This window comes from Giraffa tippelskirchi, chromosome 7, assembly GCF_054371585.1.
Source record: "Giraffa tippelskirchi isolate mGirTip1 chromosome 7, T2T-mGirTip1v1.2.pri, whole genome shotgun sequence".
Lineage (NCBI taxonomy): Eukaryota > Metazoa > Chordata > Mammalia > Artiodactyla > Giraffidae > Giraffa > Giraffa tippelskirchi.
The window spans coordinates 104,933,507-105,005,595 of record NC_137281.1 but is presented as its reverse complement, the minus strand read 5'-3'; the positions used below and the strand labels follow the sequence as shown (position 1 = coordinate 105,005,595).

Sequence of the window (72,089 nt, the reverse complement as noted above, 5' to 3'; positions counted from 1 at the left end):
TCGTCCCCAGAGGATGAATTTACATGATAATAAGTTATCTTCATATTTACCACAGCATGTAGCATTATACATTGTGTATTAATAGTAGATGCTGAATTGTTGAAGAGTTGAATTAAATTTGCTAGTAAAAGGTTGATACTTTTTTTTTTTTGACCACACCTTGCAAGTGGGATTTTAGTTCCCTGACCAGGGATTGAGCCTGGGCCCTTGGCAGTTAGAGTTTGGAGTCCTAACGATGGACCACCAGGTAAGTCCAAGCTCAATAATGTCGATGGCAAAACACAATGGATTCTACAGGAGAGGTTTAAACTACCATTAAAACAGAGTATATGGTCTTAGGTTGAATTACTGAGTTTGGGCTGAATGAGACCTGTTAAAGGACCTGTTGAAGATTTTATTTAACTCATTAATGAAACCAGTAAGATTTTTCTACCAGTTCAAAGGATAATTGAAAGCATCACAATAGGTGAATCAAGGATTTTTATAATGAATTTATAAATAAATGTAAAACTGGATTTTTTTTTTTTTTTAACAGAAGGGAAGTCAGTTATCCACCAGACGAATGTGCGTGTCTATGGATAAATGTGTGTGGACAATGTGCATGTCTGTATCACTTATGTATAACTTGGAAAGTTGTAAAATAGCTCTTAACACAAAAGCTTGGGGTTCCTTACCTGAAAAGTGTGTAGGCAACGATTTAAGTTCCATGAAAAACAGCTAGTAATCTTTTGGTCCATTTTGAAGTCTCACAGTAGTTCTCCATAGACTTAATGTTTTTACCTAAAATTGATAAAACTTTTTGAGTGAATGCTGTGTCAGGCACTGTTCTTAATGCTTTACTTAAATTAACTCCTTTAATAAAACAACTCTGTGAGGCATAATCCCCATTTACAGATGAGGCAAGTGATGCACAAAGAAGAGCTTGTCCAAGAAAGCACAGTGAGATTCAAACCACCAGTAGGATGTCTTGAGAACTCTTGCGCTTACTGTTAAATTCTAAATGTCCAACAATTAGAGAAGACTTTGGTAAATATTGGTAGTCTACAAAATAGCCCAGAGAAAATTTTCAATAAAAAGTGGGAAATTGTATATATGGTACAAATTCACTATGTTAAAAAAAAAATGCATAGAAAAAAACATGCTAGTATGTTATCAGTGATTGCCTTTGGGTCATAGGGGTGATTTGCTCTGAAGCATCAGATTAAGATTTGTTTTAGAGGTGGGGTATCCAGTGGTGCATTTTCCAGTGTCCCAGGTAACAACTTTGCTAATTAGGCTTCTGCTCCTCCCCACACATCTGATTCTATCTTTAGATTGCTCTGAGAGCAAGTTCTTTTTATTTACTTCCATTGATTTCCACCCATTGACATTGATTCTGTGTGGTCCTATATAAAACAAGTCTAATCTTTCTTGAAGAAAACTGGTTAATTATTTAGGCATGAGGATTCTCATCTGAAACCTTATTTCAGGTGAAACCATTCCTGGTTATTTGAACTGTTCTTGTAGGGTCTGATTTAAGGGCCGCGTTTGGTGTTCTCTGGTTTCCACTCCAGCTAGATCCTAACAGTGCCCAGTGTAGTATGTTTCATAGGGCAGGCATGCAGAAAAAAATACAATGAATGAATGAGCAGATTTGATAATGACTAATTTGGTTGGCCATCATTACTTTTTCACTTTTTATGGACCCTTTTTACCGTTTCAGAAAGACCAGAGACCCTGGCCTTCAACAGCTATCTACATGGCTAATGCCCCTGATAATTTTAAATCAGCTTGCTCTGCATAACCTCTGTCTGAGACATAGTTCTTGTTGAAAACTATCTTTAAAAATTGGTACCTTAGAGAATTGGGCTTTTGGGTAGGCAGAACAAAGCTGTTCTAGTGGAATGACTAAAGGTAAAACAAGGTGTTTGAATTTTCTCTATATCCACAAAAATTGAAAAAGGGAAAAAAGAGAAGGCTGAGCTACTAGATATTTCTCAAGGGCTAATCTAGAAAATTAAAGGCTCCATTTGTTGATATCACTGAGTATATACATGTGTAGCAATCAAAGGGGCCAAAGGTTAGATTATTGCCTTTGCTTGCTCCAGGTGTCCTCTGTCTGTAAAAGCTTTAAAAGAATTGAGATTGGAATTGACAAATTTATCTGGATGGGCTAATTGTATAATGTCTCAATTTAAAGTCATTTGGTTAGTGAGAAAATAATTCAAAGAAAGCAGGGCTGGGTTTGTTTTTACTGAAAATTGTTTTAAATTCAGACTACTATGTTCATCAGTGGTGACCACTCCCTTGAGCTAATTCTAGACTTGACCTTCTGAGTTCTATAAACAAATGCTGGATTCCCCAACAGAAGAATTGAAAGCCTTTAGACCCACAATGCCCCACCCCCTCCTTCTGTTCTCCCAACCCCTCACATTGTTCCTATTGGTCTCCTTATCCCCTAAACATCTTATCTGCTTGCGAAGAAATCCCTAACCTACCTGAATTGTTTCAGAACCACTGATCGTGGGGCAAAGACTAAAATATCTGTGGTTCTGAGAGTGGCTGCTGGGGTCCTCAACTGGACCCCATTCTAAGAGTTCAAAGGATACATTTCAGGAAGCTGTCCTCCTGGCCAAAATGGCCAACATTCCCTTTACCTTGAAATGTCTGCTGTTGGTCACTTTCCTGGACTTGTTTTGTCAGCAGATCAGTAGGAGATCATCAGATAAAGAGAACCAGTCATGGCTTTCTTGGCAGAAGAGAAGCAATTTTTGGCTAAGCCATTTTGTGATCTAAGCCTGGCCACAATGCTTGTCCTTGAACAGATCTTAGTAATAATGATCTTAGAACAAAAGGACAAACTTCCAGGCAAGAGAAATAACGGTAACAAAGATAACAAGTCGGTTGTAAAGACTCCCAGTTCTATTTCAATGGTAAAGACAAAAGCACTGTCTGGAGCTACTTTGCAGAATTTAAATCCCCCCCTTGGGTGCCAGCTACCAGATTCAGCTGGAATCTAAGGGATGCTGCTGCTGACCTTTTCTGGGTGACTCCTGACCAGTACTTTGATGTCCTTGGTCAACTCGGTTGCTCAGCAGACTGCCATTCAGCTGTTTCATTGTAATGTTATTGTTGTCATTTAGTCTCTCAGTCATGTGTGACTCTTGCAACCCCATAGACTGTAGCCCTCAAGGTTTTTCTGTCCATGGGACTTTCCCAGGCAAGAATACTGGAGTGCGTTGTCATTTCCATCTCCGGGGGATCTTCCCGACCCAGGGATTAAACACAGGTCTTCTGCACTGACAGGTGATTTTTTTTTTTTTTTTTTTTTAACCACTGAGCCACCAATGAAGTCTGTGTTACTGTAAAATCTTTACTAATTCTATTAGGGGAACCACTGACTGAAACCACCCGCCCTGACCTCTTGTATGTGTAAGCTGACAACAGTGTTGCAGGGAAAAGCCAATTCTGACTCTCATGTTGGAACTGTTTCTTTGACTTTCTTTCCATTGCTTTTTAAAATTATAATCATAACATACTGGCCTGCCTCAGAGAATCATGCCCCTCTGCCTGACTGTTAAACTAAAGTGCCTTTGTTCAGAACCCTATCCACCTGTAGATGGCAGGAAGGAAGAAATTAACACATCCTCTGCCTGAGGCTTGCCATTCTAGGAAATATTTGCAAGATTAATGACTTTTTCCCTTTGTTCCCTCACCTCCCTTCATCTTGATCTATAAAAGAACCTGGCATCCAAGACCCCAATAAGATGCTTATTTTGAGACATTCGTCTGCCATCTTCTCAGTCAGGCAAGCTCAGGAACAACAGGAGTCCTGGTAAGGAACGTGGAACTAATAAGCTACTATAAACTGGAAGTATTGGGGAAAGGGCAAAAGGAGAGAAGAAACACCAGTCCATATATTTTACCAACCTCCCAGAATCCTTTTCACTGGCATCCTTGGCTGAGCAATGTGTGTGCCAGCGGGAAGGACCCTGAGTCAGAATGATTGGCTAGAGACAACCCAGAAACTAACCCCATTACTGTAAAACCCGAGGTTGCCAGCCACATGACACTGCAGTCCTGGGTTCTCCCTTCTCCTCTCCACCCACACATATGTGTCTCCTTGGACAATTCATTTCTGAGTGTTAGAAAAGACCCCACTCTCTCGGGTCCTCCTTCCTGCAACAATTTAGATAACCTTAGAACTTAACAGTGTTAACAAAAGGAAAGGGAGGAATGAATTTCTGTCAACAGGGACTCTGACTAGAGTTGCTGAGGTCCCAGTGAAAGGGGGGAGCTGAAGAAGTACCTGGAGAGATGGGGAGAGAGATTACTGTTAAGAGAAACATCAGTCTTTTTTTCTGCTTATATATAACAGTGATTCTGGGGCTAGTACTTCCCTGGTGGCTCAGATGGTAAAGCATCTGCCTATAATGCGGGAGACCTAGGTTCAATCCCTGGGTTGGGAAGATCTCCTGGAGAAGGAAATGGCAACTTACTCCAGTATTCTTGCCTGGAAAATACCGTGGACAGTGGAACCTGGTAGGCTACAGTCCACGGGGTTGCAAAGAGTTGGACGGACATGACTGAGCGACTTCACTTTCACTTTTCTGAGGCCAGTAATGCAGGATCTCATTGGCCTCTTCAAACACATTTTAAGACAGGTACATATTCAGGAGCTACTGTGTAACTTCTTACTGTGTATAACCCAGGTTTCAGAATAGGATCACTGTAGGTATGTTTATGGTTTTAGATGTTGCAGCAATGAAGAAAAAACAGCCTTGCTTAATAAAGTTGTAAAGAGTGTTAAGTACCAGTAGCCTCATGCACATTATACAACCCAATAATAATTATGCTGATCGTGTAAACAGCTTCCCTGTGTAGACTAGCTGAGCCTCCACTGCCAAACATCAAGAATTAACAGCAGGAGCTAGAAAAATCAATAAGCCTTTACCCAGGGAACCAAAGATATGTAGGTTACTAAAACTGTTAACAGTTGCCCATAAAGAGTAATATCTCATTATGTTAATGCTGAAGGAGGTTTTATTTTATTTCCTAAATAATAAAAAGATTACATAATAAAGGACTAGTCGACAAAGTGATAAATATTCATGGTAGCAATGGCAAATCAATAAAAGCATCAAATAAGAAAAAATGGAACCTGTTTCTTGGCAATCCAGTTGCGTTTCATAGACTGAGTCTGGTTTATCTTGTGGTCTCTTTTCACATACTCACAAATCCCCTTTTAAGATGACAGTGGTGCATCTGTTTGTCCTTTGATGCTAATTGACTCCTACTGCCAGTTACTCAGATTAAGTGGGGATGGCTAACACAGATGATAACATTCAGTCCATCATGAAAAGAAAGGGTTTGTGGAAACGTATTCATATTTGGAACTTTTTGGGTAAGTAATCTTAAATACAATTTCCTTCAAAGTTTTCTCCGTGATCAGGAGTCTTCATTATCTGATTCCTGAGTAGCCTAGCTTCCTTATTACCAAGGGAGCACCTCATGGAGATGACTGCTCCTCATTTGGAGCCTTCATTATAGGTTTTCTAAATAACCTTATCTCTTGTTAATGACTTTAATTTGTTCCTGAAAACACTGCCACTAGGTTAAAAGCTGTTAAATGAAAATTTTTTTTTCATTAGTTTTATTAGAAAAAAAATATGGTGTGTTCCACTGCCACACAAGATACTCAAGTAATTTTCACAAATACAGAATTTACCAAAATACAAAATATACCAGTTAAGTAGTGGGGAAATAAAAAAGCTTATAAAAGTAATAATAATTGGAAAGTATTCTGATACCAACCAGTATACTAAAATTTAATTCTGGTATTAACTAAGATTGAAGGCAGAAGGAGAAGGGGACGACAGAGGATGAGATGGTTGGATGGCATCACCGGCTCGATGGACATGAGTTTGAGCAAGCTCCAGGAGCTGGTGACGGACAGGGAAGCCTGGCATGCTGCAGTCCATGGGGCTGCAAAGTGTCAAACACGACTAAGCGACTGAACTGAACTAAACTAACCAATTAGAGTTAGCACACACCTCACAAGTTAAAGGTCATGGGTCCACAGCCAGACTGCCCCCACTTCCTATGCTAGCCACACTGGGCGAGTCCCCAGGCTACCTGCAGGATATTTACTTCCTGCCTTTTCTAGTGCAATGCTTTGTGGGAAAATGAGACAAAAGTCTGTCAAACTTCTTGATAGAAATTGGAGCTTAAGTGCATAGCCTCGCACAGGGTACTAGATTCTGAGACCTAATTGTGCCATGTGGATGCCCGAGTCAAGAGAAGTATCCTTGTGTCTGCCTGGAACTACTATGTCATACAATTCCTCCACTGTTGGGCAAGACAGAAGCTAAGCCCTCCCAGGAAGTGAGGGAGAGAGAGGCAGAGATGGAGAGAAGTGGAGACGGGGGAGTTGGGAGGTACAATTTGCGAGGCTCATTTCTTGAGAGCCTGTAAAGTGGGATAGATCAGCATCTAACACAGCTGTGGCAACCTCCATGCAAGTGCATGCCTCAAAATCTCTCCTTGCAAGTTCAACTTCTCTTTCTTTGATTTTATATTTATGTGGAAAATAGCTGGTTTACAGTGTTGCCTAATCACCCAAAATAACCCTTACTGTCTGAGTGAAAATTCCCACTTTTATATTTTTATATTTTATTTTATTTTTGACTGTGCTAGGTCTCTGTTGCTGCATGGACTTTTCTCTAGTTGCATTGAGCACAGGCTACTCTCTAGTTGTGGTGCACTGGCTTCTCATTGTGGTGGCTTCCCTCGTTGCGGAGAATAGGATTTAGAAAGCTTGAACTTCAGTAATTGCAGCTTGTGGGCTCAGTAGTTGCTGCACCTGTGCTCTAGAGCACAGGCTCAGTAATTGTGGCACATGGGCTTAGTTGCTCTGCAGCACGTGGAATCTTCCAGACCAGGGGTCAAATCGGAGTTTCCTGCATTGTCAGGTAGATTCTTTACCACTGAGCCATGAGGGAAGCCCTCTATTCTTACATTTAAACACACTTATTGGTTAGTTATTTTCATAATAAAATGTCAGTGAAATGTGGGTCCTTCTAGAGGACAGCAACCTCATCTATAAAATAAGCATAATAACCAGATTTACCTTATGGAAGTGTTGCAAGTATCCAATGAGTTAATGTGTAAAAGTGCACAGATTGTTGACTGTGGATGGTTTTGGGTGGTACCGGGCCTTAAAGTCTGGATACTTGATGCAAGGCTTACTCTAGGCATCTGAGGACCCTCGAGGAGATGACTGGATGCACTAGGAGCACACATCTCACTTTCTTTGGTCCATTGAATAGTCACCAAGAGTTGAAATGGCCGTGGCTCCAAGGGTCTCAAAACTGTATTGGCTACTTGAGCTCTGCTGTTCCAGAGGGTAGAATATCAAAGTACTATGGAATGAGTGCCTTGTGTATCCAAACAGGTCACACTTTCTCTGGAGATCAGTACCCTGTTTTTATTGTTCTATGTGTGTTTGAGAAGAATGTGTATTTTGCTGCTGTTGCATAGCATGTTCTATGTATATCTGTTAGGTTCCTTTGGTCTGCAATATGGTTCAAGTCCAATGTTTCCTTATTGATTTTCTGTCAGGATTATCTATCTATCCATTATTGAAAGAAAGGTATTGAAGTCCCCTACTATTATTATGTTGTTGTCTACTTCTCCTTTCAGATCTGTTAGTATTGGCTTAATATATTTAGATGCTTCAATGTTAGGTGAGAATATATTTAACATTATTATATCTTTTAATGAATTGACTCCTTTATCATTATATAATGACTTGTTGGGACATTCCTGGCAGTACAGTGGTAAAGATGTTGTGTTCCCAGTACAGGGGGCATGGGTTGGGTCCCTGGTGCATGCTGTGTGGAACAGCCTAAAATATAAAAAAAAATTAAAAATTATATAATGACCATTGTACTTCTTTCTCTTTTAAATTAAAAGTTAATTAATACATAAGGTCAGAGGGTCTGAAGCCACAGACAAGGAAATGTCTTACGTTACTATGGGGTAGGGAACTTCTTTAGTGAAAATATCTGTTACTACTGATGCTCAGAACTGGATGCCAAAAATTCCACTGCTGCTACCCTTAAGGAACCCAGTGATGGTGGGGTGGAGGATAGAGGTGAGGATGTGTGTTAGAGTTAGAAAATCCTGGCTTCAAGTCTATAGCTCTATAGTGAATCCAGTGAAGACAAGATACGCTCATTCATTCATTCATTTCACAAATATATATGAACTGTCTCATTAGTGCCAACAACTATGCTAAGTACCAGGGATAAAGTGATGGCAAAAAAAAAAAAAAAGAATGTTCACAGTTCTTGCTGTCATGACGCTTAGAGTCTACTGGATAAGACAGAGCTAGTAAGCCTATGTGGAGAACGAGAGAGGCAGAGTTCTGCTGAGGAGTGTAGTGTTGAGAAGGGCGCAGAGGAGGAGGCTGTGTGTCCTGTCTTCTGTCTGCAGTAATGTTCCTCCAGGACCTTTAGCTTCAGACTTGTAAGATTCCCTCTCCACTAAACCATTGATGTCTCTGTTGCTGCCTTTGGGCTCCTTCTTTCGTCTTGTGCGTGGGCAACTACAAGGCTTGTGGGCCTGTGGGTTGCAGCCCAACACTCCTGCTCTATTAGGTGTCTGGAGAGGGAGCTGTCCTTACCATTGGGGATTTTCCTTGCAAATGTAATATTTCTTACAAAAGGTAAACTCCTACTTGGTTTTCAAAGAGTCTGCTGTCTCTTATAAATAACCAGGGTGGCAAATTCTGTTCCCCATTGAAGGCAGGAGGAGAAGGGAATGACAGAGGATGAGATAGTTGGATGGCATCACCGACTCGATGGACATGTGTTTGAGCAAGCTCCGGATGGACAGGGAAGCCTGGTGTGCTGTAGTCCATGGGGTCACAAAGAGTTAGACACAACTGAGTGACTGAACTGAACTGAGCTGAGAGTAGCTTAGGTGTAGCCAGTACTCTTTTGCCTTGAGAATCCCATGGACGGAGGAGCCTGGTGGGCTTCAGTCCATGGGGTCGCTGAGTCGGATTCGACTCAGCGACTTCACTTTCACTTTTCACTTTCGTGCTTTGGAGAAAGAAATGGCAACCCACTCCAGTGTTCTTGCCTGGAGAATCCCAGGGACGGGGGAGCCTGGTGGGCTACCGTGTATGGGGTCGCACAGAGTTGGACACGACTGAAGCGACTTAGCAGCAGCAGCAGCAAGTTTAAAGAAACTGTTGTTAAAGAGCATACACAGACTATTACAAAGCAGTTTCTCTTTTCAACTAAATTTAGAAGATTTAGTCAACAGATGGATGCTTGGTGTTTTGTATGTTGGCTTTTCATGTTAACTTCACTCGCTTTAAGTCTTAAAATCTGCATTCCAGATTCTTGAAAAGAAGGAATGCTATTCCATTGTTCTTTTGTTTTTTTCCAAGCAGAAATCTCAACTGGCTCAGTTCTCTCTCACCACCTTGTAGACTGACCTTTCTGACAAGGATACCTTCCTGTTGAAGAGACAGCATGCTTCCTGTTCCTGCTGTGTGTATGTGTGTGTATGATCATTGAACGGTTGTTAAGTATTCTAAAATAATGCATTTTAAACCAAAGCAGCGCTTAGCCCTAATATGCCCCAGGATAGTCTCATGAACAGCTATATAGGCTTAGGAAGCTAGATGGCAGAGTAATCACACAGTTAAAGGCTTTATGTGGGATTGGAGAGAAGATAAACCCTGTCTTCATTTAAAAAAAAATGAAATTCCTGTCTACCTGTCTGAAAGATAGAAGAGAGGCAGTTGAATGGGATGTTTAGGAGGTTTAGGAGGAACAATTTTTTCCAGGTTACTGAGATATAATTGACATATAACATTGTGTATTTTTAAAGTTTGCAGTGTGTTGTTACAATATATTTACATATTGCAAAATGATTACCACTCACCATAACATTAACTAACACCTCCATCACAGAAACACCCTATCAGATAATTACCCCCTTGTTTGGTGGTAAAAGCGTTTAAGATTAGTCTCTTAGCAACATTCAGTGTATGATACAGAATTATTAGCTATAGTCACTATGCTGTACATTAGATTCCTAGAACTGTTAATATTATAACAGAGTTTGTACCCTCTGGCCATGATCTCCCCATTTCTCCCACCTCCACTCCCTGGTAACCACCAGTCTACTTTGTTTTCAAGAGGAACAATTTTTTTTCTTTTATTGAAGTAGAGTTGCTGTACAATATTATATGTTACAAGTGTACATGTAGTGATTCACTTTTTGAAGATTATACTTCATTTATAGTTATTATAAAGTGTTGGTTATATTCCTTGTGTTGTACAATATATCCTTGTAGCTTATTTTATACCTAATAGTTTGTACTTCTTAATACCCTACCCCTATTTTGCCTCTGCCCCACTCTTTCCCCACTGACAACCCCTAGTTTGTCAGGTGAACGTGGTAACCACTACACTACAGAAACCTGCCTTAACCCCTAGTTTGTAAGAGGAACAATTTTCAAGGTTAAAAAAAATCAGGAAAATTGTCCCCTATGACAGGAATTTGATTATCATAACCAACTTCATGCAAAAGGGTTCTTTAACCCTTTTGTGGAGTTATCAGTGGGGTAGGGGGTATATTAGAAGTATGGAGTTGGCATGAGCCTGGATGAAGAGCGTCTTCCAAGCCCTTTTAATGATTACCCTATTATTTAGGCTTCTTCTCCTTATGGTCTCACCTGTAAAGTGTACATCAACTCCTTTAAATTATGATTAAATAGGTTTAGTTGCTCAATCATGTCCGACTCTTTGCCACCCCATGGAATGTAGCCTGCCAGGTTCCTCTGTCCATGGAATTCTCCAGGCAAGAATACTGGAGTGGGTAGCCATTCCTTCTTCAGGGATCTTCCTGACCCAGATTAAACCTGGGTCTCCTACACTGCAGGCAGATTCCTTACCACCAGGGGAAGCCCTTAAATTATGATGTTAAGTAACAAATGCAAATGACCTAAATACTTAAGACAACTGATTAAAGGTTATGCAACCAAGGAAGAATATAATAGGTTAACAGGTGCCTGGAACTGTGGAGTCACTAAGCTTCCAATCCTCAGGTCTATGACCTCAGCCCAGTTATAGAGTTTCATTGTCTCATTTTTCTTATCAGTAAAAATGGAGCTTACAATGGTACCCACATCACAGAGGTAAAAACATCTTAGAATCAGACAAGATAGGAAAGTTGCCCAAGCCCAATCCATCCACAGAGTTGGAGACTATAGGACTTAAGGCTCAGAGGCACGTTTTGCATCCCCCTGCTGAGGTGGGCAGAGGGTGACCAGGAAGGAGCAGCCAGTTCCAGTGGCCTCAGACCCAATGACTGATGAGCCTGCTGTAAGAGCCTTGAAAGCAGACATCTTCATCTTTGTATCCCAGGTGCTAGTGTGTGTCATTGCAGGTGCATAATAAGTGTGTGTTGACCTGTATGTATGAATGCCCCAGAAAGAGATATTCTTTCTATTTTAATGACTGTGTTGAGATGGGATAAAATGTACTAATGTGAGAGAATCTGTGGACTTTCCATCCTGCACCCTGGAGTCCATCAAGAGGATTCTGCAAGGGTCAACTTGGGCTCTTTATCTCCCTATGGGGAGATGTGTATGTGTGTGTTTGTGTGTGTGCATTGGTTATAAACTAGGCATTTGTATTCATATGCTTGGATTGCCATAACAGAATACTTCAAACCGGTTAGCTTCAATAAGAAAAATTTGCTTTTTAACAGTTCTGGAGGCTGGAATCCCTAGAGCAAGGAGCCAGCAGGGTTGGTTTCTGGTGAGGTTTCCCCTCCTGGCTTGCAGACAGTGCCTCCTCATTTTGTCCTCACGTGTTGTTTCCTCTGCATTGCCTGCACTCCTGGTGTTCTCTTCTTGTTGGATTGGAGCCCCACCCTTATTAACTCTTTTAATCTTAAATACCTCCTTCAATGTCCTATCTCCAAATACAGTCCCATTGGGGGCCAGAACTTCAATCTAGGAATTTTGTGCAGGCGGCATACAATTTAGTCCACAACAACCCTCTTCAACACTCTTTGAGGAATTGGAGGAAATATCTTTAAAATTATTCTTACTACTAAACACTGTACTTATTTGATCATGGCACAGTTCCAGGGCTGGTCCAAGTGAATCCACAATTTTACTAGAGTCACAAAGTAACTTAACTAGCAGAGCCGCCTGAAATCATACCAGCAAACCTGGTGGAGGTGATTCTGGAACACAAATTCTCTTTATTTTGTTTGAAATTCAAAGCTAGTTGATCACTTCTGGGGTCTCATTCCACACTGGTCTTTTTGATTCCTTTCTTCCCAATAAAGGGAGACCCAGGTTCAGGCCCTGGGTTGGGAAGATCACCTGGAGAAGGGAATGGCTGCTAAGTCACTTCAGTCGTGTCCGACTCTGTGCGACCTCATAGATGGCAGCTCACCAGGCTCCACCGTCCCTGGGATTCTCCAGGCAAGTACACTGGAGTGGGTTGCCATTTCCTTCTCCAATACATGAAAGTGAAAAGTGAAAGTGAAGTCACTCAGTCATGTCCGACTCTTAGTGACCCCATGGACTGCAGCCTACCAGGCTCCTCTGTCCATGGGATTTGCCAGGCAAGAGTACTGGAGTGGTCCTCTCCGATATTCTTGCTTGGAGAATCCCACGGACAGAGGAGCCTGGAGGGCTACAGTCCATGGGGTTGCAAAGATTCGGACATGACTGAGCAGCTAACACTTTCATTTTTCCCAATAAAACCCAGAAAACATGGCTTAGCACTGTGTGCACTTGTAGATTGTTCAGCAGTGTGTGGAGCTGTGTTCACATATTCAGCCTCAGTCTCTACTTAGAGCAGAAAGAACTTTTCAGAAATCAGCAAGTAAGTGGGGAGAGATTTCCCTAGGTGACCCTTGAAATCACCCTTGGTCTCTTTTTAATACTGACTTTGAAAATACCCCTTATTTGTCTCATTGGTCAGGGCCAGGAAGAGAGGCAAAGGGATGTGTCTCCACTCTAGAAGGCACCCCTAGTTTGTGAGGGCTGATAGAAATCCTCTTCCAGGTCTCGGACACAGATTACATGATGGGACTTCTCTCTCCTGGTTACTCCTCCTTGATGTTTATAGCCAGCTCTCTTTTTCAACAACTTTACTAACTTTACCTCAATATTTTTCTGGTTTAAAGATTGAGCCTCCCAGGTGTTTATTTTGTACTTTCCAGCCAGTTGACCTTACCTTACTTAGAATCTAATGATTTTTATCTAATTACCTTTTTTTTTTTTTTAGCTGTAGAATCCTCTTGCCACCTTTTCAGAACACGTCGACATATTTTGTGTTATTTCCATTTCTGATAATTTTACTGATAAATCTGTGTGGGAACTGAATCTTCTTTACTAATAAGAACAGCTCTAGAAGGTATAAAGGGAGCCCTGAGGAAAACGAGACTCACTTTTGGACCCTAAATTTAGCCAACATTCCTCTTTGTAGTGTTATTCATTGGTATTTATTTACATTGTTTTAAAATTCAGCATCTTCATTACTGGGCCTGGGTGAAAGTCTGATAAAATATTGATAACAATCCACAGTGTCAGCAAATAAAGCCTGCTTGGGTTAAATAACAGCACACAAAGAAAGATAATGAACAGCAGAAGGAAGAAGGGGACCACTTCCCCATGAGTGGCAGAGACAGAGCTGCGGGCATTCAGTGAGGGAGACAGTGTTGTAGGCTGGCTCAGTGGCACTCTGCAGAGGAGGGAAGCCCTGCTGGGGCCTTTTGGGATCTGTAGGAAGGAATGAAGTGGTGGGGTGGGGGTGGTGGGGAGAAAGGGCTGCGGAGGGAAGAAGCTAGGGTAGCTTGGAAGAGGAACTGAAACCCTGTGAACAGTAATTCTATTTTAACAGTGCATTCCTGGAGGCCATATCTGTGCCTGGCACACCTGTAAACATACTGTATGTTGTCTTTTTTTTTTTTTTTTAATATATATGTATATAAAATTTTATTTATTTATTTTGGCTGGGCTGGGTCTTTGTTGCTCTGTGGGCTTTTCTTTAGTTGCGGTGAGGGGAGGCTACTTTTCTTTGTGGTGTGTGGGCTTCTCAGTGCAGTGGCTTCTTTTGTCTTAGAGCTCCGGCTCTAAGCATGTGGGCTCAGTAGCTGCAGCTCCCAGGCTCTAGAGCACAGGCTCACTAGTTGTGGTGCAGGGGCTTAGCTGCTGTACGGCACGTGGGATCTTCCTGAATCCGAGCTTGGACCCACCTCTCCTGCTTTGGCAGGTGGATTCTTTACCACTGAGCCACCAGGGAAGCCCCTATATACTGTCTTACTTTGTGCTGACCTGTGACCTTGGCAGACAGTTAACACGAACTTCCTGAGAAATGAGTCTGAGGGTGGTAGCTCAGAGGGTAAAGCATCTGCCTACAATGCAGGAGACCTAGGTTTGATCCCTGGGTCAGGAAGATCCCCTGGTGAAAGGAATGGCAACCCATTCCAGTATTCTTGCCTGGAGAATCCCATGGATGGAGGAGCCTGGTAGGCTACAGTCCATGGGGTCGCAAAGAGTTGGACACGACTGAGCGACTTCCCTTTCCCTTTCCTTTTTTCCTGAGAAATGAAGCATGGAGAGGTTCTGAAGTCCGTGTTCTGAACCAGCAACACTCCCTCCATGGAAAAAGGGGTGCAGGCCAGGTTGGCGGGAGATGAAGCATCCTGGATTTAGAACACTGGGGAATTTGGTGTCTTAGGAAAGTGAGAAGATGTTGTTAAGAATTTCAGTATCCCTGGTCCACAGTAGTTCCGGACTGCGCTGGCCAGACAATTCAGAGCCGATTTTTAGGGCGGCAGCACAGTGGAGAACGAATTCTCACTCAGCAGGCAGCTATTCTCGGGAAAATGAAAACAGAACGACTCCACAGTGGTTTCCTCAAAACACTGCTGAAGCGTTTTCTGGGGGGAACTATCTCCCAGGTGAAAGGAGGCAGAGAGGGAGTAAAAGGAAGCTCTGAGAGCAGCCGGAGGGAAGGCAGAAATAATACCACCAGCCACAGGCGACGAAGGGAGGTGGGCCGGCGTGCTGAAAGCACAGGGATATTGTTATGGTTCTAATCAAAGAGACAGCAAATGTCGGAGAGAAGCATTTCCTGCTAATAAAAGGTCTGCTTTGACTGAGGAATTGACAGTGGCTGAGAGACAGGGTTCTTTGGGGGATGTGGCAGCTGAAAGGAATTCCCCTTTTCTCTTTGTGTCGCACTTTACAGTTTGCCAAGCGCTTTTTCTCTCTGTAATCTGTTTGACATCAGTGCTGTGAAGCATGGCATTGTCAACACTGTGTGACAAACAAGGAAGAAAGTTGCAAAAGATAAAGGTCTTATCTGAGTTCCTGTGGCTGCTTAGATGGAGCTGAGAGCATAACTTGGATTGGCCCTGTTAGCCTTCAGCACCCTCTTCTGTCAGGAGAACGAGCAGGGTCATCACAGAGTAAAGGAAACTTTGGGAAAGAAGCTACCGAGCCACCTTGGAAAAGTTGAGAGTCCTGGGGATTCTATTCGTGTCTAATGACTTTGGAAAATTTCTTTGAAATCCTTCCAGTTAAGACTGAATATACAGGAACATCTTATTAATTTATATTCAGGTGACCAGAAAAAGCAACCTTCAATACAAAGAATTTGAATTATCTGATATCCTTGTTCTAGCAGAAGAGTAAAGCATTCATTCTGGATCTTTTTTTTTTTAAAGGCTGATTATTTGCCTTTGCTCTCTTTCTCCAAGGAAAGGCTTTTCTGTTTTCGTTCTCTCCTTCATAATGACACTTTGCATTTGCTTTAAAGACACTGGGTTTCTACTGGCAGTACTCCCTCTAATAGCAGAGCCACCTCACTTAGCTTAGGGATCTGGTTTCACCACTGAGTTTCCTGTAGATTATGATACTTATTTTGGCTTTTCCCATACCAACATGGTGAGATTTGTGTTCTCCAGTTTCATTTTCTGATGCTCTTCATACACATAGGTAACTCCATTTCCAGTCCATCTCATTCTGTCCATAGTCTTGGTGTTTCTCCCTTATTCTTCTATCAAACCACTGCTATCTGGAATTTTATTATCTTTCCACATGGTCAGCTATCGATTGTTGTGTAACAAATTGCCCTAGATTTGGTAGCTTAAAGCAACAAACATTTCTAGGGTCACAGTTTCTGTGGGTCAAGATCCAGACACTGGCTCCTGATCTCTTGTGAGGTTGCAGTTAACTGGTCGGCCAGGGCTGCAAACATGTGAAGAGCTAGAGGGTCCATTTTCAAGATGTCTCATGGGGGTTGTTGGCAGCAGCTACAGCTCCTTGTCACGTGAACATTTTTGTAGGGCTTCCTCAATAGTACAGGATCTAGGACAAAGAAGGAGGGCGTGAGAGCACCCCAGATGGAAACTCCAGTCTTTATATAACCTACTATTGGAAGAGACATCCTATCACTTCTGCTTTAATCTGTTCAATAGATGTGATCCAATAAGTCCAGTCCATACTCTATCAGAGAGAAATTAAACTCAACCTCCATTACAGTCCTTAATATATTGAGAGAGTTGTTTTTTGTGGGGGTGCGGTGGGGGTAGGGAGGGGTGCACCACCTTAGTTGCCCCATCAGGGATGGAACCCAGGCCCTGGCAGTGAAAGTGCCAAGTCCTAACCACTGGACAGCCAGGGAATTCCCAATCATAGTTGTTTTAAATTCCCATTTGATCGTTTCAACATCTTTGCCATATCTGAGTTTGGTTCCGATGCTTGCTTTCTCTCTTCAAACTGTTTTTTTTGCATTTTAGTATGTCTTGTAATTTTTTTGTTCAAAGTGGGATGTGATGTATTGGTTAAAAGGAACTCCAGGAAATAGTCCTTCAGGGATGTGGTGCTAAGTTTTTTTTGTGGGGGCAGAGGAAGTGTTCTACAGTCCCATGATTAAGTATCAGTCTAGTAGTGAGCCTGTGCCCCAGGACTGTGAACTTCACAAGTGTCCCCACCATCTTAGGTGGGACAGGATGGCTAGAGGGACTAGAGTTGGGCATTTACCTTCTGCTGGGTTAGTTGCTGCTGCTGCTGCTAAGTCACTTCAGTCATGTCCGACTCTGTGCGACCCCATAGACGGCACCCCACCAGGCTCCTCCGTCCCTGGGATTCTCCAGGCAAGAACACTGGAGTGGGTTGCCATTTCCTTCTCCAATGCAGGAAAGTGAAAAGTGAAAGTGCAGTCGCTCAGTCGTGTCCGACTCTTCGAGACCCCATGGACTGCAGCCTACCAGGCTCCTCCGTCCATGGGATTTTCCAGGCAAGAGTACTGGAGTGGACTGCCATTGCCTTCTCCGATTTCTGCTCTAGTAAGTTGTAATTCTCCATATCCCCCTGTCTGTCTCTCCAGTTTAGTGGTGTTACCTTGTAACCTCAATTCTGCCAGATCTAAGTTGAGCTGCTGATTTTTCAGTTTGTTCATCTTTTTACTTGTTAGGATAGAGGGAAGTCTTTTTTTTTTTAATTATTGAGGTATAATTGATTTACAGTGCTGTCTTAACTTCTGCTATACAGCAGAGTGATTCAGTCATACACATATATATTCTTTTTCACATAATTTCCAAACTCCCATTCCATCCTCCCCACTCCCTGCCCGCAACCACAGGCTGTTTGCTGTGTCTATCATATGGGACTTGTCTTTCTCTTTCTGACTTACTTCACTTAGTTTGACACTCTCTAGGTCCATCCCTGTTGCTGCAAATGGTATTACTTCAAGAGGGAGGACTTTTAATCTCCATACATGTTAACTGCAAGCTAGGTTTTTTCTTTAAACTTTTTTTTAATTTATTTTTTCATTGGAGTATAATTGCTCCACGATGCTATGCCAGTCTCCACTGTATAACAATGTGAATCAGCTGTAAGTACACACATATCCTGTGCCTCCTGAGCCTCCCCTGTAAGCCAGAGGTTTTGTAACATCATTATTGTGATTATCATGTGACTGTGTTTTCTGGCCTATTTTCTACTCAGTGTTACTGAGAAATTACTACATGCCAGGCACTGTTTCAAGTACTCTACTTGTATTATCAGCAACTCTGTGTGAGTAGTACTGAACTTAGTTTGGGCTCTATAAAAACAGTCTGCAAAAGCAATTTGTGTGCATGAGGTTTATTAAGAGAATGTTCTTAAGGAAAACTGGTAAGGGAGAGAGGGAAGCAGAGTAAGAAAAGAGAAGGCGTTACACAAGGATAGGATTTCAGGTGAAGTATGGTCCCAGCGTGATATCTGGGGGCTCTGGAGTGTAAATGGTACCTTGCCTCATTGCTAGGAAGGGAGGAGGGCTTTTGAACCCTCGCCCCAGCTAGTCATTAGTTACAAGCCATGATGAGGGCCCCCTTCTCTTTCCACTTTACAGAGAAACTTTAGGCACAGAGAAGTTGAATAATTTACTCAAGTTCACACGGCCAAAAACTGGTGGGATTGTATTTGGACCCTAGGCATTCTGGCTCTGTGGATATATTTTATACTGCATTTAAAAAATTTATCTATTTTTAGAAGTCTGCCTCCGTTGGCCAGCAAGCTACTTGAGGGGGAGGAATCGGGAGGAGTGTGTGGCCCCATGCCTGGCCCGCCGTGCTTCACCGGCTTCTAAGTGATGGAGAACTCGCCTAGGTAGTGGCCAATTATCTCAGGCTTGATTTCTACCAGGTTGAAGGTCTTGCGGTTGTAGACGCCTATCATGCTGTCCAGCATTTGTGGCAGGAAGATCAGTTCACGCAGGTGTGTCGTCACCACCTCGGGCTTCTCCACGGTCAGCACATCCTTCTTGGCCTTGCGCAGCGGCTTCAGCAGCCAGTCTCGCTTCCGCCGCCACCGCCGCCACCGCCGCCGCTCGCCTTACAGCTGCATCAGCTGCTCGTAGGACATGTCCAGCTCATAGGACACGGTCGAGATCCACGCCACGGTAGGTGAACTTGCGGATGGTCCGCTTCTAATTCTGTTCCCCTTCCGCCATCTTGTCGGCTCCTTGGAAGGGATCTGTGCTGCATTTTAAAAAGGCATACTCAGGCACTTGTCTCATTTGACCTTCCAAAAGCTCTGTGAGGTAGCTGGGGCATCGATCATTATTATAAAATTTCAAATGAGAAAATTGAAAGTTAGAGCTAGGTTTTTAAAATACTCTAGGTCTTGGTCTTGTTCTGTCTCCGGGTAATGTCTTGCTCTCTTAAATTAACCAGCGTTTGTTGCACAGACTGTATGATTACAATAGTAATCACCTGATTTAGGAGCACATCACTTAGTGGATACAGAGTATCTATATTCTGCGCTGTTTGCTGTTCCTATTATTGAAATGGAAAACTTCGTCTCTGCAAACAAGGAGGGGTCCTAGCTTCTACTTAGATGTTATTTTAAATCACAGGCTGACTAGCTCTCAAATGAATGGATTTACTGCTTTGTAATTGCAAGGTAATAACAAGAACAGCATCCCATTGCTGAATTCCTGATTGCAGAAGAGTTGAAAATTGTGTAAAAAGAACTTATTCATGGAAACAACTCAGGATGTTATTGGGGAGAATCATATAATTATTTATTATCTTCACTGAAGAAAAGGAATTATAAAGTAACAAAGAGGTTGTAAATTTCAGCAGAAAATGAGGAAGGAGAAATTTGGGGAAAAGCTATTCCATCTAGGGAGTAATAACTTGAAATGGAGCTTCTAAAATCAGCGTTTAGGCATTAGCCTTCCCCCAATCTCAGGAATATAAGAATGCAAACAGGACCAAGTTTGCACTGATACACTGAAATAGCACAAAGGACAAATGTGTGGTCTACATTTGCTGCTTGTGTTTCTTATTCCTCAATTCCTTGTGAATCCTCCAAAGTCTGATTTCTACCCTGTTATTTGCAGTTGCTCCCAGATTCATTCTCTACTCTTTCCCTGCTCTGTTTGTATCAAGCCCACCTTTCTGTGGTACGTGTATCTCGGTCTCTGTTTCGGCATGCTGGATTTTTAGTTATGGCATGCAAACTCTTTTTTTTTAATTTATTTTTTTGATTGAATAATAATTACTTTACAGAATTTTGTTGTTTTCTGTCAAACATCAATATGAATCAGCCATGGCCCATGCAGGAGACTAAGGTGGTTTCTCAGGCAGCAGTTCAGTCTCTGTCATTTCTAGCTCAGTAGACCGCACCCTTTTCTTGTAGCCCAAGCTCATGGTAGTCCTGATTCTGGTTTCTGGCATCATCATCTCCTTCTTTTGTTCTGTCAGGCCCAGGGGTGGCAAAAACTTCCTGGTATTGCTAGTCTCTGGATTGCCTTATTGTCCCTTTAGCTTCTCAGCTCTTCCATCACTTGGGTAACTAATTACTTTTATTGAGTTTCCTTTACTTGAATTGCCTCTCCTCAGTTTTTAATTATTTGTGCCACTTACAGCTCTGTTCTTGACCTCTACAGTTTTCTTTCTACACTGCTTTAACTCAGTGAACTTACCATTACCTCTGCTTCACTGGTATTTGCCTCTAGTACCATTTTTCTACCTGCCTAGAGGATGTCCCCACCTGGCAATGCTGCAGAACCTTTGAGATCCAGATGCCCTCAAGTTATTTAGAAGACAGAGGTGATGGTGGGAGGGCTCTTGACTCAGAGATATTCGGAGATTGAGCAATAGTGGTAGGGAATAGCAATAAGTATAAAGAATATTGTGGGTAAGTGACATGAAATTTAGATGATTTTTCTGCTTTCCACCTGCATGGCTCTAGTCCAGAACCTCAAGGTGCATTGCTTACAGGGTTCCAGGCAGGTAACATGATTGAGTGAAGTGGGCTGGGTGAAAGAAAAATGGTCTCTTGATTTATATCCTTTTGACACAGAAACACTTTGTGTGCATATTATAACACTGTGGGAATGCTCTTCCCTTCCATAAAGAAAATGTTCTCTTCCATTTTTCAGGAAAAATTCAGCCCTCTTTTGTTTTTCCACCTTGGTAGAGACTTACAGGTTTCCTCTGCTATTCAAAAGTAGAGCATTCCTATGAAATCTTCTCTAAGCTGAAAGATATAAGGCAAAGAAACGATTACCTTAAGACACATCTTGCTAATGGAGGCACAAGATAAATTGAGAGAAGACACAGATGCTCACAGACACAGCTCAACGCTACAGCGGCCTGATGCTGAGATGCTGCGTGTTGTTCCCAGGGAGGGAGCTTAGTGGGGCCACGTTGGCTTCTCAGGGTGTAAGCTGATTCTCTAAGTGTTTAAGGGCTCACTGCAAAATGAATGTGGAACACTATTTTTGATTTTCATCTTTCTTGGTAAAAGCAAAAATCCTTCTCTGATTTCTTTTGGTTGGTGAAAACAGGTACTAGTGTACGTCTTTTATAAAAGTAAAGTGATGAAAAGTGAACTTTCGAAAAGCAAGGGATACCTGTGAATCCAGAAAAGTACTTTTCTACTATAAGTAAACACCCGTTTACCTTGAACTTACACAGTGCTCTTTGTCAGTTATATCTCTTTTCTTAAGTTTAATTTTTGTGTGTGTGTTATATGTCATAACATATATTTCATTAAAACTGGAAGAAAAAATATTGCAAATTTAAAAAGAAAGAAAGAGAGATTTCCTGCCAGCAGGCCCCCAGCGGTAGATGCCTTGCCTCAGGTGGCTCTGTACAACAGAGTGGTTGAGTCTCGGCAACTGTGGCTGTGTCGTGACAGAACACACTGTATAGCTTCTTCCCTAAGTTTCCAGCCATGAATAATGCCAACAAAGCCCCCGTCAGGGCCTCAAGTGAAAGCAGCGCCACTGCCACTAACACTGGGGCCTCCCTTTCCCCAGGCGGGGCTGTGGCCTGGAGCGAGGCTGGGCCGGAGCCCCTAGTGGATACCATGTCATGGGCTGAGGCCAGGAACCTCAACGGAGGGCTGCGGAAGTCGGCATCGCCTGCGGTCCCCACCAGCAGTTCTTGTGAGTTCTCACCAGGTGATTTGGTTTGGACCAAGATGGAGGGTTACCCTTGGTGGCCTTGCCTGGTTTATAGCCACCCTTTTGATGGAACATTCATTTGTGAGAAAGGAAAGTCTGCCCGAGTTCATGTACCGTTTTATGATGATAGCCCAGCAAGGGGCTGGGTTAGCAGAAGGCTATTAAAGCCATATACAGGTTCACATTCAAAGGAAGCCCAGAAAGGAGGTCATTTTTACAGTGCAAAGCCTAAAATACTCAGCAAGGCAACATGCAGATGAAGCCTTAAATAAAGACAAGATTAAGAGGCTTGAGTTGGCAGTATGTGATGAGCCCTCCGAGCCAGGGGAGGAAGAAGAGACGGAGGCTGGTGCCACTTGGGCATCAGGTAAGAGTGAAGAGGAAAATGACATTGAGAGTGAAGAAGAAGTGAGGCGAAAGGTGCAAGGATCCAGGCAAAGCAGCCGCCAAAAAAAAAAAAAAAAAAGGTCATATCAGACTCTGAGAGTGACATTGGTGGCTCTGATGTGGAATTTAAGCCAGACACTAAGGAGGAAGGAAGCAGTGATGAAATAAGGAGTAGCATGGGGGACAGTGACAGTGAAGGCCTGGACAGCCCTGTCAAAGTTGCTCCAAAGTGGAAGAGAGTGGTAACTGGAAAAGGTTCCCTCAAGAGGAAGAGTTCAAGGAAGGAAATGCCCTCAGCCACCAAGCGAGCAACTGACATTTCTTCAGAAACCAAGAATACTTTGAGTGCTTTTCTCTGCCCCTCAAAATTCTGAATCCGAAGCCCACATTAGTGGAGGATGTTTTGACAGTAATCGCCCCACTGTCTGGTATCATGAAACTTCAGAGGGGCTTCAGGAGGAAAAGAGAGGTGCACAGGAGGCGGCCCATCACCCTGATTTTGATGCATCCACACTCTATGTGCCCAAAGATTTCCTTAATTTCTGTACTCCTGGGATGAGGAAGTGGTTACAAATTAAGTCTCAGAACTTTGATCTGGTCATATTTTATAAAGTGAGAAAGTTTTATGAGCTGTACCACAGGGATGCTCTTATTGGAGTCAGTGAACTAGGGCTGGTATTCCTGAAAGGCAACTGGGCCCATTCTGGTCTCTCTGAAATTGCGTTAGGCCAATACTCAGATTCCCTGGTCCAGAAAGGCTATAAAGTAGCACAAGTAGAACAGACTGAGACCCCAGAAATGATGGGGGCACGATGCTGAAAAATGGCACACATATCTTAGTATGACAGAGTCGTTTGGAGGGAGATCTGTAAGGTCATAACACAGACCTGCAGTGTGTTGGAATGTGACCCCTCAGAGAACTGCAGTAAATATCTTCTTAGCCTCAAAGAGAAAAGAGGAGTCTTCTGGCCACATTCGTGTGTATGGAGTAGGGTTTGCTGATATCTCACTAGGGAGGTTCTTCATAGGTCAGTTTTCAGATGGTCGCCATCGTTCCAGGTTTAGGACTTTAGTGACACATTATCCTGCAGTACAAGTCTTATTTGAAAGGGGAAATCTCTCAACGGAAACTAAGATGATTCTCAAGAGTTTATTATCTTCTTCTCTTCAGGAAGGTCTGATACCAGGCTCCCAGTTTTGGGATGCAGCCAAAACTTTGAGAACTCTCCTTCAAGAAGGATATTTTACAGACAAGTTAAATGAGGATGGTGGGGTGATGCTACCCCAGGTGCTCAAAGGTGTGACCTCGGAGTCAGATTCTGTTGGATTGACACCAGAAGAGAGAGTGAATTGGCCCTCTCTGCTCTTGGTGGTTGCGTCTTCTACCTCAAAAAATGCCTGATTGACCAGGAGCTTTTATCAGTGGCTAATTTTGAAGAGTTTGTTCCCTTGGATTCTGACATGGTCTGTGCTACAAGACCTGATGCTGTCGTTGCTAAAGCCAATCAACGAATGGTGCTAGATGCTGTGACATTGAACAACTTTGAGATTGTTCTGAATGGAACAAATGGTTCTATTAAAGGGACCCTGTTAGAGAAGATTGATACTTGCCGTATTCCCTTTGGTAGGTGGCTCCTAAAGCAGTGGCTTTGTGCCCTACTCTGTAACCCTCATGCTACCAGTGATTGTCTGGATGCCATAAAAGACCTAATGGTTGTGCCTGACAAATTCTCTGAGGTTGTAGACCTTCTTAAGAAGCTTCCAGATCTCGAGAGACTACTGAGTAAAATTCATAATGTTGGGTCTCCCCTCAAGAGCCAGAACCACCCAGAGAGCCGGGCTATAATGTATGAGGAAACCACATATAGCAAAAAAAAAAAAGATTATTGATTTTCTTTTGGCTCTGGAAGGATTCAAAGTAATATGTAAAATTATAGGGATTATGGAAGAAGTCATTGATGACTTTAAGTCTAAAATCCTTAAGCAGGTCCTTAGTCTGCAGACAAAAAATCCTGAAGACCACTTTCCTGATTTGACTTCAGAACTGAACTGATGGGATACAGCCTTTGACCATGAAAAGGCTTGAAAGACTGTACTGATTACTCCCAAAGCAGGATTTGACTCTGATTATGATCAAGCTCTTGCTGAAATAAGAGAAAACGAACAGAGCCTCCTGGAATACTTGGAGAAACAGCACAGTTGAATTGGCTGTAGGACCATAGTTTACTGGGGAATCGGTAGGAATTGGTAGGAATCGTTACCTGTTGGAAATTCCAGAGAATTTCACCACCCATAATTTGCCAGAAGAATATGAGTTGAAATCCACCCCAAAGGGCTGTAAACAATACTGGACCAAAACAATTGAGAAGTTGGTTAATCTGATAAATGCTGGAGAACAGAGAGACGCATCATTAAAAGACTGCATGGGGTGACTGTTCTATACCTTTGATAAAAGTTATAAGGACTGGCAGGCTGCTGTGGAGTGCATTGCAGTGTTGGATGTCTTATCGTGCCTGGCTGACTACAGTCGAGGGGGTGATGGTCCTATGTATCATCCAGTAATTCTGTTGCCAGAAGAAGCTACTCCTCCCTTTATAGACCTTAAAGTATCATGCCATCCCTGCATTACGAAGACTTTTTTTGGTGATGACTTTGTTCCTAAGGACATTCTAATAGGCTTTGAGGAAGAGGAGGAGGAAAATGGCAAAGCTTATTGTGTGCTTGTTACTGGGCCAAATATGGGAGGCAAGTCTACACTCATGAGACAGGCTGGCCTATTAGCTGTAATGGCCCAGATGTGCTGTTATGTACCATCTGAAGTGTGTAGGCTCACACCAGTTGATAGAATGTTTACTAGATTTGGTGCCTCAGACAGAATAATGTCAGGTGAAAGTACATTTTTTGTTGAATTGAGTGAAACTGCCAGTATGCTTACATATGCAACAGCACATTCTCTGGTGCTTGTGGATGAATTAGGAAGAGGTACTGCAGCATTTGAAAGGACAGCAATAGCAAATGCAGTTGTTAAAGAACTTGCTGAGAATATAAAGTGTCGTACATTGTTTTCTACCCATTACCATTCACTAGTTGAAGATTGTTCTCAAAATGTTGCAGTGCACCTAGGATACATGAAAATGAATGTGAAGATCCCAGCTTGAGACTATTACCTTCCTCTATAAATTCATTAAAGAAGCCGCTCCTAAAAGCTATGGCTTTAATGCAGCTAGGCTTGCTAATCTTCCAGGAGGTTATTCAAAAGGGACATAGAAAAGCAAGAGAATTTGAGAAGATGACTCGGTCACTGCAATTATTTCGGGAGGTTTGTCTGGCTAGTGAAAGGTTGACTGTAGATGCTGAAGCTGTCCATAAGTTGCTGACTTTGACTGAGGAATTATAGACTACTTTGGAAGCTTTGAGTTCACTTTTGACAAAGGTGGTATATTCAGAAAACATAATGATCTAATAAACTTTATTTTTTAAAAATGAAAAAAAAAAAAGAAAGAAAATACCCCTCAGGCTGATTGACACCTCCAGGCTGAAAACTCACTCTAGACCTCAGTGTTAGGCGTGGGAGAGAAGGTGGTGGGGTCTGAGGAAATTTGGACAAGGCATGCCCTGTCTAAAGGGGCTGCGGTTAGGTCCAGCTGAGCGTTGCTCTATAGGAAATGGGCCGAGTGTTGCTAGATCTTCCAATTTTTAAAGAAAAGCTAGAAATTGTATTTCTTTGTGATATCTCCTGATTTGAAAACATTTGCTGTTTTTGATTTGAAAACATATATACCCAAATATTCTATGGGCCAAACAAAACCTATGTACATTCTGAGTTTCCTGTGGGTTTGGTTTGTGACGTCTGGTTTAGTCCCAGTCTGCATGCTAAGTCTCACCTACTTCTTTAAACCGGTGCCTTTGCTAAAGACATGTGCTGTGGTGTTACCACAACTCTTCATATACTTTGTTAACTCTGCTGGATGTTTTTCGTTTCTTCCACCAGATCTGCTCCTCACACCTCTCCCTCATTTTTTAAAATACTTTTTATTTATTTATTTAATTTTTGGCTGCACTGGGTCTTCGTGGCTGTGTGTGGGCTTTCTTTAGTTGCAGCGAGCGGGGGCTACACTCTAGTTGCAGTGGCTTCTCTCGTTGCGAAGCATGAGTTCGAGAGTACACGGGTTTCAGTAGTTGCGGCTTGTGGACTCTAGAGCACAGGCTCACAAGTTAGAGTGCATAGGCTTAGTTGTCCTGAGGTATGTGGAATATTCCTGGACCAGGGGTCGAACCTGTGTCCGCTCCATTGGCAGGCGGATTCTTATCCACTGCACCACCAAAGAAGTCCCACACACCTCTCCTTCCTTTTCCCTGTCCTGGGAAGCTAACTTGTGTGTGTGTCTTGCATCCATAGCCTTTCTACTTGGTTTCCTGCTGCTTTTGGCCAATAAGAGGCATGGGGAGGGGGAGAGGGGAGAAAGGGAGGAGATCAAGGTCTCAAAGTAGATTATATGCATGGCTGGGTAGTGAAGGTCATCCTCTTGGACTATGAGTTTGGCTATAACTGAGGAAATTATGAGTTGAGTAATATTTCAACCTGCTACCCAGAAAAGCTAGATCTGTACCCCAGTAGCCATGGTCCTTGACAAGTCTTAACAGAGTTGCAACTTCTGTCAGAGGTCTTTTTTTAAAATATTTATTTTTATTTATTTATTTGGCTGCACCAAGTCTTAGTTGTGACATGTGTATCTCAATCTTTGTTTTGGTATGCTGGATTTTTAGTTATGGCATGCAAACTTTTTTTTTTAATTTATTTTTTAATTGAAGGATAATTGCTTTACAGAATTTTGTTGTTTTCTGTCAAATATCAACATGAATCAGCCATAGGTATACATATGTCCCCTCCCTCTTGAGCCACCCTCCCTTCTCCCTCCCCATCCCACCCTTCTAGGTTGATACAGAGCCCTTGTTTGAGTTCTCTGAGATGTACAGCAAATTCCCATTGGCTATCTATTTTACATATGGTAGTATAAGTTTCCATGTTACTCCCTATATACATTTCACCCTCTCCTCTCCTCTCCCCATGTCCATAAGTCTGTTCTCTATGTCTTTCTCTCCATTGCTGCCTTGCTAATAAATTCATCAGTACCATCTTTCTAGATTCCATATATATGTGTTAGTATATGATATTTATCTTTCTCTTTCTGACTTACTTCATTCTGTATAATAGGCTCTAGGTTCATCCACCTCATTAGAACTGACTCAGATGTGTTCCTTTTTATGGCTGATGAACTATGGATAGAGGTTTGTGACATTGTACAGGAGATAGGGATCAAGACCATCCCCAAGAAAAAGAAATGCAAAAAAGCGAAATGGCTGTCTGAGGAGGTCTTACAAATAGCTGTGAAAAGAAGTGAAAAGCAAAGGAGAAAAGGAAAGATATACCCATTTGAATGCAGAGTTCCAAAGAATAGCAAGGAGAGATAAGAAAGCTTTCCTCAGTGATCAGTGCAAAGAAATAGAGGAAAACAATAGAATGGGAAAGACTAGAAATCTCTTCAAGAAAATTAGAGATAGCAAGGGAACATTTCTTTTTTTTTTTTATTTTAATAAATTCATTTATTTTAGTTGGGAGCTAATTACTTTATAATATTGTAGTGGTTTTTGCCATACATTGACATGAATCAGCCATGGGTTTACATGTGTTCCCCATCCTGAACCCCCCTCCCAGCTCCCTCCCCATCCCATCCCTCTGGGTCATCCCATTGCCCCAGCCCTGAGCATTTGTCTCATGCAGCGAACCTGGAATGGTGTTCTGTTTCACATATGATAATATACATGTTTCAATGGTATTCTCCCAGAACGTCCCACCCTCACCTTATCCCTCAGAGTCCATAAGACTGTTCTATGCATCTGTGTCTCTTATTCTGTCTCACATATAGGGTTATCATTACCATCTTTCAAATTCCATATATATGCATTAGTATACTGTATTGGTGTTTTTCTTTCTGGCTTACTTCACTCTGTATAATGGGCTCCAGTTTCATCCATCTCAATAGAACTGATTCAAATGTATTCTTTTTAATGGCTGAGTAATATTCCATTGTGTATATGTACCAGAGCTTCCTTATCCATTCATCTGTTGATGGACATCTAGGTTGCTTCCATGTCCTGGCTATTATAAACAGTGCTGCGATGAACATTGGGGTACACGTGTCTTTCAATTCTGGATTCCTCGGTGTGTATGCCCAGCAGTGGGATTGCTGGGTCGTATGGCAGTTCTATTCCCAGTTTTTTAAGGAATCTCCACACTGTTCTCCATAGTTGCTGTACTAGTTTGGCAAGGGAACATTTCAAAGGTGGGGTTGATAAAGGACAGAAATTGTATGAACTTAACAGAAGCAGAAGATATTAAGAAGAGGTGGCAGGAAGACACAAAAGAACTATACAAAAAAAGATCTTCACGACCCAGATAATCATGATGGTGTGATCACTCACCTGGAGCCAGACATCCTGGAATGTGAAGTCAAGTGGGCCTTAGGAAGCATCACTATGAACAAAGCTAGTGGAGGTGATGGAATTCCAGATGAGCTATTTCAAATCCTAAAAGATGATGCTGTGAAAGTGCTGCACTCAATATGCCAGCAAATCTGGAAAACTCAGCAGTGGCCACAGGACTGGAAAAGGTCAGTTTTCATTCCAATCCCAAAGAAAGGCAATGTCAGAGAATGCTCAAACTACCGCACAATTGCACTCATCTCACACGCTAGTAAAGTAATGCTCAAAGTTCTCCAAGCCAGGCTTCAGCAATATGTGAACCGTGAACTTTCAGATGTTCAAGCTGGTTTTAGAAGAGGCAGAGGAACCAGAGATCAAATTGCCAACATCTGTTGGATCATTGCAAAAGCAAGAGAGTTCCAGAAAAACATCTATTTCTGCTCTATTGACTATGCCAAAGCCTTTGACTGTGTGGATCACAATAAACTGTGGAAAATTCTGAAAGAGATGGGAATACCAGACCACCTGACCTGCCTCTTGAGAAATCTGTATGTAAGTCAGGAAGCAACAGTTAGAACTGGACATGGAACAACAAACTGGTTCCAAATAAGAAAAGGAGTATGTCAAGGCTGTATATTGTCACCCTGCTTATTTAATGTATACACAGAATACATCATGAGAAACGGTGGGCTGGATGAAGCACAAGCTAGAATCAAGATTGCCGGGAGAAATATCAATAACCTCAGATACGCAGATGATACCACCCTTATGGCAGAAAATGAAGAAGAACTAAAGAGATTCTTGATGAAAGTGAGAGAGGAGAGTGAAAAAGTTGGCTTCAAGATCAACATTCAGAAAACTAAGATCATGGCATCTGGTCCCATCACTTCATGACAAATAGATGGGGAAACAGTGGAAATAGTGGCTGACTTAATTTTTTTCGGCTCCAAAATCACTGCAGATGGTGATTGCAGCCATGAAATTAAAAGACGCTTACTCTTTGGAAGGAAAGTTATGGCCAACCTAGACAGCATATTAAAAAGCAGAGACATTACTTTGTCAACAAAGATCTGTCTAATCAAGGCTGTGGGTTTTCCAGTAGTCATGTATGGATGTGAGAATTGGACTATAAAGAAAGCTGAGCAGGGAAGAATTGATGCTTTTGAACTGTGGTGTTGGAGAAGACTCTTGAGAGTCCCTTGGACTGCAAGGAGATCCAACCAGTCCATCCTAAAGGAGATCAGTCCTGGGTGTTCATTGGAAGGACTGATACAGAAGCTAAAGCTCCAATACTTTGGCCACCTGATGCGAAGAGCTGATTCATTTGAAAAGACCCTGATGCTGGGAAAGATTGAAGGCACGAGGAGAAGGGAACGACAGAGGATGAGATGGTTGGATGGCATCACTGACTCAATGGATGTGAGTTTGGGTAGACTCTGGGAGTTGGTGATGGACAGGGAGGCCTGGCGTGCTTCGGTTCATGGGGTCGCAAGGAGTCAGACACGACTGAGCAACTGAACTGAACTGAACTGAATATTCCATTGTGTATGTGTACCATAGTTTCTTTATCCATTCTTCTGTCAATGGACATCTAGGTTGTTCCCATGTTCTAACTATTGTAAATAGTGCTGCAGTGAACATTGGGGTACATGTATCTTTTTCAATTTTGGTTTCCTCAGGGTATATGTGTAGGAGTGGTATTGCTGGGTCATATGTTGGTTTTATTCTTAGTTTTTTAAGGAATCTCCTTACCATCCTCCACAGTGGCTGTATCAATTTACATTCCCACCAGCAGTGTAAGAGGGTTCCCTTTTCTCCACACCCTCTCCAGCATTTATTGTTTGAGGACTTTTTGATGATGGCCGTTCTGACTGGTGTGAGGTGATACCTTATTGTAGTTTTGCTTTGCATTTCTCTGATAATGAGCGATGCTGAGCATCTTTTCATGTGTTTGTTAGCCATCTGTATGTCTTCTTTGGAGAAATGTCTGTTTAGGTCTTTTCCCCACTTTTTGATTGGGTTGTTTGTTTTTCTGGTATTGAATTGTATGAGCTGCTTGTATATTTTGGAAATTAATGCTTTTTCAGTTGTTTCATTTGCTATTATTTTCTGCCATTCTGAGGGTTGTCTTTCACTTTGTTTATAGTTTCCATTAGTTTGAGCAAGCCCCAGGAGGTGGTGATGGACAGGGACTTTTCACCTTGTTTATAGTTTCCATTAGTTTGAGCAAGCTCCAGGAGTTGGTGATGGACAGGGAAGCCTGGCATGCTGCAGTCCATGGGCTCGTAAAGAGTTGGACATGACTGAGTGACTGAACTGACTGGCTGACTGATAGTTTTCTTTGGCACACGAACTCTTAATTGTGTCATGTGGGATCTAGTTCCCTGACTAGGGATTGAACCGAGGCCCCCTGCCTTCAGAGTGTGGCATCTTAACCTCTGGACCACTAGGGAAGTCCCTCTCAGAGGTCTTGGTTGCAGCTATTGTCTGAAGCAGGATCTTGCTTCTCGTTGATCTATCTTTCTCACATTGTCACTTCAGACACACTTCTTGCCTCTAGCTTTTTATATTCCAATGCCAGTGACAGGCAGATCTCTTGCAGTTATCAATTTTGGATGAATAGAAGGTTGCTTTTACTTTTTTGGAGCAGTATTTTCAGTTCATAGGCACCCTTGGCCTTTGCTCCTATTCCATTTCCCCAAGTAGGATAATCACAATTGGAACATCTTGGTAATATCCCATACTATTAAACATAAGACTCACCCTTTCACATTTCCTTTAATATGGATTTGAAATCCCACCTGCTTTCCCTCTTTGTGATAATCTCCGGTCTCTTCCTCCCCCACTCTTCTCAGAAGCCTGTCAGCCCCTTTGTGGTTTCATTTCTTTATCCTTTCTGATGAAATTCCATGTTGTGTTTTATCCTTCAGTCTCTGTCTTGCTGGCATCCTTGCTTTCTTTGCCTCTTGTTCATCTGCTACATCTGTCCTGCAAACCCCAACTCATATCTGTTTTACTTCTGAGATGCTCCTTCTCCAAATCTTGTTTCTGAAAGATGCTAGAGGCAGTCACACCACACGGGTACTGTAGGTGTAGATGTACGTTTGTAGCATCCGATGTCAATGGAATGCACACTCCTCTTAATACTTCCTCCAGCCCTCTCCCACTCTTCTTAGGCACCCATCTCTACTCCAACTTCCTCACTTTCTGTGAACGACATAATTTAATATTTCTCAGGAAAAAGACAATAATTGCTCCCATGTACACTTTTGTCGGCCTCGGCACCAGCCTTCATCTCCCATTCTCCTCTGGTGACGACTCGCTCCTATCCAAGGCTCATCTGACAGCTGAAGTGCTACCTCGCTGGTCCCCTCTGTGACTTTTTTCTGTGAAACTTACTTCTTGTTTTCCATTGTTATATCCTCTTATTCTTCATGGTCACTTCCCTGCAAAATAAGAACACTTTGAAATATTTCCCATTAGAAAACCTTGGCAACAAAAGAACGTCTGCTGATGACCCAGCTCCTCTTCCAGAGAGTCTCTTCTCCACGCCCAGCTCTCTCCTTCCTTCCTGGGACTGTCTACACTGCCTCACTTTCAATTACTCTTCAATCCTCAGTAATCTGCTTTTTACCCCCATCTTGAAAAGGTTACCAATGATTTCCTGGTTGTTAAATCCAAAGGATACATTTTGGTCGACATTTTATTTGAATTTTATAAGACATTTGACTTTTTGGGCCACTCCATTCTTGCAATTCTCCCCTTAATTTTGTTGGTAGTCTTCTCCTGGTTAGTCTAGCTGTCTTCTACTTAATCTCCTCTGGTAGTCTCAATTTTGGTTTTCCCCAGGGACCTCCTCTCAGCCCCTTATGTTCTCATGCTGTATCACATCTGTGCTCAGGATTTCGGTCACTGCTTATGAGCTGTTATTTCCAGACTCTATGTCGAGATTAGACTATTCTCCTGAACCCTAGGCTTGTATAGTCAATGCATTTTTGTTATGTTTTCCAAAGGTACACACAGAAAAAAAAAACCTTCTAAAATAGAACTGAGCTCATTCTCCTTCTAGCAACCCCCACCCTACCTCACCTCCCTGGAATGCCCACTACTCCTTATTTCAGTGAAGAGAACTGTCAGAACCCATGTTCCCTGAGTAAGAAATCTGGACATCATTCTCAAGTTCTCTTTTTACTTTGGTTCCACATTCCCAATTAATCAACCTTGTCTATTTTCTGAAAAGTCCCGTACTTATCACCTCTCCTCTAGTCTCTCATCTTTAAGTTTAGATCCTTCTGCTTTTTCCTTTAGAAGGAGACCCCTTTTCTTCTTTTTGCACGCGTGTGCACACACACACACACACACACATACATATATATATATATATTCTTTTTCAGATTTTTCCATTATAGGTTATCACAAGCTATTGAATATAGTTTCCCTGTGCTATACAGTAGGTCTTTGTTGTTTATCTGTTTTATGTTTAACAGTGTGTACATGTTAATCCCAAACTCCTAATTTACCCTCCATTCCTACGCCCCCTCCAATCCCTTTTGGTAACCGTAAGTTTGTTTTCTATGTCTGTGAGTCTATTTTGGTTTGGTAAATAAGTTCATTTGTATCTAGATGGAGATTTCTAAAGCTCTGTGATCTGCCTCACAGGTGACTGTCAGGCCTGCTCAAAACTCCGGGATTCCCTGCTGGCAGTCACACACCTGCCAAAGCACAGCATTCAAGGCTCCCAAGAAACCAGCTGTGGAAGGTTTCCTTCTTGAGGAAGACTTCCTTGATTTATTCAGGGATCACAGAGGCTAACACAGCTGCAGAATAGAGAAGCAAATCTGGCTCCATTGCTGTTAAACCCTATTCAAAGACTGGCTCCTTGAGCTCCCTGCAGGGCGATTTTACTAACTATTCCCTGAAGGCAGACAGATCCATTTGGAGCCTGCCTGGATTTGCTAGTCCGGATTTGCAGATTTTGTTATTTTCTCATCAGTGAAGGAGACAGCTTGGAATTTAAGTTCACAAAAATAATAATTTCCTTTATTGTTACCTCCCCCACTCCCACCCCTTAATGTCTCAAATCTTTTCCTGTTTTCTCGTCTTCCCCTCAGCTATCAGTGTGACCTTTCCTATATTTAATCAGACACTTTTCTTCCCATCTCCTATAGGCAAAGGCTTCCCAGGTAGTGCTAGTGGTAGAAAATCTGCCTGCCAGTACAGGAGATGCAAGAGGCATGGGTTTGATCCCTGGGTCTGGAAGATGCCCTGGAACAGGAAATGGCAACCCACTCCAGTATTCTTGCTTGGGAAATCCCATGGAGAGAGAAGTCTGGCAGACCACAGTCCATGGGGCTGCAAAGAGTCATATATGACTGAGTGGCTGAGCATATCTGTAGGCAACACTTGGCAAAGAACATGAAAGAAAGGACATGTGGGCTGGTGGGTCAGGGAAAAGTAAATGTGTAGTTCTTCCTGTTGAAGCTTTAGGTAAAGCTCATTAGTTAGGTTAAGCTCCAAGCTATTTAAGTTTTACCTGGAGCACCTGATTTCCCTAAGCACACCGCAGGCCCCACATGCTCCCCTTGCTCTGTGCAAGCCCCTCCACCCCTCACTCTCTAGCAGTCTCTGCGTTGCCCTTGTTCTGTGCCTGTTTTCCCATTGCAGTGTGAGCTCCATGAGAGCAGGGCTCTGCCTTTCCATGTCGATGTTCCAGGGTCAGGCATATCCTGGGCACTTGATTAAAGCATGTTGAATGAACAAATCAAACTTCACATCCTTCCCTGCCAGCATTGGAAAACACCTAAATCAACAAAAAACTGACACCCTCTCTCATTTGGATGCACCTGATCATGTAGATTAGAGATGTGCAAATTTCCTTTTTTTTTCATTTCTCCTATCTAAAAAAAAAGAAAAAAAAACACCCACTTTTCCCCCCTTTCTTAAATGGCTTGGAATTCACTCCCTGTTGTCCTTTCTGTTACTGCCAAGCTTAGCCAGGTTCTTGTTTTCTCTGACCAGAAATTAAGATTTTTATCTTTCTTTTTTTTTTTTTAATTTTATTTTTGGGGCTGTGCTGAGTCTTTGTTTTGGCACACAGGCTTTCTCTCTAGTTGCAGTGCTTGGGCTTCTCTTGGCAGTGGTTTCTCTTGTTGTGGAGCACAGGCTCTAGGGTGTGTGGGCTTTAGTTGTTGTGGTGTATGGACTTAGCTACCCTTCGGCATGTGGAATCTGCCCATACCAGGGGTCAAAACCATGTCTCCTGCATTGGCAGGCAGATTGGTAACCACTAAACAATCAGGGAAGTCCTTTTTTTTTTTTTTCCTTAAACATCACTATTTGAGTGACTATGCCAGGTTCTAATTGGTTGTAAGATTCTGTTCCAGAGATTTTAATTTGGAGTTCACTGATAGAGGGTCCTCTGGATGGTCTTTAAAGGTCTGTAACCCTCTGAAATAGTATGCAAATTGTTCAGTATGTGTGTTTTTTTTTCCCCTCTGGGAATGTGGTCTACTTTTCTGCTTACTTTCAAAGGGCCCTGTGATTCCCTCACTGGTTCTCCCATCTCCATACTCCTCTCATTCTGGCACAAGTGTACCTGGGCATGACCGCCCTCCCAGACTACAGCTCAAACCTGCCTCCTTTCAAGGCCCTCCTTGATTTGGCCCCATCCTACTTTTCCAGCCTAATTTTACACTTCCTTCATGTCCTGAATGAACCTTTTGCTCTAGGCAGCCTGCTTTTTCCATAGTCCTGACTTTCTTCTAGCACGTAACACAGATTATAGGAGACTTGGTTAGGGATTCCAGGCCCTGGCTGGAGTGAGGGGGACTCTGTCTGGGATGGCACGAAAGTGGCACGAGGGAACCAAGCAGCCAATCAGGCAGCTAAGAGAGCAGCATTACAGAACAATGACCTAATAGGGGTTGCCACCTTAGTTCCACAGACTAATTTGCCAGAAACTCCTTCAAATACTGAAGGTGAGATTCTTAAAGCTAAGAGTGAGGGCCTTCAAGAAGATCATATGGGGTGGTTCCAAAAAGAGGGACTACTTTTTCTGCCTGGAAACCTCCAGTGGAAGTTGGTTAACTCCTTACATGCCGCCACTCATTTAGGGGAAAAGGCCTCCCAAAGGTTACTAGAAAGATCCTTCAGAGGAAAAGGCCTCCAAATGACTATAAGGCAAGTGGTCTCCTCATGTCCCACTTGCCAGTTAAACAACCCCCAAGGAGCTCGAAGACCCCAGCTGGCCCAGCCTGTCCAACGATGTGGGACCTACCCAGGAGAGGAGTGGCAGATGGACTTCACCCAGATGCCAGTTTCTCAAGGGCATAAATACCTGTTAGTCATGATAGATACATTTACAGGAGAGATTGAAGGCTTTTCCACTTGAGCTGAGAAGCCTGAGAAGGTGGTAAAAAAACTGCTCCATGAAATCATTCTGAGACTTGGTCTACCCGGGTCATTACAAAGTGACAATGGGACATCATTTCCTTCTAAGGTCAACCCAAGGGGTCTCTAAAGCATTGGGCATTGCTTATTATCTACATTGTGCCTAGAGGCCTCAGTCTTCAGGAGAAGTAGAAAGAACCAACCGATTCTTAAAATCAGTGATAAAAAGATAACCCAGGAGACCTCCCTGGGATGGAAGGAGGCTTTACCAATAGCTCTCCTTTGCACCCGTATTGTCCCCAAGGAACAAGTTGATCTTAGTCCTTATGAGATGCTATATGGGAGACCTTTTGTTTATGTCAATGACCTCTTCCTAGATCCAGAGGCTCAGACCCTCCAGTCTTATACCATGGCCATTGGGCAATTCCAATGGGATATACGCTTGTGGGGAGTCAACCAGGACCCAAAAGATTCTAAAGAGTCACTACTATATGCTCCAGGGACTCAAGTTCTAATTAAAGTCTGGAAAGATGGATCCCCAAAGGCTCAGCTCCAGCCCACATGGAAGAGCCCCTACCCTGTAATACTTTCTATCCCCACAGCAGTCAAGGTATCAGGACATGACTCCTGGATTCACTACTCATGAGTCAAGCCGTGGAAGAAGACAGAAGAGGACACTCAATACACCTGTGAACCCCTGGGAGATCTCAGATACCTATTCAGAACTACAAATGAGTGCCATTCTAATGAAAACCCCCAAAATTAAGTTTCTGGGGATAAGATTTCTCAGGAGAGCTCTAAAGAGCCAACACAGCTTGGTAGGGGTTGTACTCCAAAACAGACAGGAGAGATAGATCTCCTGATCCCTGAACAAGGAGGGACTTGAGCCATCTTGAGAGAGACATGTTGTTTCTGGGTAAATATATCCAGCTAAGTTAAAGAAAGTCTCACAGTTCTCAAGAAAAACAGTCAGACCCTACGGGATCTCAAAGAACAAGCTGGAGAGTTCTCAGGGTGGCTAAAGTCTCCCTTTGGGGGATCTTACTGGTGATGGGAAATTTGGAGTTGGCTACAAAAAAGTTCTTCACGACCCAGACAATCACGATGATGTGATCACTCACCTGGAGCTAGACATCCTGGAATGTGAAATCAAGTGGGCCTTAGGAAGCATCACTATGAACAAAGCTAGTGGAGGTGATGGAATTCCAGTTGAGCTATTTCAAATCCTGAAAGATGATGCTGTGGAAGTGCTGCACTCAATATGCCAGCAAATATGGAAAACTCAGCAGTGGCCACAGGACTGGAAAAGGTCAGTTTTCAGTCCAATCCCAAAGAAAGGCAATGTCAGAGAATGCTCAAACTACCGCACAATTGCACTCATCTCACACGCTAGTAAACTAATGCTTAAAATTCTCCAAGCAAGTCTTCAGCAATATGTGAACCGTGAACTTTCAGATGTTCAAGCTGGTTTTAGAAGAGGCAGAGGAACCAGAGATCAAATTGCCAACATCTGTTGGATCATTGAAAAGGCAAGAGAGTACCAGAAAAACATCTATTTCTGCTTCATTGACTATACCAAAGCCTTTGACTGTGTGGATCACAATAAACTGTGGAAAATCCTGAAAGAGATGGGAATACCAGACCACCTGACCTGCTTCTTTAGAAACCTGTATGTAGGTCAGGAAGCAGCAGTTAGAACTGGACATGGAACAACAAACTGGTTCCAAATAAGAAAAGGAGTATGTCAAGGCTGTATATTGTCACCCTGCTTATTTAACTTACATGCAGAGTACATCATGAGAAACGCTGGGCTGGATGAAGCACAAGCTGGAATCAAGATTGCCGGGAGAAATATCAATAACCTCAGATACACAGATGATACCACCCTCATGGCAGAAAGTGAAGAATAACTAAAGAGCCTCTTGATGGATGTGAAAGTGAAAAAGTTGGCTTAAAGCTCAACATTCAGAAAACTAAGATCATGGCATCTGGTACCATCACTTCATTGCAGATAGATGGGGAAACAGTGGAAACAGTGGCTGACTTAATTTTTGGGGGCTCCAAAATCACTGCAGATGGTGATTGCAGCCATGAAATTAAAAGACGCTTGCTCCTTGAAAGGAAAGTTATGACCAACTTAGAAAGCATATTTAAAAGCAGAGACATTACTTTGCCAACAAAGGTCCGTCTAGTCAAGGCTATCGTTTTTCCAGTGGTCATGTATGGATGTGAGAGTTGGACTGTAAAGAAAGCTGAGCACCGAAGAATTGATGCTTTTGAACTGTGGTGTTGGAGAAGACTCTTGAGAGTCCCTTGGACTGCAAGGAGATCCAACCAGTCCATCCTAAAGGAGATCAATCCTGGGTGTTCATTGGAAAGACTGATGTTGAAGCTGAAACTCCAATACTTTGGCCACCTCATGCGAAGAGTTGACTCATTGGAAAAGACCCTGATGCTGGGTAGGATTGGGGGCAGGAGGAGAAGGGGACGACAGAGGATGACATGGCCAGATGACATCATCGACTCGATGGACATGGGTTTGGGTGGACTCAGGGAGTTGGTGACAGACAGGGAGGCCTGGTGTGCTACAGTTCATGAGGTCGCAAAGAGTCGGACACGACTGAGCAACTGAACTGAACTGAATGCCCCTACTAGTCCCTGTCATCACCATATTGATGTTGCTTATGATTGCCCCATGTATTATCAATTGTTTAACCTGTTTTGTGTCTGCTCAGGTCAGCAAGCTACAAAATGCAGTGCCAGTTCAACAAGGATATATAAAACTACAGCTGACCACAGAAGATATCACTCACCCTTAGATGGACACCACTCTAAGGACTCTGAGGCTTGACACTAGCAAGAGGGGAAGGCCCGATGCCCCTCGCCATCCCAGTTCAGCAGGAAGTAGCCAGAGAGACCTTGATGCTCCTATTCCCAAAGAATTGGGCCTCCTATCTCTTGAGGGGGGAATGTTAGATAGTTAGAATACGAAAAAGGAGTCCAGAATGGCGGTGGCTAAAAGACAAGGAAGGGAACAACCCATGAAAATAGAGCAAAGGAAGGTTGGAGGACCAGAGTGAGGACCTCAGGTAAAACAAACAGCACTCCTAGCTAGCACAAATTACATAGGGCAGGCCCAGGGGGAGAAGAAAAAAACATATAAAAAGAGGAGCCAAAATTGGGCTGGGGTCCTCCCTCCTCTTCGCGTTTTTTGGGTCGGCATGCCCTCACGCCTCAAGTATGTGTTTTCCTTTACTTTCTAAATAAAACTGAGCTGTAACACTGGTCCGTTCGAGGGCTGTAACACTGATCCGTCCTTCCCTTCAAATTTTTGTCGTGATGACACAGAACCAAGGAAATTACACACTCCTCCAACAATTATTTTAAAAATTCTTTTCCCATTTAGGTTATTACAGAATATTGAGCAGAGTTCCCTGTGCTATACAGTAGGTCCTTGTTGGATATCTATTTTAAATATATCAGTGTGTACATGTCCATCCCAAACTCCCAATGTATCCCTCCCCCCACCATTCCCCTCCAACCATCAATTCAATCTCTAAGTCTGTGAATTTGTTTATTTTGTAAATAACTTCTGTTTTGTAAATAAGTTCATCATTTTTTAAGGTTCTGCATATAAGCAATATCATGTGACAGTGTTCTCTGACCTACTTCACTTAGGTCATCCTTGTTTTCTAAACAAGGAAACTGAGGAGTGGAACAGTTGTGCAAGGTCACACACACTTAGTGATGAAGCTGGGGTTTGAACCGAGGCTAGCCTCTTGTGAGCAGGAGACTGTACTTCAAGCCCTCAAATCCACGTCATTGGCAGTGGCTGGCTCTTCACATCTCACAGCCTTCAGATGGGTGTCCTGAGTGTCCTGCAGCCTTCAGGGCACAGCAAATGCTCAGGGAGTGTGGCTGCTTCACTGGTATTTGTCTGTGTGGCCCCACCCCCATGTTGCTTCCGTGGTCCCCCTACTTCTACCCTGTGAATGGCCATGACATTAAATATTGGAAAGTTGGAGACAAAGTGGGGAAGATTCTGAGAAAAGCAACAAAAATGATTCAGGAAAGAAAGAGGTTGATGTATGTGGAAAGATAAAAAGAGATATATTTATCTGACTGGGCTGGGTGACAGCTAAGAAAGGATGTGAACACCCAAGAGGGCAAAGAATGGGCTAGGTCTGTCTTTTTTTGAGGTACTTTACAGCTCCAGCATCAATACCTTTCTCTCTGGTCTCATGCTGAAATTCAACAAGGATTTATTGAGTGTGGAAGGCTTTACTTTTGTACTCAATGTGTTTCTAGAGGCTGCGTCTTAAGCAGCTCAGTTGTAAGGTAAGAACCCGAGGGCACTGTGTTAGTGCCTTCCTCTGAGCTGATGCATTTTGGCATCATTGTTGGAAGTCATCAAATGAGTGGAATAAGGCAGAGAGATACGATTTTTATACCTGAAAGAGACCTGAAAGATCATCTAATGGTCATTTTCTATGTATGAAGACTGAAGCTCCAGGTAGTTATGTGATCTGTCCAGAGTCACTTGGCAAAGTTGGTGACAGGCAAAGCAGAAAGACATCCTGATTAGAAAGTACAGTATGCCTGAAGCCTGTGAAAAACAGCCAGGCCGATCACATTGCAGACATATTGAGGGACATCTTTCTATCAGGTCCAATTCTAATCTCTGAGATGCAGCCATGGACCAGACAGGCCAGGTTCCGGCCCTCATAGCACTTACATTGTCATAGAAATTATAGAGGTTGGCAGAATCCATGTTTAAACCCAGCTGTACCTAGCCAGTGACAGGAAGGGCTGTGCTGGAGTAGGTGTCCCTGGTTGGGAGGACAGTCTGGTAGGACACTGGTGGGGTGGGGTGGGGGATCAGAAGAAAGCTCCTGTTCCCCCACTGTGATAAAAAGGGGATACTGAGCACAGCATGTCCAGTTACTCTTCTCAGACTTACCAGTCACATGAGTTACTCTACCTCCTTGGGTTGAGTGCATTGTTGGACAGGGAGAGGTCAGCAGTGGATCACACATGGGGCTCTCTCCTGTGGAGGGAAACTTTATTTATTTGGCTGCATCATATAGCATATGGCATCTTTGTTCCCTGACCAGGGATCGTACCTGTGACCCTTGCAGTTTAAGTGCAGAGTCTTTAATGACTAGACCGCTGGGGAAGCCCCTGGAAGGAAACTTATTCTTTCCTCACTGGAAGAAATACAATAATAATCCAATAACCAAATGTACAAAGGTAAAATTTGCATTGTGGGAAGCCTCATAAGTGGGCATTCCTGGTAACTTAATTATCTGTTGGTGGACATTACAGTTGCTCCTTTGTTTCATTCTTACAAAAATGCAGCAGTGAACATCCTGGGACATCTGGTAATACATTTGCTAACTAGTGATAAGTAAATTTCTAGGAGCAGAGCTAATGGCTCAAAGAAAATGTGCATTTCAAATTTTGATAGCTATTGCCAAATTGCTCTCCAAGAATGTTGCACCGATCTGCATTCTCAACAGCAGCATAGGAATGTAGTTGCAGATTCAAATGCTGGACACGCAGTCTGTTTTAAATGATTCAGAGAGAATGTTCAATTTCTACAATATCGTATAAAGTGATAGTACATAAGATTATAGAGTGTTTGTTGGGCATTTTACTTAATATGATCTTATTTAACCCTCATTCCTTTGAGGAGGGTATTATGGTTTCCATTTAAAATATGATGATATGGAGGGTAAGGAAGATTAAATTGCCCAGGGTCACAGAGTCGTAAATGGCAGAGAAAGTTCTGAGTCCAAGCAGTCTGGTTCCTGAGGTTGTGCTCATAACTGTGGGCATCATAATGCCACATAACACTCCAGCTGTGTGACACAGTGATTTTGCAAAGAAGAAAAGAGCGTTAATAAAAGGATGGTGCTATAAAAGATGAATTCTCTTGAAAGAAGGTGCTGCTTTCATGCAAATGTTCCTTATAATGAAGTGTCTGAAAGAATCATTGACAATGTGTGGGTATATAAGGAGAACTGCTAAATAAAATGTTTTCCAAAGATTTGCATGAAACATCAACTGGGTTTTGATGCTTGCTGGTTGTTTAAAATGTTTATTCATGTTGAACAATGTTTATTTATTGAAAGTATCATCTATTTAAATCAAATTATCTCCATAACTGAATATTTATACAGGTGCTTTATTGAATATTCCTAAACATTTGCCCAAGCCAGAAACGATTTATTCACAGTTATAAATGTTTACTTCTTTAGAGTAAAAAATTGCTTAAAAGGAACTTAAAAGCAAATAGACATTTCTTCCATTTGTGAACATCTGCAGTGCTTTGTGCGCATTAGCTGCTAGATAGTTCTGTCTTAGAAAATAACTAGATATTCTAATTATTTATGTTCAATAAAATATTTAAAATTTACACAGCATCTCTTTTATTGTGTCATGTAGCAGCAGCAGCTCTTGGCTCTGGGACCCACTGGTAATAGATGGATTTTGAGATTTTTCAAACACCTCAGCTTTGCGCCAGCATTTAATTAGCTGAAACCCCATTTATTTCACTGTACACTCCAGCGCCATGAACATTAGGCCTTAAATAATCCTGGGCTGAACAGATGCCAGTATGAGCTATGAAAAAAGCAATAAACAAAGTGATGTAGTGCCTCATGGTTTTATTCACTGTACTGAAGGTTCCCAGGGACTAGATTTGGAGACTACTGTTACCTGTAAAGGATCATTGACCCTTTGATGGATGGATGCAATTACATGCTTATTTGGCTTTGGTGAAGATGAACACTTCAGGAGTCTGGAGGCCTTGGTGGGAAGCCTCACCTGTGCAGAGGGGGACAGGGCAGGGTGGGCACTGGATGGTGACCTCGAGGCCCTCCTTGGCTCTCTCATCTATGGTTCCATCATTCTGATCACAGTCCCAAGGCTGAGAGCGACTTGTGATGCTCCCTCTCTTTCTGGGTGTGCCAATTTGTTGTGGTGGTCTTAATGAGCACTACTTTACTGTTTCTGAATCAGGTGAGGGCCCAGGGTTACACTCAACACCCTCTCTTCTCAAACACGTGCACACATCTGCTGTCAAAAATGCTCTGTCTGGGTCCCACTATTGAAGCAGTGAACTTGTTGGGAAGATAGAGAGTGAGCCCGTCTGGGGCAAGCAGGCACACACTTGCTAGGAAAGCGCCTTCCCATTGTATTCCATGAGCCTCACATTGGGTGTAAGGGTATACTTACCCAAGGTAAAGTCTATTGAAATAGGAAAAGGCTAACCTCAACCCTGTAAATCTCATGACCCTGCTGACCACCATCCTCAAAGTCTTCTTTTCTCCTCTTCAACATTTCTCCTTCTTAAACCATTTAAAAATTGAAGTACAGTTACTTTACAATGTTGTGTTAGTTTTAGGTGAATAAAAAAGTGATTCAATTTTTTTCATTTTTTTTCTGTTATAGGTTATTTCAAGATAAGGAATATAGTTCCCTGTGCTGTACAGGTCTTGCTGTTTATTTTATATATTGTAGTATGTATGGTTTAGTTCTTCTTCACTTTCTGCCATAAGGGTGGTGTCATTTGCATATATGAGGTTATTGATATTTCTCCCGGCAATCTTGATTCCAGCTTGTGTTTCTTCCAGCCCAGTGTTTCTCATGATGTACTCTGCATATAAGTTAAATAAGGAGGGTGACAATATACAGCCTTGACGTACTCCTTTTCCTATTTGGAACCAGTCTGTTGTTCCATGTCCAGTTCTAACTGTTGCTTCCTGACCTGCATACAGGTTTCTCAAGAGACAGGTCAGATGGTCTGGTATTCCCATCTCTTTCAGGATTTTCCACAGTTTATTGTGATCCACACAGTCAAAGGCTTTGGCATAGTCAATAAAGCAGAAATAGATGTTTTTCTGGAACTCTCTTGCTTTTTCGATGATCCAGCAGATGTTGGCAATTTGATCTCTGGCTCCTCTGCCTTTTCTAAAGCCAGCTTGAACATCTGGAAGTTCACGGTTCATGTATTGCTGAAGCCTGGCTTGGAGAGTTTTGAGCATTACTTTACTAGCCTCTTGATGAAAGTGAAAGAGGAGAGTGAAAAAGTTGGCTTAAAACTCAACGTTCAGAAAACTAAGATCATGGCATCTGGTCCCATCACTTCATGGCAAATAGATAGGGAAACAGTGGAAACAGTGTCAGACTTTATTTTTGAGGGCTCCAAAATCACTGCTGATGGTGGTTGCAGCCATGAAATTAAAAGACGCTTACTCCTTGGAAGGAAGGTTATGATCAACCTAGATAGCATATTTAAAAGCAGAGACATTACTTTGCCAACAAAGGTCTGTCTAGTCAAAGCTATGGTTTTTCCAGTAGTCATGTATGGATGTGAGAGTTGGACGGTGAAGAAAGCAGAGCGCCGAAGAATTGATGCTTTTGAACTGTGGTGTTGGAGAAGACTCTTGAGAGTCCCTTGGACTGCAAGGAGATCCAACCAGTCCATCCTAAAGGAGATCAATCCTGGGTGTTCATTGGAAGGACTGATGTTGAAGCTGAAACTCCAATACTTTGGCCACCTCATGCGAAGAGTTGACTCATTGGAAAAAGACCCTGATGCTGGAAAGGACTAGGGGCAGGAGGAGAAGGGGACGACAGAGGATGCGGTGGCTGGATGGCATCACCGACTCGATGGACATGGGTTTGGGTAAACTCCAGGAGTTGGTGATGGACAGGGAGGCCTGGCATGCTGCGATTCATGGGGTCGCAAAGAGTCAGACACGACTGAGCGACTGAACTGAACTGAACTGAACTGAACTGAGCATGTATGGTATTCCTAATTTATACCCTTCCTCCCCCCACTCTCTCCTTTGGCAACCATAAGTTTTTATTTTTTTTTTAAATTTATTTATTTATTTTTTTAATTTTTTTAATAAATTTATTTGTTTTAGTTGGGGGCTAATTACTTTACAATATTGTAATAGCTTTTGCCATACATTGACATGAATCAGCCATGGGTTTACATGTGTTCCCCTTCCTGGACCCCCCACCTACCTCCCTCCCCATCCCATCCCTCTGGGTCATCCCATTGCCCCGGCCCTGAGCCCTTGTCTCATGCATCGAACATGGAATGGTGTTCTGTTTCACATATGATAGTATACATGTTTCAATGTTATTCTCCCAGAACGTCCCACCCTCACCTTCTCCCTCAGAGAACTTCTTCAAAGTGTAAGGACATTTATGGAAGAAAAATGAGGGGAACAAATCAGAAAAGTGTGGAATAGATGAAGAGTGAGAAGAAATAAACTAGATGATTTAGATTATGCCCAGCCCGAAAAGCCACTGGGGTAGCTGAGAATAGGTGTGGACAGGGGTGACCATAACTCCCCAGCACTCACCTAGTAGTTGGGGGCTAGAGATGAAACAGAGTGGGGAGAGAAGTCTGGATTCTATCAGATTTTTCCCATTCCTTCCCAATTCGCTGTTAAACCATGATTTGTCTCTTCTAGGGGGACGATGTGAGACAGTTGCAAGGATGAAACAATATCATACACCCCTTCATCCTCTGGTGATGCTGGTGGTGGTGGGAGTGAATGCAGGGCGGGACCTGCCCCTACTCTGCTGTCCTCTGCCTGGCTTTTCTCTGCTCCTGCCCACAGTCTGTGATCGTTGTGGACAAGAGTCTGCACCGTAAGCCCTCCTCTGACCTGGTTGGCCACATCAGGTTCACGTGTCTGAGGGTAGAGGTCAAGCTTACTCCTCTGTCCCTCACTCTGGGCGCCTGCTTATCTCTAACTCCATTTCTGGGACTGACTCTGTGATGTTCGGAAGACAGGTTGACTTAAAAGGATAGCTCTCTTAAAAGGAAACTTTAACCAATATTGTCTTAGACATTTGTTTTTCTTAGCTATGAGCAAGTTGTTGACTGTAAGTCTAGAGAGAAAATGTTTTGACTTTGGGCTGAGGTTTAGGGATTTAGGTTAATTAGGAAAAGTCACCTATATTTTCTTGATTTTAGCTCATTGTTTCTTTGTTGTAATTTCATTTAATTCAATGCTCATAAAAATTAGGATATGCAAAAATATGTTTAGTAAAAAGTAGACATCACCTCCCCACAGTTTGATATCTTGTTCTGTTGTTGCTTTATTACCATATCAATAACTTAAAAAATAATTTTATGATAATGATGATGTCTAATCCACTACTACTCACCCAGAGTGTGGATCTGATGGTAGCTCAAGAGTAATAAATGTCACTTGGGATAGAACTAATAAATCATCACAAAGCTATCTTTGGGTAATCATTTTATGGCAATCAGAGACAAACTTAATTTTGTCTTGACAGACATATTTGATGGTATGTCTTTTCTTATCAAAATTTCCATCTTTTTTCCATCCATTTCCACTGGTGTTGATATCTTACCCTAGTGTGTAGAACAGTGGCATTCCCTTAAAGAGAAGAGATTTATTGAATGAATAAATGAATTCTGGAAAGTTTTAGGGTGTAATAATGACATCTTACATCTGTCTATCCAGCGGGTGTTCCATTTTTTTCAAAGAACTTATATATTCTCCATTTCATTTGTTTCTCAAATAAGTCCTATAAATCGATACACAATCTCCTATTTCTACAAATGAAAGAATTGCAGTTCAAAAATTGTGACAGGGAATTCCCTTGTGCTCCGGTGGTTAGGACTCTGTGCTTTCACTGCTAAGCCCCTAGGTTCAATCCTTGGTCAGGGAACTAAGACACCACAAGCCGAGTGGTCAAAAAAAAATGTTGTAACAAAAATGGGACTAGATCTTCTTGTCCAGAACACTGAAGTTTCATGTTGTGCAAAACAGTATAAATTAATCTTTTCTGCTTTTATTATTTTAGAGTTACACAAGTAATAGATAAATGCACTTTTATTTTTTAAATATCGAGGAATCAGTTCAGTTCAGTCGCTCAGTCGTGTCCAACTCTCTGCGACCCCATGAATCGCAGCACGCCAGGCCTCCGTGTCCATCACCAACTCCTGGAGTTTACCCAAACCCATGTCCATCGAGTCAGTGATGCCATCCAACCATCTCATCCTCTGTCATCCCCTTCTCCTCCTGCCCCCAATCCTACCCAGCATTAGGGTCTTTTCCAATGAGTCAACTCTTCGCATGAGGTGGCCAAAGTATTGGAGTTTCAGCTTCAACATCAGTCCTTCCAATGAACACCCAGGATTGATCTCCTTTAGGATGGACTGGTTGGATCTCCCTGCAGTCCAAGGGACTCTCAAGAGTCTTCTCCAACACCACAGTTCTAAAGTGTCAATTCTTTGGTGCTCAGCTTTCTTCACCGTCCAACTCTCACATCCATACATAACCACTGGAAAAACCATAGCCTTGACTAGACGGACTTTTGTGGGCAAAGTAATGCCTCTGCTTTTAAATATGCTATCTAGGTTGGTCATAACCTTCCTTCCAAGGAGTAAGCGTCTTTTAATTTCATGGCTTCAATCACCATCAGCAGTGATTTTGGAGCCCCCCAAAATAAAGTCTGACACTGTTTCCCTATCTATTTGCCATGAAGTGATGGGACCAGATGCCATGATCTTAGTTTTCTGAACGTTGAGCTTTAAGCCAACTTTTTCACTCTCCTCTTTCACTTTCATCAAGAGGCTCTTTAGTTCTTCTTCACTTTCTGCCATAAGGGTGGTGTCATCTGCGTATCTGAGGTTATTGATATTTCTCCCGGCAATCTTGATTCCAGCTTGTGTTTCTTCCAGCACAGTGTTTCTCATGATGTACTCTCGATATAAGTTAAATAAGCAGGGTGACAATATACAGCCTTGACATACTCCTTTCCCGATTTGGAACCAGTCTATTGTTCCATGTCCAGTTCTAACTGTTGCTTCCTGACCTGCATACAGGTTTCTCAAGAGGCAGGTCAGATGGTCTGGTATTCCCATCTCTTTCAGAATTTTCCACAGTTTATTGTGATCCACACAGTCAAAGGCTTTGGCATAGTCAGTGAAGCAGAAATAGATGTTTTTCTGGAACTCTCTTGCTGTTTTCGATGATCCTTTGGATGTTGGCAATTTGATCTCTGACTCCTCTGCCTTTTCTAAAGCCAGCTTGAACATCTGGAAGTTCACGGTTCATGTATTGCTGAAGCCTGGCTTGGAGAATTTTGAGCATTACTTTCCTAGCGTGTGAGATGAGTGCAATTGTGCGGTAGTTTGAGCATTCTTTGGCATTGCCTTTCTTTGTGATTGGAATGAAAACTGACCTTTTCCAGTCCTGTGGCCACTGCTGAGTTTTCCAAATTTGCTGGCATATCGAGTACAGTACTTTCACAGCATCATCTTTCAGAATACAGGTGGATAAAGAGCAAAATGTAAGTTCTCTTGTCCTGCAAACACCATTTCTAGTTCTTTCCCCTATTCACCTGGCCTCAACAATGGGTATGTATATTATATTCATCCTTTTATGCAATGACATCAATGGGTGTGTGCACACACAAGTGTTCAGGTAAATGGAATCTGATTTGGTTTATCACTTCACAGTCAGTATTGGAACATTGTCCAAAACTGGAACATTGTCCATGTCAACATTTAATTCTACCTCATTTTTAAACAGCTGCTTCGATTTCTTAGCATATGATCGTACCATAAATTAAAAAAATTCTATGTTGATAATTATATAAAGTTGTTTGAACTTTTGGAACTTCCCAGTGGTTTAAGATTCTTCACTTCTACTGCAGGGGACATAGGTTTGATCCCTGGTCAGGGAACTGAGATCCTGCATGCTTCGTGGCACAGCCAAAAAAAAAGGTTGCTTGAACTTTGAAACTTTGAACTTTTATAAACAGTGGTACTGAATTTAACATCTCTGTACATACACCCTCATTTTGTCAAATTCTTGCTTATTTCCAGCCTGGAACTGTTAAATTAAAAAAAAAAAGCCATTTAAACCCATTTATATTGCAGGTTAGGTGGTTTTACCTTGCATCACAAGATTAAATGATGGTATATACTAATTTAACTATATCTTAAAACTAGGAGAGATTTTATGATTTAAGAGAGAGATAGCATTTTGGGTTTTTCTTCCTCATACTTCACAGCAGATTCTGCTAAATTTCCCTCTCCTTAATATCATTCTCCTCCATGTTCCCTGCTAACACTGGTTTGGGGCAATAATGGAGTAGTGTAAAACTAGATTTTCCAGGCTTTCTTAGAAATAGAGTGACTCTGTTCTGGGCAGTTAGACACAAGTCCAGGAAAACTATTCTTTTCCTGACAAATGGACAGATTCAGTTGGTACACATCTTTTACCTCTAGCCTTTCCTCCTTCCTTTCTATAGGGGCTTCCCAGGTGGCTTGGCCATAAAGAACCCGCTTGCCAATGCAAGAGACACAGGAGACTCAGTTTCCATCCCTGGGTTGGGAAGATCCCCTGGAGGAGGAAATGGCAACCCACTTCAGTATTCTTGCCTGGATAATCCCATGGACAGAAGAGCCTGGCAGGCTACAGCCCATGAGTTAGCAAAGAGTTGGAGACAACTGAGCACACACACACCTCTCCTTTCTATTGCTGCCTAGAAGGAGGTCATCATGTGACCATGAGGACAAGGACCACATGCTAAAGATGGAAGAGCAGGGAATTAGATGAAACCTGAATCACTGGTGATTTCTTTGAGCATCTGGTCCAGCCATGGTTGGCCTGCTTCTGATTTCTGCTTCTATAAGAAAAATAAACCCTAATTTGTGAAGGCAATCAAGTCAGGTTCCTGCTGCATACAGCTCAACACAATCTGAACAGAGTTTTATCTTAGTTACTGAACAAACATAACTCAGCCTAAGTGAGTGAGTTGTCTGAAGATTCCTATCTCTGACCTTCAAAATTGTATGTTCTATGTCAGAGACTAAGGTTTTTTTTTTTCCTAGCGAAGTATTCTTATTTATTACTTTACATATAACTATATCTCTATCTGTATATATCTAATGTAATTATTTTTTGAGCTATTATGCAAAAAATTAAAAATATCCCGAGGATCCTGACAGAAATTTGTATATGTTTAGGCGATATTTTTTTGTGTTCTTTGTCTTTGGCAGTGGCTGTCTGTTTTATGAGAAACTGAATTTAAAAATTCTAATATGTGAGGCGTCTTTTCCTGAGAGACTCAGGAGGAAGACAGTGTCATTTGTTGTCAGGTTGAGCCCTGTTGTCAGGTTGTTTTGTTTTGTTTTTTTTTTGGTTGTCTTTAGAGCATGTAGAGTCGATTATTTTCTCCTGGTGCCAGGTTTGAAACGGGTGCTGTCAAACAGTAATAATGTAATATTGTTTTAAATAAATCTTGCATCAAAGTAAAAGCATGTGGGAGAAACATCTTTTTCACTTTGTTGATGGGTCGAGTTTGTTTTCATTAAAAAAAAAAAAAGTTTGAAAGCTCCTGATAGTGTGCGTTAAAGGGATTAACCCTCTGGAACCGTGACCTTCTGAAGCCCCTGAGAGAAGGCTGTGAGTGTGTCTGAGTGGTGTGGGAATTGCTGGAGGATGGGGTGGGAACTGAACATGTCTGAGAAACTTTGGCATATATTATGCATTTGGAAAAGCAAGGCATATCAGCTGCCTAGGGCTGCTATAACCAACAGATTGGGCAGCTTAGAGCCATAGACATGAATTGTCTCATGACTCTAAAAACTAAAGACCAAAACCGAGGTGTCAGTGGGGCCATGTTCCCTCTAAAGCCTGCTGGGGCCCCTTCCTCGCTTGGGGTGCTGGCCGGCAGTCTCTGGGATTTCTTTCTTATACATATGTCCCTCCACCCCTATCTTCTTGTAGCGTTCTCCTGTTTCTTCACACTGTCTTTTCCCTGGGTATGTCAGTCTCTGTGTCTAGATCCTCCCTTTTAAAAAAACTCCAGTCCTATTGGATTAGAGCCCACCACAATGACCTCAGCTTGATTTGACTATCCCTGTAAAGACTCTATTTCTAAAATGGTCTGATGATGAGGTGCTTGGGGTGAGGACTTCAGTGTGTCTCTTTTGGGGGGATACAGTTCAACCCATGACAAAAGGTTTTCCACGTCTAACTTGGAATAATCAGGAAAGAGTTTCTCACACATATCCACTCTTAACCTGAATTTGGAGCAGGGAAGCAGAGTCGTAAATTTCATGTCACTTGTTGTAAGCACTGTATCTCCTTAAGAGTTCCCCTCCTAGATGTCATGTTCCATTTTGCCTCCTATTAAAACCACTGCCTGGTCCCAATCAAGCTCCATGTGGGCCTCTCTTTCCAGTGATGTGATGCCCCTAGGATCTTGGCCTTTCCAGACCCCTCTCCATCAAGAGTGCTAGGTTTCAAGGAGTCATTTTCATGGTCACCTCCCTGCACTTGGGTTGGAGTAGTTCCATGAGGCTGAGTCCTTCCTTGTCACCCCTGAGATGTTCGCTGTCCATTCTCATAATGAGACCTTGCCGTCTCTGGGCAGTTCCTCTTAAGCAAGGTGGCTGGTTTCTATCCACAATGTCTGATTTCTTCTCCCCTTCCTAGGGTATTGATCCCTTTCCTTGTCCACTGCCTTCTTTTCCAGTTCAGCAAAATGTTTACCCTTTCCTGATAATGATTTCTTTTGGAGTGGCTGTTGGTTCATCAGGGGGGTCTGGAGTTTTCTTCCAGTTAGGCCTGGTTCCTGGGACCACAAAAGGCACACCCCTCTTGTCTGGAAGATGGCCTTAGCCTTAGAAATGCTGTACCCAGAGATAAAGGGAACACAGGTCTTGCAGCCCATTCTTGGAAGGATTGCCTTACCCCTCAGAACGGGCAGAATGACTTCTATATAAATATAGCAAAGAGGAAGACGAAGTGAGATTTCATGTTAAAACTAGGTTGGATATTTGCCTCCTGTGATAGGCAGATTCTCTGGGCCAGCTTTGTTTGAGCAGACCCATCAATATACTTCATGGGCCATGATAGTGGCAAGTGGGTTTGGTCACGGAGGTAGTCTCAGTTCTTTCTCTGATGCAGACACATGGTAATTACTCATGAAGAAGTATTACTTTTCCAAGCCTAAAATGACCTTTCGTGAAGTTTTATGTTGTGAAAATTCCCGGTAGATAACTTGGCTAGTTGTTACATAACTGCCACAATAACAAATCACCACAAATATCAGAAACTGATTCTTTGTCAGTTCTGGAGGCTGGAAGTCTGAAGTTGATATCAGTTGGCAGAAGTCTAGGTGTCGGCAAGGCCCCACTCCCTTCAGAACTCTCTCTTATAGCATCCGGGGCTGCCGGCCTTCCTTAACTTGTGGCTGTATGACTCCATTCTGGTCTCCATATCTCATTGCCTTCCCCTCTTCTGTCTGTGCCAAGTCTTCCTCTGCTTTGCTTTTTAAGGTTACTTGTGATTATATTTGGGGATTCCCCAGTGGCTCAGCAGTAAAGAATCCGCCTGCCATGCGGGAGACTCAAGAGACATGGTTTCAACCCCTGGGTTGGGAAGATCCCCAGGAAGAAGACATGGCAACCCACTCCAGTGTTCTTGTCTGGAGAATCCCATGGACAGAGGAGCCTGGTGGGATGGAGCTACAGTCCATGGGGTCGCAAGAGTCAGACATGACTGAAGCGACTGAGCGTGGCATGGCACGTGATTGCATTTAGGGTCCACGTGGATAATTCAGGATCATCTCTGCTTTTCAGAGCCAGAACTCACTCACATCAGCAAGGTCTTTGCCATATGGAGTCACATTTATAGGTTCCAGAGATTAGGATCTGGTACCTTCTGATACCATTTTTCAACCCACTGCAGGTATGTGACAGCCATGCATCTGCCAGGGACTTCTCTACACTGGGCAGCTGCCTTTTGGATGGGCCTTTGTCCCAGCTCCTCCCTTTGTTATTCTGAAGGCCTCAGCACGCTCCCTGGCCCCTGGTGTGTTAGCGGAGAGAACTGTGGAGATTAGTCTTTGTATGACCCGAGATCTCTGCCCACAGCCTTAGCAATAAATGGCAGACCAAGGAACTTGAGTTAATTGCCTTGGCACACAGAGGTGCACTGACATGTGCACACACATGTGTGTGTGCTCACTGTGTTCCTGTCACAGAGCAGTGTATCCTTCCTTTGACTTTGGGACTTGGTTTTTGCTATGGACTTGGGAATCATGGGGCCTTGATTATTTATTTGGGAAGAGGCTTATCAAAACCTCATCCTAACTGTGAGTTTCTTCCTGCCTCTCAATGATGAAGAGAATCCTTCCTCAAGGTTCTGGTATTGCTGGAGCTCTACTACCTAAAGGCCGCAGGAGGTAGGAGGGAGCCACAGACAGCTCGGGATTCTTCTTCTCAGTGGAGTGACTGGTAAGTCAGGGCTGAGCTGTGGAGTCTTCTTTGAGGTTGTTATATCTTGTTGAAAGCCTCAGAGGATACATTTTCCCCCATCATTATCCCTGGGATTTGCCTATGCTGTTCGCTATTGATAAGGTTTTGGAAAAATGATGTAAGAAGACTCTTCAGAGTCCTTTGGACAGCAGGGAGATCAAGCCAGTCAATCCTAAAGGAAATCAACCCTGAACATTTGTTGGAAGGACTGATGCTGAAGCTGAAGCTCCAATACTTTGCCCACCTGATTTGAAGATCCAACTCATTGGAAAAGACCCTGATGCTGGGAAAGATTGAAAGTAGGAGGAGAAGGGGATATCAGAGGATGAGATGGTTGGACGGCATCACTGACTCAATGGACAATGTGCTGCTGCTGCTAAGTCGCTTCAGTCGTGTCCGACTCTGTGCGACCCCATAGACAGCAGCCCACCAGGCTCTGCCGTCCCTAGGATTCTCCAGGCAAGAATACTGGAGTGGGTTGCCATTTCCTTCTCCAGTGCATGAAAGGGAAAAGTGAAAGTGAAGTCGCTCAGTTGTGTCCGACTCTTAGCGACCCCATGGACTGTAGCCTACCAGGCTCCTCCATCCATGGGATTTTCCAGGCAAGAGTACTGGAGTGGGGTGCCATTGCCTTCTCCGCAATGGACATGAGTTTGAGCAAACTCCGGAAGATAGCAGAGGACAGGGAAGCCTGGTGTGCTGTAGTCCATGGGCCTCAAACAGTCGGACATGACTGAGTGACTGAACAACAACAACACTAGTTTGATTCTCCTGGTGATTCTTTAAATAGCTGCTGACACCAAGCAAGGCAAGGGTTTTGACATTCAAAATGAGAACTAGAGCTGAGTTAGATCCCAACTTTCAGTCACTAAGGACCCAGGAGGTAACATTCCTGTGTTAGCATTTAAATTTGAATCCATCAACTTGGCTCTTTGAAGAATTTCCCCTTCATTTACCTTTTCTAAGCAGAAATGACTGGCATGGAAGATTATTGGTGTAGTAACAAAAATAAAACTAGTAATAAAATACATTCACCTTCTTGTCTCCTGTTAGTTCTTAATCTATCTGTCTATCCATCTATATGTCTATCTATCTATTCTGGTCCAAGAGGTTCTCCATCTTGTCTCACTCCAGGAAAGTCACTTAATCCCTTGCCATAGGCTGTGTTTGCAGTGTGCTGATACCCTTTGATTCATTATGCTGAGGATAGATGTATTGTCTTCTTGAATGGTACATCTACCCAAGTGTACCCCTTTTGAGTTAATTATGGTCATTGCCTTACTGCTTTCTGGATGCTGTTTGCATTTGCAAAGTGTAACCGGTGAAGATGTTGGGAATTTTGTGTATGAAAAGGAGCTGCCCCCGGCCTGTGGAATGCTGGTGCTTTAATGGTCCTCTGACAAAAGGCAACCTGAAGTACATAAGTACTTTGTATATAAGTACACTTTCCAAATGAATGAGAAGAATCAAGTTCTCCCCTGTATAGTTCTTACATCATTGGCATCTACGTTGTGGGCAAACTTGAGGACACCAAAATTGACTAAGGAGCAGGTGAGTGTCGATGGGGAGATTCTGAGACTGCTGATCTGGCTTAGGTGGAGTTATTTTTCCGGTGGACCCAGGGACTCATGGTGGTAATGTTGCTAAATCATAAATACCTGCTATCAATATGATATGACATGATCATTTTCTTTCCCCTGCTAATACAAATGTTCTAAGTTGTATGATGGAATAAGTATTTTCATGGTGTCAGAAGAAAAGGATTTAGTGACTCAAATAGAGCTGAAAGGCTTTCTTTAGCTGAGGTACAGCAGAGAGCACCTGCCGTCCGGGTGATCCATCCATCAAGCAGGGAGTGGCAGGGTAGGGGGCTGAGTTCTGGTTGTGTGGTGTCAGCTTGTGTGTGCTCAGTCATGTACGACTCCTTGCGACCCCATGGACTGCAGCCTGTCAGGCTCCGCTGTCCACAGAATTCTCCAGGCAAGAATACTGGAGCAAGCTGCCATATCCTTCTCCACGGGATCTTCCTGACCCAGAGGTCAAACCCGAGTCTCTTACACTCCGATGCTTCACTGCTGCACCACCGGGGTAGCCCCGTGGTGCCAACGTAGGCAGCGGTTTTCTGTATTAATTGAACCTGCAGCTGGGGGTTGTTCTTGGTTCCACGTCTGTTTCTGGGGTCCAGACGACCATTCCAGCAGTATTTTCTGAGGACTGTTTTTGTAAGCCTTGTGATTTATTGGCTAGTTGAAATAGGGGACAGGGAAGGTGGTTGTCAAAAAAAGAAATAAAGACAAAGGTAGAAGACATGGCAGAAGCTGAGGACCCTTTATCATGTTTGTCTTTGTCCTTTAAGTTTTCAAAGAGTACCTGGGCTTCTAGTTTCTTCCTCCTTTAGTGTTTTAAAAATTGCTAGGAAAAATGATCAACTTCAAGTGAATTCCATTTGTAGAAAGTTGTAAGTAATCAGTACATATAAATTATATAAGTATATATTCAAAACAGTATATAGTACAAATACACAATATAACAGAAAAATAAATAACATAAATATGTATATTTAAAATATGAACATATATAATATAAGCATATTATATAAAGTAAATATTATATAAAATAAATTATAGTATGTTTATTACATAAATACCCTATAAATATGTAATATGTATTACATTATAAGTATATTATATAACGGAGAAGGCAATGGCACCCCACTGCAGTACTCTTGCCTGGAAAATCCCATGGACGGAGAGGCCTGGTAGGCCGCAGTCCATGGGATCGCTCAGAGTTGGACACGACTGAGCAACTTTGCTTTCACTTTTCACTTTCATGCATTGGAGAAGGAAATGGCAACCCACTCCAGTGTTCTTGCCTGGAGAATCCCAGGGATGGAGGAGCCTGGTGGGCTGCTGTCTGTGGGGTTGCACAGAGTCAGACATGACTGAAGTGACTTAGCAGCATATTATATAAAATAAGTGTTACATGATAAAATACACATTAGACCAAATTATATATGAATATATAAAATTTGTGAAACTCAACTATGCTAACAATGTTAGGATTTAGTAATATGGTAATCTTAGACATTAATACAGTTGACTCTTGAATAACACTGGTTTGATCTGCTGTTGTTCAGACAGTTGTGTCTGACTCTTTGCAACCCCATGGACTGCAGCACGCCAGGCTTCCATCCTTCACCATCTCCTGGAGCTTTCTCAAACTCATGTCCATTGAGGCAGTGATGCCATCCAACCATCTCGTCCTCTGTCCACCCTTTCTCCTCCTGCCTTCAATCTTTTCCAGCATCAGGGTCTTTTCCAGCGTAAGGGTCTTTTCCAGTGAGTCAGTTCTTTGCATCAGGTGGCCCAAGTATTGGAGCTTTAGCTTCAGTATCAGTCCTTCAAATGAATATTCAGTACTGATTTCCTTTAGGGTTGACTGGTTTGATTTCCTTGCTGTCCAAGGGATTCTCAGTAGTCTTCTCCAGCACCACAGTTCAAAAGCATCAGTTCTTCAGTGCTCAGCCTTCTTTATGGTCCAACTCTCGCATCCATACGTGACTACTGGAAAAACCACAGCTTTGACTATAAAGACCTTTGTTAGCAAAGTAATGTCTCTGCTCTTTAATATGCTGCCTAGGTTTGTCATAGCTTTTCTTCCAAGGAGCAAGTGTCTTTTAATTTCATGGCTGCAGCCACCATCTGCAGTGATTTTGGAGCCCAAGAAAACAAAGTCTATCACTGTTTTCATTGTTTACCCTTCTATTTGCCATGAGGTGTTGGGACTGGATGCCATGGTCTTCGTTTTTTGAATGTTGAGTTTTAAGCCAGCTTTTTCACTTTCCTCTTTTACCTTCATCAAGAGGCTCTTCCGTTCCTCTGCTTTCTGCCATAAGGGTGGTGTCATCTGCATATCTGAGGTTATTGGTCTGCTTATATGCAATATTTTTCAGTCGTAGATACAGTACCACTATATTTATAGATCCATGGTTGATTGAATCCATGGATAGGTGGTGCAGTGGTAAAGAATCCACCTGCCAATGCAGGAGACTCAGGAGACTTGGGTTCACTCCCTGAGTTGGGAATATCCCCTGGAGAAGGAAATAGCAACCTGCTCCAGTATTCTTGCCTGGAAAACTCCAAGGACAGAGGAGCCTGGTGGGCCGCAGTCCATGGAGTCAAAAAAAGTTAGACACGACTGAGCACACACCCCCACACACAAGTATATGGAGGGCTGACTATAAGTTGTACAGGGATTTTCTATTGTGAAGAAGGTTGGCACCCCTGATACCCACATTGTTCAAGGATCCATTGTAGTCTCTCTTTACCTAAGAACAGAGGTAGTAATTCCACCCAGCCCCTCATGGGTGATATGAAGCATAATAATAATAGCTACCATTTATTGAACTCCTTCCTGAGCCCGGGCACTTTACATGTTTCCTAAAAATGACTTACATCTACATAGTAAAAAGCCTGATTTAAAAAAAAAATTGACTCAGGAATTTGGAGTGGTTGTGAACGGTAGTTTTCTACTCAAGATGGTGCTCAAGGTGCTCATGGGCTTTGTTTTAATTTTCTGTGTTGAGTAAAAGTTTATAGTCGTCTATAAATTATGCCACAACCTATGGAATTGTGTTCATGTAGTTCTGACAGTTCTATCACAGGTCTCACAGTTCTAAAAGTTTTACCCCTTCTGGGCTCACAGAGTATTAGCTTGTAGGTGGGCTGGGGGGTGAAAGTTGAGAGCCCTGGGTCCCTTTTTATGCCCCTAATGTTATGCATTTGCTAGAAGTTATTTATCCAAGCAATTTTCTTCTTAAGAGATCTCCATGGGGTTGATAGTACATTTATTCTACTGCTATTGTTGCCTGAAACATAATAGAAATTCTTCTTAGTCTGCCTTCAGAACTAGTCTTGGGAGCACACATATTTAAAAACTCATTCTCAGTGCTTTATGGGTATTTTGGATGATGAAGTAATTTTAAGCTCCATTGTCCACGTTACTGACCAACTGTAGCTGTGAATTCTAGTTAGCTGTTCCCAGTCAACAAATCCATTCCTTAAAGGGAAAAAAGAATCCCACTAGTTAGGATAGGTAAAAAAACAAATGCTACAAGCGTGGAAGGTAACTGTAAGAAAGAATTTCCAAAATGTTTCATAAACCAACATCTACTACTGTAGGAATAAGTGTCTAGCCACTTAAGTGGGGGGTACTTTGAAAATTTTGTGTTTGCTAAGAAAGCACAACTCTACGGTGAATGAGGAGCCCTGCATGGATGTCAGCTCAATCAGATGTGTTTGGTCACAACAGGAAGTGTCAAGGCCAGGAAGCAAATTCAGTGGGTGGAATTACTGTCTTGGGTTATTGTTAACTAAGACTCTGGGGGAGGGGGACACAGAGGGAGATAGGACAGAAAAACAGTTACTTTTTCGGATTAAGAATATGTAGATCTAGTTATTGTGGTTTGCCACTGTCTCTGCGGCAAATATATGCATATGTGTACAGTGTCCTCATTTGAATTTAGTAAAATTGGCTGGAGAACTTGAATGAAATGGTTTATTTTGCCCCACAGCAAAACTGATGGAAAGAATAATTTTTATAAATGCTGTTTTTATTTTTATATCTCTAAAAGAAATGAATCTCAGGGATGAAATGTGGATTGAAAACAAATAAATGTAGTTCATGCCTTCTCAGGATACATCACTTCTTGGAACCCCACTGACTATATAGATATGTAGTTAGTAAAGAATACTGACCACTTGGGGATAGTGTGGAATCTCAACCCTAGAGGATGGATTTCACATTTGGGAAAAGTTTCTGATAAATGAACCAAAAGCATTTCTTTTTCCACTATCTTCAGATACTATTAGAAAATGATACAACAAACCAGTCTTGCAAAACTATAGCCATTTAAAAAATGGACATTTTTATGGGAAGTATAGATTCACATGCAGGTGTAAGAAATAATACAGAGAACTCCTAGGGTGCCTTTTGTCCAGTTCTTCCCAGTGATAACATTTTGCAAAACTATCTACAGTATTATAACAGGATATTGACACTGCTGGGATCCACAGTCTTTATTTAAAATTTATTTATTTATTTATTTGGCTGTGCCAGGTCTTAGTTGCGGCATGTGGGGTCTAGTTGCCTGACCGGGTATTGAACCCAGGCTCCCTGCACTGAGAGTGTGGAGTTTTAGCCACTGGACTGTCATGGAAGTCTCAAAATACACAGTCTTATTTTAGATTTTTCTAGCTTTGCTTTTGCTCATTTTTTATCTATGTGTATATTTAATTCTTGGGTTTCCTAGGTGGTGCTCATGGTAAAGAACCTGCCTGCCAATGCAGAAGACACAAGAGATGGAGGTTCAGTCCCTGGGTTAGGAAGATCCCCTAGAGGAGGGCATGGCAACCCACCCCAGTATTCTTGCCTGGAGAATCCTGTGAACAGAGGAGCCTGGTGGGCTACAGTCCATGGGGTCGCAAAGAGACAGACACAACTGAAGTGCCTTAGCGTGTACACACATATTTAGTTCTTAACACTTTTCCTGTTGTTTTAATCACTGAATGTGTGTGCTTCAGAGGTCTTCAATGTGTCACCATGTCATGCAGCCATCACCACTGTCTAATCCTAGTCTTGTTCCATCTCAGCACATAGATAGGTTTGTGTATCACTGCTGCAGGATTGAACTCAACACTTCAGTCTTGCTCAGTTCAGATGGAATGACCACATGGAAACCCACGTGGTTGCCTTTTTATAAGTGCACCCACTGCTTGTCCCCTCCTTTCTGTTCCTAACCCGAGGCCACCACCGATCACTGCAGTATTTTTTTTTTATTGTTGTTGTTGTTTTAATTCTTTAGATGTGAAATCTGAATGATTACAATTAGAAAGAAAACCCCTTTAAGCTCTGGCTTGGGGATTCTTAGCCACTCGTCTATTTGAGAATTCTAAGCTCTGTGTCTAGGGAGGGCATTTTTAAAAACCATTTTAAAAAAACTAAAGTATAGTTAATTTATAACATTGTGCTAGTTTCAGAGTTACAGCCTAGTGATTCAGTTATACACATATCTATATATCTGTTTTAGATTCTTTTCCATTTTAGGTTATTATAAGACACTGAGTATGTTTCCTTGTACTATATGTTAATTCCAAATTCCCAATTTACTCTTACCTGCTGATTTATCAAAGTGGGTCCAAGGCAATTACCAAGATCCTTTAAGATGAAAGAGGAAAGCAGAGGCAACAGTATCGAGGTGATATTACTAGAGAAAAACTTGCTTGGCCATTCCTAGTTTTGAGGATGGAAGAGGGCCATGAGGCCAAGAAATACAGTTCTAGAAACTAGAAAATCAAAAAAAGAGATTTTGTCATAGAGCCTCTGGAATAACACAACACTGCAACCAATACCTTGATTTAAGCCCGGGGAGACCCAATTTGGACTTCTGTTCTTCAGAACCGTAATATTAATATAATAAGTGTGTGCTGTTTTAAGCCGTCAAGTTCATGGTAATTTGTTAAACAGCAACAGTAGAAAACTAATACACCAGAGGACATGGAAAACCACCCAGTGGCTGCTGCTACTCAACATGAGGTGATAAGACTTAAGACCAAGATGATAGCTGTGAGAAAAATGGCCAAATTGATTGATCCAGTGATTGTACCCACTGGCTTTACAACAGAAAGCTAGAATTTATTAGAAGGTTTGTCAGAGTTACTTTATAAGGAGTAGAGAATACCTTGACATTTCACCTCCTTCCATACCTTCTGAGCAAAGTGAGGGGCAGTGTCTGAGGGAACCACTCAGAAAGACTAAGCTTGAAGACCAGTGTCTCACTCGTGACTGGATGCTTGCTGAACTGCTGAACCAAGGACTCAGGGCCTGAAGGGACTGGAGCACAATATGGGGAGAAAGTTCTTGGAAGAGTTTGACTCTGTGTCTCTGGAGACTGGGAGGCCTGAAAGCTATGCTTGACTCTTTATTTTTAAAAATTTTAAATATTTTTAATTGAGACATATTTGATTTACAACATTGTGTTAGTTTCTGTTGTACAGCAAAATGATTCAGTTATATATATATATTTTTTTTTTCTTTTTCAGATTCTTTATAGGTTATTGCAAGATGTTGAATATAGTTCCTTATGCTATACAGTAGGATCTTGTTTATATGTTTTATATAAAGGAGTGTGTATCTTTTAATCCCAAGCTCTTAATTTATCCCTCCCCTTCTTTCCTCTTTGGAACTATAAGTTTGTTTTTTGTCTGTCAGTCTGTGTCTGTTTTGTGAACAAGTTAATTAGTGTCATTGTTTTTCTATTTATATATTTTTAAATAATGGCATTTCTAAGTGGAATATTTGTTTTTGTCTGTGCTGGGTCTTCACTGCTGTGCAAAGGCTCTCTCTTTAGTTGGGGCGAGCAGGGGCTACTCTGCAGTTGTGGTGCTCAGCTTCTCATGCTGGTGGCCTCTCTTGCTGTGGAGCATCAGCTCTAGAGTGCCCGGGTTTCTCTGGTTGTGGCGTCCAGGCTTAGTTGATCCGCGGCATGTGGAATCTTCCTAGACTAAGGATTGAACCAGTGTCCCATGCATTGGCAGGTAGATTCTTAACCACTGGAACACCACGGAAGTCCCCTGCTATATTTTAAATTGTGATCTTTATTATGTGTCAGGGGCCCTTTCAATGTGAAAGCATATTTGAAATAGGCAGAAATCAATTAGAATATAATTTGATTAGCAAAATCATGTCTGCCTATAAATTCTGTTGTCGTTTAATCTCTAAGTCATGCCCGACTCTTTTGTGACCCCATGGACTGTCACATGCAGGCTCCTCTGTCCTTGGGATTTGCCAGGCAAGAATACTAGAGCGGATTTCCATTTCCTTCTCCAGGGGATCTTCCCAACGAGGGATTGAGACCGGGTTTTTCTGCATTGACAGGCGGATTGTTTACCACTGAGCCACAAGGGAAGCCCCCTAGAAACTTTGTTGTTTGATAACTAAGTTGTGTCCAACTCTTTGTGATTGCATAAAGTAAGGCTGTTCTGTCCCACAACACAAATCATCTAGGTCCTCAATGTGTTAAGACAAATTGTGTGCAGTTCCACAGATAGACACTAGGCGGCACTCTTGTAAGGCAAACCCTGGCTCTACTAAAAGTAAGTCTGGATTTTGCTGGTAAAGTGTAGTCACTCTAAGTTGATTCCCTCATTTAGTAGTAAGATTTTCAGCCTGCTAAGCATGAGAAATAGAGAAGAACTGACTTATCCTGATCCTCTAAAACAGACATTGCAAGGAGCAAGCTTACAAATCCTATGTGTGTAGGACTTAATGGGACACCACGTTTTGTAGAGCTGACCTAGAACACAAGAAATCATCAAGCCCTTTGGTGGAAGTGGGTAGTCACTCAATCCTATTTTGAACATTTTAAGCTCCACATTTATAGATAGATTTGTATTTTTTAATTTATTTTTTAAAAAACTTTTTATTTTGTTTTGGGGTATAGCTGATTATCAATGTTGTGATAGTTCCGGGTGGATAGTGAAGGGACCCAGCCATACATATACATGTATCCATTTTCCCCAGACTCCCCTCCCATCCAGGCTGCCGTGTAACATTGAGCAGAATTCCATGTGCTATATAGTAGGACTTTGTTCATTATTTATTTTGAATATAGCAGTGTGTGCCTGTCCAGGGCTTCCCACTTGGCTCAGTGGTAAAGCATCTGCCTGTCAATGCAGGAGACACAGGAGATGTGGGTTTGATCCCTGGGTTGGGAAGATCCACTGGAGGAGGAAATGGCATCCCACTCCAGTATTCTTACCTGGACAATCCCATGCACAGAAGAACCTGGCAGAGTATAATCCATGGGGGTCGCAAAGAGTTGAACATGGCTGAGTGACTGAGCACTCATGTGTACATGTCCATCTCAAACTCCCTAACTATCCCTTCCCCCCATTCTGCCCCCTGGCAACCATAAGTTTGTTCTCTAAGTCTGTGCGACTCTTTCTGTTTTGTAAGTAAGTTCATTTGTATCATTTCTTTTTAGATTTCACATGTAAAGGACGTCATATGATATTTCTACTTCCGGGATAGATATATCTTTAAATTAATTTTGTTTTCAGTTTGTGCTTCCACATTCATATGATTAGATGAACTTGATGAAGAAATGGTGGGAGAGAGAGAATATAGGAATACAATTTGGGAAGCTTCATTTTTCACCTACACACAATTTAGCAACAGTCCTTTTCAGAATCTGCTAGTGCTGTATGTTGAAGAATATGCATAGGTTCCTTGCCCCAGCTCTACCACTGAACTGGGTGTGTGTCTTAGGGATCTTGAGTCTGCATAGAGAGATGTTCATTTTGACTCTACTTCCTCCCACTGATCCTTCATCCAGGGCTTCTCTCACCTCTAACTCTCAGATGTGCCTTGGAGTCTGTCTTCTGTAGTCAAAAGGAATGACTTTTTGTCTGATCTTTATTAATGACCATGAAAAAAACTGTTACATATTCTAAAGAAAGGGGAGGAGAGAAATCATACTAATATAATCAACTAGTTTTCAGCCCTTTAACAGTGTTGCTGTGAGGAATATCACTTACTATGAGAGACCATTTGGGAGATCCTTTAGTTATAGGTAATTTTGATATCTAAAAAAGAATTTGCCCTGATGGTAGGAAGGCATATTCTAATCTGTCTCCTCATCTTTCCACATGCTTGGTAGTCTGCTGAGGATGCTGTGTCTGTGTTTACCCTCACTGTTGGTTGTCTAACTATCCATCCATCCATCCATCCATCCATCCATCCTTCCATCTCCCTCACTCTGATACTTTTCCCTCACTCAGTAAATATGCCTCAGCGTATCCTCTACTCCAGGTGGGATCTTTTTGAATCAAAGATGGGTCTTCTGATTTTCTCTTTTTAGTTCTACACTCTAGCTTCTAAGTATTACAGGGAAATGTGCTTTTCTCACCAAGTTAACCATCAAGACACACAGAACGCTCATCTTTTCAGAAGCAAAATTTTTAAAAAAGGAGAAAATATATATGTGTATGTATCATACATGCTTCTCAGGTGGTGCCAGTGGTAAAGAACCTGCTTGCCAATGCAGGTGATGTAAGAGACTTGGACTCAACCCCTGGGTCAGAAAGATCCTTTGGCGTAGGAAATGGCAACCCACTCCAGTATTCCTGACTGAAAAATTCCATGGACAAATAAGTCTAGTGTGCTACAGCCCATGGGGCCGCAAAGAGTTGGACACGACGGAGCAACTGAGCACATGTATTATACGGGTACATGCTGTTCTTTAGCTGTAAATTGGAGAAGGGACTCATTAACGTTCAGGAGACATAAAGATGTGACCCCCAGAAGCTTCATGCCTAGTGTGTGGTTTTTTGTCTCAGTGGACGACTGTGTTAGCACTTTCTCAGTCTGAGTAGGTATTTGCAATTCTGAGCATTTGAGTCACAGTTTTTAGTTAAAGAATTGATGCTGAAAGACCCTGTTAATATGCAAAACTCTTTACAGAAGAAACTTATCCTCATCATCACCTGTTAACAGAGGTCAGTCAGTTCAGTCGCTGAGTCATGTCTGACTCTGTGACCCCATGGACTGCAGCACGCCAGGCTCCCCTGTCCATCACCAACTCCCGGAGCTTGCTCAAACTCATGTCCATCGAGTCGGTGATGCCATCCAACCATCTCATCCTCTGCCATCCCCTTCTCCGCCTGCCTTCAATCTTTCCCAGCATCAGGGTCTTTTCCGATGAGTCAGGTCTTTGCATCAGGTGGCCAAAGTATTGGAGTTTCAGCTTCAGCATCAGTCCTTCTAATGAATGCTGCTGCTAAGTCGCTTCAGTCGTGTCCGACTCTGTGCGACCCCATAGATGGCAGCCCACCAGGCTCCCCCGTCCCTGGGATTCTCCAGGCAAGAACACTAATGAATATTCAGGACTAATTTCCTTTAGGATTGACTGGTTTCATCTCCTTGCAGTCCAAGGGACTCTCAAGAATCTTCTTCAACACCACAGTTCAAAAGCATCAATTCTTTGGTGCTTAGCTTTCTTTATAGTCCAACTCTCACATCCATACACAACTACTGGAAAAACCATAGCTTTGACTAGAAGGACCTTTGTCAGCAAAGGAATGTCTAACAGGTCAGTTGATCAGAAAAACTTGCTGACAGAGGACCAGGTCCTAGGAGAAATACAGCTTCAGGGAATATGTTCTGACAGAGAAGGGGAACATCCTCTGGACTTGGGTTCTTGCTTAGGAAGAGGGCTGCCTCAGAGGGAAACTGCATGAAGACAGCGAGGGCCTGGGGCATGAGGAGGGTAGAGTAAAGGCTGATGGGGAGGTAGCCTGGGGTCACAGACGAATCACCCTGCCCCACAGGCTGCCTGCTCTGGTCCCAGGGACGCTGGGGCAGGTTCTGGGCCAAGTACTCAGCCTGCAGCACACGTCTCTGGCTTCCCTTCCTGGTGCATTCTCCCTGTATGTCTCATATGCATTTTGGCCCCTCCCTTGAATCCCGGCAATATCAGTGTTTATGAGCACTCTCACGTGCTTTTGTGTACGCAGCCTCATGGTTTGGACGCTGAGGCAAAGCTGAGGCTGTGTGAGGCCACCCGCTGGGACTGCCGAGATGCCCATGGGCATGTATATCTCCCACTCGAGACCTCCTTTCCAACCGGAGGCATTTCACTGTGATGTCCTCCTTGGAGCTAGAGATCTCATTTGTGTGGCTGTTTTTCTTTTGCAGTTCTCTCTCTCTCAGCTCACTTGGTCTTGGGGCTTTTGGCTCGGCAAGACTTCTCCCAGGAGGTAAAGGAGAGTTTAATTAGAAAACGATCCTCTTGCCTATGGTGGCGATTATCATCCTTTATCACGATCACAGTCTTAACCCTGGTCTGCTCCCCAGTTTCAGTGCTTGGCTGGGAGGCCAGTGGCCTAATTCCATGCTGCTCTCCTGTGGCTTGGCAAGGGAAAGCACCTCTCTTCCCACCTCCATCCCTTTAGCAAAACCAAATGGTTCTATGAAAAGGCTTGTGCAAAGCTTTAAAATCACAGTGCTTCAGGTGAGGTCAGACAGAGTTTTTAGTGAGGCGCTTATGAGCCCACACTTCGAGGCTGTCATTGCCTTTGCCAGGAAATAAGGCCCTAGAAGCACATGCTCTCTGGGTGCCTCCAAGGTCATTGCTGTGAAGGGCATGGAGCCAGGGGCTTAGAATTCCTTCTTCTGATTAAATGTGGTCGGCTGAAGGCTGAACATTTTTAAGAGATGCAGCTTGTATGTTTAAAGAGTAAGGTTGTGCTGACCAGGAAAGAGCACGGGGCTGTGAGTTTGGGAACTGGAGGTCACAGGTCTTACCTTCATCTTCCTTTTGTGACTGAGAAGCCATGTATGTGCTTCGGTTCCGGCATTTTTTTTTTTAAACTGGGACACTGTTGTTGTAAAGGAATCTGCCTGGCTGCCTGTTGGCCCAAGCTGAACTCTACAAAGGGCAGTTTAAATTCTAGAGATGTGTTCTCCCTGCCCCAGCGGTAAGAGAGTGCCCTTCATGGGCCGGGAGCCACTGAGGCAATATCGCTAATTCCATCCCCTGCCCCCACCTCCAAACTGCATAATCCCTGCTCCATCAAAAGTCTCTGCATTCATAGTGTAACCCCAAGCAGCCCTTAATGTACAGTCCTGGAGAAGTGGTTGGGACATGTATGCAGGATGCACCTTGTTCTAAACTTCTTGATGTTCTGGACATCTGGATATGAAGACTAGACCTTCAACTTAAAAAAATTTATAAACTTTCTGCCATCATGAGCTGTAGTTGGGGGGGGCTACTTTTTCAGGGAAATGATTGGCAATCATCAAGGTAGCATGTTTGAAGGAGAAGGCTCCTTAACTGAAAATACCTGCTTATCCTCCTTCCCGTTTATAGAATATTTCATTTGGGTAAAGGAATTGCTCATTCCAGATCCTCTTTAAAAACCCTGGACTTCCCTGGTGGTTCAGTGGTTAAGACTCTGCACTTCCAATGCAGGGGACAGGGGTTTGAGCCCTGGTCAGGGAATTTAAGATCCCACATGCCTTGCAGCTTGGCCAAAAATGAACAAAACAACAACAACAAAAAACAAACAAAAAAACCAACCCCAAACTCAAACCTCTGAGAGGTGTTAATAAAAGGCAGCCATTGTTATTCACAAACACTTTAGCATGAATTAGTTTGGCTATTAATTTTTTTTTTTTGGAAACACTGCTTGTGGGATCTCCAACCAGGGATCAAAACCACACCCTTGGCAGTGAAAGTGCAAAGTTCTAACCACTGGACTGCCAGGGAATTCCCAGGCTACTGACTTTTTAGTGGCAGCAAGGTGAGGGCTCCTTGGGAAGGCACAACTTCAGCTTAGTTGATACATGTGTATATGCATGTGTTTGGGGGAGTGGGAGTAAATGAGGAGGGTCCTGAGCACCTGGGGTGGGAGGTGGGATGCTCCAAAGACAGTTTCTTCCTCTGTTGTCCTTTTCTTCAGAGCACTATTTCTGCAGCATTTCCACCCACCAGAGGGCCACAAAGCCACTCTTTATCACTAATGCCATTAATTATGGGAGGAACCTGATGGGAGGAAGCATTTCCCTGTACCTTCTCTCACGTCCTGCTTTAAAATGACCTTGGAACTTACTAGTTGTGTTGTCTTCTTATGGCTTTTACACTTTGTTTTGCTTGTAAATGAATACAGCTATTTTTGTTTGGAGCTTTTTTTTGGGGGGAGGGGATGGAATTAACAAATTTCACATTTTTGTAAGTCTTTTTTTCCTTAATCTTTTTCTTGGATTAAGTGTCTTAATCCATAGTGTCTTAATGCAGGAATCCAGACTGTACACAGGCTGTTAGCTGGTACCGCCAGCATGGCCCTACCTGTTGTTAAAATATTGGTGAACTTTTTATACTGGTTGAGCTAGCTGTTGTCCTGAACCTCCTGACAACCCTTCCAGTCCCTCATCTGGGAGTCTCCTCTCCTCACAATCCGGTGATAAAAGGTTAATGCCTGGTCCCACAGGAGCCTCTGCTTTTGCACCAGCTCTGTGGCGAGTACACGCTTCTGGGGGATGATGTCCCCTTCTCCTTGCCAAGCACTGTTTACATTTTTTTGTTTTGTTTTTTATTTCTTATACCATTTTAAAGGTTATACTCCATTTATAGTTATTACAAAATATTGGCTATATCCCCCACATCGTACAATACATCCTCATAGTCTATCTTACATCCAATAGTTTGTTTCTTCCACTTTCCCACCCCTATATTTCACCCACCTCCACTGGTAACCGCTAGTTTACTCTCTATATTGGTGAGTATGCTTGTTTTTGTTGTATTTACTGGTTTGTTGTATTTTTAGATTCCTCAAATAAGTGACATCATACAGTATGTGTTTTTGTCTGACTTGTTTCATTTAGCATAATGCCCTCCAGGTCCATCTATATTTCTGCAAGTGACAAAACCTCATTCTTTTTTATGGCTGAGTAGTATTTCATTGTGTATGCATATAAACACATCTTCTGTATCCATTTATTTGTTGATGGACACACTTAGGTTGCTTCTATATCTTGGTACTTGTAAATAATGCTGCTAAGAATGTTGGGTGAATGTATCTTTTTGAGTTAGTGGAGTTTTCTTTGATATGGGAGTGGAATTGCTGGGTCATAGAGCAGTTTTATTTTTAGTTTTTTGAGACACCTCCATGCTATTTCCCATAGTGACAGCACCGATTTTCATTCCTATCAACAGTGTATGAGGGTTCCCTTTTCTCCACATCCTCACCAACCTTTGTTATTTGTTATTCTTTTTGGTGATGGCCATTCTGACAGGTGTGAGGTGATGACTCATTGTAGTTTTTTGTTTAGCAATTTTATTGGTTTATTATTATTGTTTTGGCCATGCTGGGTCTTTGTTGTGTTGTGTGGGCTTCTCAATGTGGTGGCTTTTATTGTTTCAGAGCATGCGCTGCAGAGTGCACGTGCTTCAGTAGTTCCAGCTCAGGGGCTCAGTAGTTGTGGCTTTTGCACCCTAAGGCTCAGGTTCAGTAGTTGTGGTACATGGGCTTACTTGTTCTGAGGCATGTGGAATCTTCCCGGATCAGGGATTGAACCCATGACCCCTCCACTGGCAGATGGATTCTTATCCACTGCACCACCAGGGAAGTCCTGACTCACTGTAGTTTTGATTTGCACTTTTCCCCTGATGATTAGCAATGCTGAGCATCTTTTCATGGCCATCAAGCACTATTTTTGAAAAATGCATCATGCAGTAATTCAGGGGTCTGAAAATCTGGCTTGGGGGGGGCACATCTGACCACCTCCTTTTGTAAAAAGTTTTATTTGACATGGCCTTGCCCACTTATTTGCAAAGTGTTTTGGCTGCTCTCACCCTACAGAGTTGAGTAATTGCAGCTGAGACTCCATTGTCCGCAAAGCCTAAAATATTTATTACCTGATCCTTTGCTGAAAAAGTTTGCTGACCTCTGTTTATCCATTACTCAGACAAGCAGTATGGTCCGAGGAATTTGCTTGTGACCACGCTGTGTCCTTGGCACTGTCACCTGATCAAGGAACTTCTTGTTTTCCTGACGTTGATTTCTTCCTCCTGCTTTCTTGCTCCTGCATCCTGCCTCACTCTACTTCCATTAATAAATGAAAAAAGTAATGAAGAGATGGGAGTTAGTAATTGTTTTTTTTTAAACAAATGTCAAAAAAGAGTATTCCTGACATTAAAAAAAAAAAGTTGGTGGTTCTCTATTTACATAGAGTTTTATGTGATTCAGAAAGCCCATCTGTAATTCATTTGAGTTGAAGTCCCATTTGTCACTGCTGTCAGGATGGTAAAATATATTTGAAACCTTTTTGCTTTAAGGAAAATAGAAGGCTTCGCTGCACTTGACATTGAGCTGAACACTTTGCTACTTTCGGGGAAATGTCAATTCTGAGAAAGACTTGTGCAAAATGAGGATTGGACAAAATAATCATCCTTGAAAAAGGGTTCTTTTTTTGCTTAAATAGGATCCTTTTCCCCAAAAACCCATAGGTTCCTAAAACAAGAGGCTGTGAGAGGGTTAGGGTTGGGGTCACCATCACAAGTAGCCTTCACTTCACTCACCTCTCAATGGAGAGTCAGTAGTAACACTCTGGGATGTGTTTTGTAGTCACTTCTAGAATAAAAATTTAATGTATTTAGGTAAAAATAGGTAAACCACTATAAAATAAATTCATAAGTGTGTATATATATATATATATATATATACATCAGTGTGTATATATATATATATGTGTGTGTGTGTGTGTGTGTGTGTGTGTGTGTGTATGCTTCTCTGGTAACTCAGACAATAAAGAATCCACCTGCAATGTAATGCAGGAGACTTGGGTTTGATCCCTGGGTTGGGGAAGATACCCTGGAGAAGGGAATGGCTACCCCCTCCAGCATTCTTGCCTGGAGAATTCCATGAACAGAGAAGCCCGGTAAATCACTATAAAAGAATTCATCAGTATAGAAAAGTACAATTTGAAGAAACTTAAAAAAAAAGCACGAATTCTAAATCCCTCTTTTCACTTTTGAGACAGTGTGTCTGATGTTCTTGTACTCACTGTATTTGGAGCCCCTTTGAAGATCTGTGCTGGGAGGAGCAGGAGATCTGGCCACTTTAACCTAAGGTTTCCTCGGCACCAGACCCTCTTTGGCTGCCTACTTCCAGCTGTCACAGAAGTAACCTCATCTGAAAAGGTGCATCCCATTATACTCTTGCTTTTTCTGGAGCAAAGAAACATTTGCAAAAGTCATTTTTCAGCCTTTCTGGTTGATCAACTGAGGAAATATCCTGTTAGGGCCATCCGCGGGTTTAGTTAGATCACAAGACAATGGAAAAGTGGCCAGAGATTTGTCAGATCCAATCCTGAGCACGATAGCTTGACCAGAGAAGAGACGACAGGACTCTTTTCCTCCAGGAAAAGACGCATTTCCTCCAGGACTTGCAGGAGTGGCCCCTAGGATGGCCAGGCTCCCATGACAAGTTGACAAGGCTTAGGTTGAGCTGCTTTCCACTCACAGATAAGCTAACTGTGCCCTGAGACTGAAGGCTCTTCTCAGGCAAGGTTCATATTACTATATTATTGCTTCTCTACTGTTCCCTGTCATTTTCTCATCTCACTTGCTCCTACCCACCCACTCTTTTTCACATGTGGTGGAAAGAGCCAAGAAGAAAGAAAATCAAGGAAAGAAGGGGAGAGGAAATGGGGGTTTGGAAGGGTAATGAAATGTCAGTGACCATACAGACCTTTGAGTCAAAAAGAAAGGAGCGGGGGGGAAGAAAAGAAAGAAGACATAACCACTGTGATTTCAAGGAGCAAAAGTAATCCTGGGAGCCCATATCCTATCCTAAGAGAGTTCCACAGGAGCCATTTCAGAAGGGATGACTCAGGGCTGCAGAATCTTCAGAAAAATCCCAAGAAACAGGCAGTTTGCGCAG

General features: G+C 42.6%; 1 non-coding gene and 2 pseudogenes across 2 annotated transcripts; 2 read left to right on the top strand and 1 right to left on the bottom strand.

Moving 5' to 3' along the window:
- The first annotated feature begins 4,376 nt into the window (after positions 1-4,376).
- TRNAY-AUA (transfer RNA tyrosine (anticodon AUA)) lies at positions 4,377-4,448 on the top strand. Its single transcript has one exon. It is a non-coding gene; the product is annotated as a tRNA-Tyr (tRNA).
- A 14,142-nt stretch (positions 4,449-18,590) lies between these two features.
- On the bottom strand, positions 18,591-19,034 carry LOC145514154 (small ribosomal subunit protein uS19 pseudogene; annotated as a pseudogene).
- On the top strand, positions 18,857-25,776 carry LOC145514143 (DNA mismatch repair protein Msh6 pseudogene; annotated as a pseudogene). Its single transcript, XR_014059873.1, has one exon. The product of XR_014059873.1 is annotated as a DNA mismatch repair protein Msh6 pseudogene (transcript).
- The last annotated feature ends 46,313 nt before the right edge of the window (positions 25,777-72,089 follow it).